This window comes from Lethenteron reissneri, chromosome 38 (assembly GCF_015708825.2).
Source record: "Lethenteron reissneri isolate LAM-NWPU_2019-01 chromosome 38, ASM1570882v1, whole genome shotgun sequence".
NCBI classification, from domain to species: Eukaryota; Metazoa; Chordata; class Hyperoartia; order Petromyzontiformes; family Petromyzontidae; genus Lethenteron; species Lethenteron reissneri.
Genome location: NC_083816.1, coordinates 7,943,810 through 8,015,898, shown reverse-complemented (window position 1 = coordinate 8,015,898; position 72,089 = coordinate 7,943,810). Strand labels below are relative to the sequence as shown.

General features: G+C 49.7%; 1 protein-coding gene across 1 annotated transcript; it reads left to right on the top strand.

Moving 5' to 3' along the window:
• Positions 1–15,732: 15,732 nt before the first annotated feature.
• Positions 15,733–30,764, top strand: LOC133351803 (homeobox protein BarH-like 2). The gene is made up of 3 exons (XM_061567336.1): positions 15,733–16,046; positions 22,862–22,946; positions 29,155–30,764. The coding sequence occupies exons 1-3, from the start codon at positions 15,733–15,735 to the stop codon at positions 29,416–29,418; spliced, it is 663 nt and encodes a 220-aa protein (XP_061423320.1). The 3' UTR covers positions 29,419–30,764.
• Positions 30,765–72,089: the final 41,325 nt, after the last annotated feature.

Here is a 72,089-nt window from a genome sequence, read left to right as displayed (position 1 = left end):
ATGTGCTTAGCGCATTTTCGCGAGCGCCCAATTTGGCCAACCATTTTCTGACCAGCGTGGTGAAGTATGGATGTCTCCAGTGACCGAAGGACGGTGGGAAGGTCTTCAGCCAGCTCTACTAAGGACTGTACGTATGTGTGTAGAGTGTGTTGAACTTCTTTTGCACCGTACGTAACCAACCGGGGGAAGCATACATAGACACCGCGAGTATAAAAGTGAATGAATTGGCCCTATGCAGGTAAGCGGATGTTGCAGAACATTCATTAGAGAAATTAAGCTCCCTTTGCCGATGTCAATTAACATCGGGCAGTTAACGAGCATTGAGCAAGCGTCAACTGCTGATGAGACACTTAGTGGCGAACTCAGGTTCAGTGTTGCTTGCATTGAAGCAACGCTGCTGCTGAGATGTACTCCTGCGATGCCGTGTAGTCTATGAGTTCTGTAAAGCACAAACATGATTTAGTTTTACATGTGCCGAGACCTTTGTTGGAAGCATGCGTTACTTATTTAGTGATATATGTGTACGGTGTATGATATGATACGTAAATATACCGGAATGTGTGAGAGTGTTTTTTTTTTATCCTTTATATTAAGTTCGCTTGCTTGCTTAGGACCGTGCAAATCTTTCGGTCGTTTTTTAACCCACTTCCCGTGATCCAATCGAGCTGACATTTTGCACACAGACTCGTTGTGCGTGACAATTAATTTTAGTGAAAAAAATTTTCCTAAATTTTACACTGTTTAGGTTATTTTTAAAAAAATATTTAATTACCAATTGCTTAATGCTGGCAGACAATCATCTGACCCATAGGTGGCAGCCATCTCAAGCCAGAGGACGAGAGGACTCTAGCCGCCCCGATGCCACGCATATAAAGGATTTATAGTGAAAAACGTTGTTTTTACGGGTTAATTTTTTTGGAATTATATAATTGACGTCGGAAATACCTTTCACTAGAACCGACACTTTCAATGCTCGCAGTATCAAGTAACATGCACGTACATGTTGACCATGCACCGTGGTAACATGTTAACATGTATGTGTCAACCTGATATCTATTCCCTACCACGGCTCACATCAGTGGCTAATGACATCTGAAACGGGGTCCTGGGTCAACCCCCCCCCCCCCCACCATCCTCTCCCCAATATTCACCGAGCCCGCACTGACCATTGTGGTGAAGTATGGTCAATCGACACCTGTGATTCTCACGACGTGGGGAGGCCTTCCTCCAGCAGTGGATTGACTGAGCTAGGTTTTGTAATACTAATATCCCATTACTTCTACGCACAGTTAGTTCAGAGTTCCCACTATAGGGTTAAAGTAATTCTACCCCAAGAGTCATACTATACAGTATATATATATTTGTTCTTAGCCACGTAATCGTGTGTACTTTTAATGACACATTTAATGATTGCGTGATGTTGCCGAATCGGCGGACATTGATTTAATTTGCAACTTAATGTCATTACAAAAGCGTCACTACAGTGAAATACACGCACGTGAATACAAAGATCCCCCGTGTAGCCTTAACAGACTATTGGGGCAAGTGCTGTTAGCGAGGAGCACCTATGATGGCCAGCACGGTACACGATCACGGTGGCTAGGAGATGTTAACTACCTCCCATGGTACACAAGAGGTCGTGGGTTCGATCCCGACCCTGACGCCTGCTGTATATTTGGAGTTTGCGTCTCTCTCTCTCATCATGATCACGGTGGCTCGGAGATGTTAACTACCTCTCCTGGTATACATGAGGTCGTGGGTTCGATCCCGACCCTGACGCCTGCTCTATATTTGGAGTTTGCGTCTTTCTCTCTCATCATGATCACGGTGGCTCGGAGATGTTAACTACCTCGCCTGGTATACAGGAGGTCGTGGGTTCGATCCCGACCCTGACGCCTGATGTATATTTAGAGTTTGCGTGCCTCTCTCTCATCATTATCACGGTGGCTAGGAAATGTTAACGACCTCGCCTGGTATACAGGAGGTCATCATGATCACGGTGGCAATGAGATGTTAACTACCTCGCCTGGTATACAGGAGGTCGTGGGTTCGATCCCGCCCATGACACTTGCTACTGTGTATTTGGAGTTTGCGTGTCTCTCTCACCGTGGTCTCGTGGATTTTGTCTCCAGGTTCCGCTCCGAGGTTTCATTCCACATTTAGAATCAGCGTGCGTTTAGAGCATTTGGCTGCGATACATTTCCACGTGATAAGCCACTTTGTTGGGCTATCATTTGTGGCCTTGTCGCTTCTATAAAAGAGCGACGTAGCACAGATGGCCTTAGCTGTTATAACTAAACATAGTTTTAGATTAATTTCAACTCGTGCTGTGCGTAACGTTCACGATATGGATAAGGTGGTGCCCAGTATGAAACACGCAGTACGGACTACTCAACATTACCAGCACATGACAGTCGTGCATGTACCGGTCCAATATAATAACACGATTACCATATGATTTAAATAGTCTTTAACGTGCTATCGTATACAAAATAATGCGTATGCTACCAACGTAGTATAATATAAATTATCACTGAATTCCAAGTTTGGTCAAACATGGCCTTTAATAACAATATTGGCAGTTTTATAAAATAACACGCATTGTACCAATATACTGTATTTCCATGGTATGTATACTACGAGTATAATCCAGCAATACGTATAATACCTAGATTACTAACGTGTGTGTGTGTATGGGAGGGGGTGGTACTGGGCCTCCCCTAGGTCGTCTCAGCCTCAAATGAGTACCCGGTGTAAATGTGTAAACATAGCCCACTGGGGAGACAAAGGCGGCCGGCCGTGGTACTGGCCACCCACCCCTTCGTGTGCCGTGCCGGCTTTCATAGGTGCTCGCTAACAGCACTTGCCCCTCCAGCCTGTTGAAGGCTATATGGGGGATCTTCGTCTCTGTTTTGGAGGTGGTGAAGCGGTGTCACAGTGGTGAGCGCACTGCGCTCTGAACCCGAGTTCGATTGCACGCCACGGCTAACATCAGTGGCGAGCGATATCTGACCCGCCGGCAAATTGGCTCCGACACATCTCACCAACGTGCAAATGACTCATAGCGGTGGTGAAGTACGGTCATATAAAGACAAAGGCCCACTTCCCCCCACCGTGGCGCGTTCAGCAGACCGTTGGGGCAAGTGCTGTTCGCGAGCACCTAATGCAGAAGGCAGGCACGGCCACAATCCCCCTCCTTCGCCCTGCTGCATCAACGACAGGGCATGGGGGGTGGGGGGGGACCTTCATCCAGCAGTGGATCGATAAATACTGCTGTGCCTCATTAGAATGACACGCGCTGGGGTGTCGCGTCTCGTATCACGCACGCGATGAAACGCGCGCGGGGCGCGACTTTTGCGGCCAATTAAATTAGCGGATGGCGTTTTTGCCGTTCACAATGTGCGTCTCTATTCACGAAGTCATTAAGGGGGGGGGGGGTGGGCACACAATAGGCAGCAACGCGATGACAGCCAGAGATGCTGGCACCATCCGCGTCAGGGGCCCGTGGAATATATTTAAAAATAAACCCGCCGCATAGAATTTCGCATTGGGATTTACGGGTGAAATCCGCCTTACCAAATGTAAATTATTATTATTATTCTTCTTAGATTTGCCGCATGTTTTTTTTTGTTTGTTTGTTTGGCTGCGCTGAAGATGGGATAGAATGTTTTTGACCAAGGCAGCAATCGCTTGTTTAGGCCGGGGATCGCCCGACGGTGCTGATGAGACTCGCAACAAAAAGTCGATGCTTCAGACACGTCATGCAGAGTTTTTTTGCCCGAATTAAAAAACACGAAGCTTGCTTGTAAAAATACTGCCTGCAAAGTGCACAGGCTGATTGGCATTATTATGTACGTGATGTGTACAGGTTTCTCTCGCTCTATGCGGGTTCGCTTTGTGCGATTTCCAAATTCGCTATATGCGGTTTGAAATTAACTTATATTCGCTTTTGTGCGCCCCTGTTTTTTTGGAACGCATCTACCGCGTAAAGCGAAGGGAATAAAGTAAATGCATTTTTGCATTTTTCATGCATTATATACGTGATGCGTATTTATTAGTGATGTATGGATATATATGCATATTTCATGTGTAATATGTGTACTTAATATTCTATATGTTTGCTCATGTAACAACTATTAACTCTCGACGTCTCTGGGCGACTGTTCTTCTCCAAAAATATCGCAACAGTTTAAAAAATAAAATACATAACGCACGGCTGTCTTTCCAATCAATCCACTGCTGGATGTATGACGGCCTCCTCCATGCCGTGTCGATCATGGCGGTGGGGTGGGAGTGGTTGTTTATTTGACCATACTTCACCACGCCGGTCAGTGCGGCTGGTTGGTGACAGAAGTGGGGGGGGGGGGGGAGGCCGAGCGTGTGAATCACCACCGATGTAACCCGTGGCTGGGAATCCGAACTTAGGTCCCTCCTGCTCACAGGCCACGGTTGCGTGCGGCTAACAGCTGCGACGCCGCTCCAACCGATTCCACCCCCCTCCCGCATCGCCGTCCCACGCGTGTCAAGTTGGAAACACATCGGAGAGGGCGTTCGCCAAACTTAGCGTTGACTTTTAGAGCGCCATGGTTTCGGAAAATAATTCAGACGGCACGTGCTTTCAGGCATCGTGTGAGCGATTGTGACGTCATCAACTCGGTCAGCTGAGCCGGCGGAGTAATTCCAGACGATGTGTTTTTTTTACATGGATAAAATCTTCTTATTATTGTCGATAATGGAAGGTAGCCGTGCAATCGACGCGGCAAAGAGTCGAATTTTCGTCAATTATTAATGTCAGAAGCTGGGAGTTGTGGCGCCAATGGTTAGCGCGCCGCGTCATGTATGCACGTTGAACTTCTTTCGCACCGTACGTAGCCTGTCGTGCTAATCGGAGGTGCGGGGGAAGGACAACAATCTAAAACACAAAACATCAGTTTCGATTTAAGGCTTTCGTGACTGCAGGGATTCATCTTCTTGGTTCTTTCGGTAAAGTCACATAAAATAATAAAAATTAAACATCAGAAATAATTCTCACGACGTTTCGGCCACAACGCAAGCAGCCGTCTTCAGGTGGAGAACAGGTCTGTCTACGTGACTTTACCGAAAGAACCAAGAAGAAAGAAAACATCAGTTGTCAAGAAATAAATGTTTCAATCGAGACGCTTTGAAAGTGCATCGCTCCCGATGGCTTCCGAATGAAGCTGCCGATCTCTGAGTCCCATTCCCATTCGCGGCTCGCGTCGGGTGGCGAGCGATATCTGAAAAGGTCCAAGCAGCCGTCCCTCTTCAGCAACGAACCCGCACTGGCGAAGCGTGGCAGAGTACGGGCAGACAGACTCTGCGTGACCCGACTGTTCAGCTAAATGGACAAGTGTGCTTTGGACAGAAAGACATCGTGCGTGGCGAAGAAGGGATGATCGGAATGAGAATCCGAACATGTGTGTAGACTATAGGAATCCGATGGGAAACGAAGCTCTCTTTCTTTTTTTCAACCTGGTCACCTGGTCGGTGGTGGAGAGGCTGACGACCAAACGGCAGTCAAAGGAGTGCGCGCGCTGGAGCGCTAAGATCGGCTTTGCGTGCAAAGAAGTTCACTCCGTGGAACGTTGCACGGCAAGGCTGTGTTGAGATTCTAGATTTGAAGCTTTCGTGACTGCAAGGATTCATATTCTTAGGTTTTTTCGGTAAAGTCACGTAGGTAAAACATTAAAAAAGTAAAATAAAATAAAAATCACGACGTTTCGGAGGCAACACAAGCTTCCGTCTTCAGGTGGTACCGTCACAGCCACGACAGCTGTATCAAGTAAAAATGTGTTGAGATGTCGACAGTGAGGGGAGGCCTTCATCCAGCAGTGGATTGTTCATGGATGCTGCTGCTGATGATGCTGATGACTGTGTATGCTGTGCACAATCTATGTTCAAGCTCGCTCAGCGACCACAACTGCCGTGCACATTAAACGGGAAGGGCAACGCCGCAGAGGCGACACCGGCGAGACGCACGGAGAGACGACACGACGACGATCGAGCCGTGCGCTCGATTTCGTTCCGCGACACCCAGAATTTAGTGGCAATTCGTCGTCGAATGAAATACCCCGATAAATGTAATTGCATTCTCGCGTCGGTGTGCACGTGGTGTGCAGTCGCGTTGCACCTTCGTCCCCCTAAATATGTCCGAGTTGTAAACTTTTTACCGATAGTTTAGGGTGCGAGCCGCATGGTTGTGGCCGAAACGTTGGGTCCAATTACGCACGGGAGATCATCCATCGCAATGTAAATCAGTTTTATATTTAATCAGAACATACATGACGTCTGCAGTGCCGGATTAAGCTAGTGCGGGGCCTGTAGCGTATGTTATAAAGGGGCCCTAAATAAAGAAAAAACACGTAAATATTTAAACACATTTTAACTTACATAGTAAAGTAATTGTATTTTTTCATTTGCTATACGGCTTGATAACACGACAAATCGCTAACCTTAAACACCCAGTCGTTCATAAAAGTTGAAGGCGGTATAGTACTATAGTAATAGAGCAAGTGCAGAATCACTGAACCGGAATTGATAGCTTGAAAACAATTAGCGCGGGGCACTTGAAAGTGCGGGGCCCGTAGCATATGATACTTTTGCTACTAGGATAATCCGTCATTGGACGCCTAAATATATATGACAGTGTGTGTGTATTTATTGCTACTCATTTTTGCGTCATGCAATAATGTCATTGTAGTTGGTCGCTGGAGTTAAAACGTCTTGCAGTTAAAAAAAATACATTGTTGGCTGTCCATGAAACTTTTATGGTCTAAAACGAACGTCGATTTAACACGTTGTCAGCTTTCGCGGCCAATGTTATGATTCATAATTGATTTTACTTTTTGGGGGTTTGATCGCCGCGTCAGTAAAAAAAAGTCAATGTGTGTCGTATACCCCGCTTCCACCCAACACGGCCAAATAAATACAGTTGTCACCTAACGAACAGACGTCCAAGAATTTGCATTTCATTCACGTGATCTCGCCCCTAAAATCAACCGTGAATCATATCAAATGAACATAGTTGACGACTATTTAGATTAAAAGTTTTCGTGACTGCAGGGATTAATCTTCTTGGTTCTTTCGGTAAAGTCACGTAGTAGGGAAATAATAAAATAATAAAAATAAAACATAATTCTCACGACGTTTCGGCCACAACGCAAGCAGGCGTCCACAGATGACAGCTGCTTGCGTTGTGGCCGAAACGTCGTGAGAATTGTATTTTATTATGTTTTATTTTTATTATTGTATTATTTCCTCTGAGGACGACTGCTTGCGTTGTGGCCGAAACGTCGTGAGAATTATTTTATTATGTTTTATTTGTATTATTTTATTATTTCCCTTCTACGTGACTTTACCGAAAGAACCAAGAAGATGAATCCCTGCAGTCACGAAAGCTTTAAATCGAAATTTAACCAAGAAGATAGTTGACGACTGTTTTAAAACTTCGTGTAAACTTTGTCTACATAGAGAGGACACGTGTGTGTGTGTCTTGGAGGCGTGGCACTGCCGTTGGTGCATTAAGCTTCGCTCCCTGGCCAAGGCCAAACATCGGTGGCGATTGACGGTAGACTAACCGGTCCTGGGCAACCCGTTCGGAATCAGAATATATTTATTTGTCCTGGCGGAATCCGATGAGCTACACAGTTTTCAAGTTTCATTTATTAGGTATAGCCCTGTGAGCCATTCGGCTCTTGAATCGGGTGCAACCGCAACAAACAAAAAAACTAAAACATGAACATGAAAACATCTTAAAGTGACTATGTGCAAACAGAAAATCCAAGAAAAGACAGCAAAATATTGCAGAAAAAGCACCGTACACCAACACCACAGCTCTTTTCCACAACAGATGCCCACCAACCAGATGTCACAGACTCACCAAACCTAACTCACGGGCGCGGTGAGGCATGACCACGTAACCACCACGTGCAGCTGTTGGGTTTGTAAATTACGTATTTATATTTTTTTACTGATATAAATAATCATGTGTTATTGTCGGAAAGGGTAAACAAAAAAGTTTCTTATTTTTTCATCATCGTGATACAGGCAAAAAAAAAAATGGTTCCATAGATGATATGTATTGTGACTGATATATTATTGCGCTTGCAATGTTATCCAAGTATGTGCAAACATTTGTATGCGAGCCTTTTGCCCGTCCGAGGATGGGTGTATTTCAGTAAATCTGAAACTTGCAAGAGAAATGCAGACCGCGACGTTATATTCACTGCATGACTGCGTGTGCAATTTGTAAGGGCGCGGTGACACAGACTTATTTCATTTAAAGGTTATAATCCCTTGTTCATCACGACGTCCTTTTTACTCCGATGTCTCAACAGCGTCACGGAGATCACGTGGTGACGTGAGGGTTCTGCCTTTGTCGTGAGGGTTGTGAGTTGACGCCGAGGAGGGGGGAGGAGGCGCCTCGCCCCCCCCATGTGAAGTGACGTCACCCGATAATTAATATTAATAGGGGGGGAGGGGGTGTCCATTTGGAAGACGTCACCTCTTCATGATTATTCATGTGGGGGGCTGTTCGATGTGGAGTGACGTCACCTGCTAATGATTATTAATTAGGGGGGGTGCTACATGTGGAGTGACGTCACCTGCTCATGAATATTAATGAGGGGGGGGGGGTCCATGTGGAGGACGTTACCTGCTCATGAATATTAATGATGGGGGCTGGTCGACGTGGAGTGACGTCACGCGCGGGACACACAGACATTCTTGGCTCATGATAGTAGTAAATTGTAGGAGTAAGAAAATTGTTACGAATAATGCTTGTTGCCGATTCTGATTAAGAATCGATAATCGTCGAATTGACTCGATGACGATTCTCACGCAGCTTGGGAAGGCCTTCATCCAGCAGTGGATTGAACACGTGCTAATGACGACGATGTTGATGTTATAATAGTTTTTTTACCCTTCTATCTGGCAACAAAACTGACACCTTTTTTACAAGGAGTCATGTTTGCATAAACCACAATACCTGCAGTCATAATGCAAACAAAAAAACATAACTCTGATAATGTATGCACTGTCCTTGAAGTTGATTACTTGATTTTTTTGTTTGCATTATGACTGCAGGTATTGTGGTCTATGCAAACATGACTCCTTGTAAAAAAATGTGTCAGTTTTGTTGCCAGATAAAAGGGTAAAAAAACAATTATCATATTTTTTTTACTGGCAAATGAGGTTCCAATGGTGATGTTGATGTTCTTAGTATTACTATGATGATGATGATGAAGACGACGAATTCACTGATGATGATTATTAAATGCTGCTTATTCCCGATGATGATGGATAGTCCATTGTGACTCTCCCCTATTTGCACGAGAACAAACGGTGATCATTTTCCTGTACGAATCGGGCGAAGGTGACGAACGGTGATGGATGAGCGACCGATCGATCACCGGGTGCGACCGGACCCCGATGCATGCGCGCGCGTGAGCCCCGGTGGCACGGTGGGGGGGGGGGGATAGGTGAAGGGGGGGGAGCCCCCCCCACCTTTCCCCCCTCCCTCCCTCCCACCCCCCCCAACCCCCTCCCCAACTCCCCTTAACGAGCACCTGGAGGAAGCGACGCGTTCGTTGGTTAATTGGATTTCAAGATTCACTCAAAAGGGGAACTCGCCCGGGGAATTGCCCGCGCGTTGCGACGCATTCCCCTGCCCCCCCCGCCCGCTCGCGTAGCGAAACAAAATACAAAGGTCCCCCGGATAGCCTCGACAGACCGATTGGGGCAGGTGCTGTGAGCGAGCAGCACCTTGTAAAGGTCGTCGAGGCGTCACGCGAGGCGATGATGCGGACAACCATCACGCACGGCCGCCTCTGTCTGTGGGCATTGTTTACGCATCGCAACAGGTACTCACTTGCGGCTGAGTCGACCTAGGGGAGTCACACATACGCACACGCCCATCGAATTGACACTGGCGTATTACAGGTAATGCAGGTGTATGTATGTACTACCAAACCTGTCAAGCCCTTATCAGCGCCCTAACTTATTACAGACCAATTCAGACCTTATTGGTCACCCCGTGCCCCTTATAAACCTCAACTTTCAACCTACAAAGTCCCATCACAGGGGAGAAACACAAACAAAGAGACAAACAAAATGTTTTGCCCGTATTGAAACGGCTGTTGGCCGTATGGACCTGAAAACTCAATTTCCCTGTACAAGAATACGGGGTAAACCGTATGGGAGTTGACAGGTATGCCTTACATACTGTGGTACTGTTGTGTGTGTATATATATACCTACTCCTGTGTGTTGTTTTGTAATCACAATAGAGATTTGTGTTATTACAGACGCATGTACTGTGTGCGACTTAGGTAACGCACACATACCTACACCTACACGTACGTCAGAGCGGGATTATCCTAGTAAATGTCGCATGCCACGGACCCCGCACTTTCAAGGGCCCCGCGCTAAATGCTTTCAAGCGATCAATTCCGGTTCAGTGATTCTGCACTTGCTCTATTACTATAGTACTATACTGCCTTAAACTTTTATGAACGACTTGGTGTTTAAGGTTAGCGATTTGTCGTACTATCTGGCTGTATAGCAAATGAAAAAATATAATTACTTTACTATGCAAGTTAAAAAATGTGTGTTTTTATATTTACGTGTTTTTTTAAAATGATATTTTATAACATCATGCTACAGGACCCGCAAAAGCTTAATGCCGGCACTGCCGTACGTACAACTGTGGTAGCACTCAACTCATGCTAGTGTGATTGCTAGTTGTATGTATGCATATATTACATATGCATGCAATGCATAGATATACAACGACGATGATACGAAATATGGCTAGGCTTATTACATACAATAAAATGCGTGTTATGTATTATATCTATGTATGTATGTGTTACATATTATCAAATGTATAGAATATCGTATAGATATGTCTACACGCATACAACTGCAATAGCGCGCGTAATCCGCTCCTGTCATTGCACAGGGATGTGTTACATGTTTAACATGTGTATCTATTTATAAGGACCAGTGTGATTTATGTTAAAGTGAGGTTTGTAGGAGGGACCCGGCACACTAAGGTTGCAGAGTTTCTATTCCTGGGTTCGGTTTGTGCGATTTCGCTCGATATATGAGGCTCACCTATTTCGACACAAAATTCGCTGTATGCGGTTTAAATTCACTCATATGCGGGACATGCGTGGGACAACATTGTCTGTGTACTGTGTGTGTACTGTGTGTGTACTGTTTGCGCTACTCGGCTGGCAGCTGTCTCATCTTTCGGTTTCGCTTTGTGCGCCCTTTTTTTGCGAACGCATCTACTACTGCTACGACCACCGCATAAAGCGAGGCAAACCTGTATATCGTGTAATGAGCGCATGCAGTGCGCAAACCACTGCAGCCACAGGCTCAAGATAGTAAGTCGGCTAATCAGATGCAGAATTCTTTATTCATGCACGTGTATGTGCCAATGGGAATTGTGGTGCACACGTGTGAGTGTGTTTGTGTGTGTGTGTTTGTGTGTGTGTTTGTGTTTGCTGCTTTTGGCTGGGAAACAAGCGAATCGCACCATATTAGTGTAATTGTGTACGCAGTTGTGTGTGTGTGTGGATGTGTGTATGTATGTTGGACTTGTTTCGCGCCGTACGCAACCGAGCGTGCCAATGGGAGGGGGGGGAGGAAGAAATGTGATTTCTGTTCACGGCCAACTGAACCGGTGGCCACGATCTGAACCGGTCCTGGGCGTCTTCTAGGTCGACTCAGCCTTAAATAAGTACCTGGTACGGTGTGTAAACATCGCCATTTATTCCCCTGTAATTGTGTGTATACACCTGTGTGATTGTGTGTGTGTATACACCTGTGTGATTGTGTGTGTGTACACCTGTGTGATTGTGTGTGTATGTATACCTGTGTGAGTGTGTGTGTATGTACGCCTGTGTGATTGTGTGTGTGTATACACCTGTGTGATTGTGTGTGTGTACACCTGTGTGATTGTGTGTGTGTATACACCTGTGTGATTGTGTGTGTGTGTACACCTGTGTGATTGTGTGTGTATGTATACCTGTGTGAGTGTGTGTGTATGTACGCCTGTGTGATTGTGTGTATATGTACACCTGTGTGATTGTGTGTGTATGTACACCTGTGTGATTGTGTGTGTATGTACACCTGTGTGATTGCTATTTATAGAACCGTGTGCTCTGAGTAAAGGAAAACTGAACTCATTCTATAATATAAAAAATGAATTTAATAATATCAGTAACAAACTTATATAGGTGACGTTTCGTGCAACGGTACTGCCTCATATCAGAGAGATGCTATGAAAAAGGGCCATTGCCCGAAACGTCGGTTAGTCTATATTTAGTCCTCATTGTGGCAGTCGTGTTGGCGAATGCGTCATGCTATTGTTACTGTCAACGCAGTATCATAGCAATGTGTGAATACATCTGTTTAGTGCTTGTGTGTTCGTAGATACGTCTTGAGTGTGGGTATGTTTATTTGGTTATGTATTATTGTATATGTTTCTATGCGCAAGTGTATGTGTCTTAATACGTGAAGGTTGATATGTATATGTGGATATACGTTTGTATGTATATGTGTGTGTGGGGAGCCGTGGGGCAGCGTTTAGCACGGTGCGATACAAATCCCGCATATATTCCTGATCATGGTCAACACCGGTGACGATTATCTGGATCGACTTACCCTCAAATGAGTACCTGGAGCATTGTGTGAACATCGCCACTGGGGAGACAAAGGCGGCCGGGCGAGGTGTTGGTCACCCACCCCCTCGTGTGCTGTGCCGGCCTTCATAGGTGCTCTATAACAGCACTTGCCCCAACAGTCTGTTACAGGCTATACGAGGGATCTTTGTCTTTGTATATGTGTAGTGCTATTCACATATATACGTAATCATATGTATGTACGTATATAGGCATGCACCGTTGGTTGGCACATGCGACGGATGGAAAAATTCTAATTCCTGAAGTTTGTCAATTGTGCAAAACACATTGCCATACCGACGTTCACCTCGCATCGGCGTCAGTGATGTCAACCTGTTGGGTCATACTTCACAACTCAATGGGTTCACAAATATCACTCGCCACTGACGTTGGCCATGCCCAGGGATCGGAACTGAGGCCGGTGGATTCATAGCAGTAGGCGCCACGCTGGTGAGATGCTAACTACCTCGCCTGGTATACAGGAGGTCGTGGGTTCCATCCTGACGCCTGCTGCTGTATATTTGGAGTTTTCAGGTTTCTATCCTCGTGGTCGCGTGGATTTTTCTCCGAGTCCTCTGGTTTTTCCCTCCACATTTAGAATCAACATCCGTTTCGAGTATTTGGCCGCTATAAATTACCACGTGATAAGCCACTTCGTTGAGCTATAATTAGTGACCAGGTCGCTTCTCACAAAGAGCTACATTGCTCAGTGGGGGGCCTTACCTGGTCAAATAAACCACTGCGCTTGATTCACAGTTGATCGATACACATATTCTTTGGTTCTTTCGGTAAAGTCACGTATAAAAATAAAATAATAAATTAAATAATAGCATACGACGTTTCGATTGCAACACAAGCAATCATCATCAGGTATAAATGAAATAGCAACAAAAAATCTAACCAGAAAACTATAGACAGACATATAAGCAGACAGATATCACCAAGATACATAGAGAGAGTAACAAAGGTACAGAGAGGGAGATCGTCTCTGTGGGGTGGCCTTAAATAGACAGAGGGGGGCGGAGGCAGAGAGAGGGAGGGGTTAGAGACAACATGTACATGTCAATGAGTACGAAGAGACGCGTAGTAAAGTACGCAGGCTTGAACATTTGGAGAGATTTTTTGTTGCTATTTCATTTATACCTGATGATGATTGATTGTGTTGCAATGGAAACGTCGTATGCTATTATTTAATTTATTATTTTATCTTTATACGTGACTTTACCGAAAGAACCAAAGAATAATTCCTGCAGTCACGAAAGCTCCAAAATCAAGATCGATACACATGTTAATAAGCAGTCTATTTCAGCAAAGCACACGAGGCTACTTATTCGAGACTCATTACGAAAGGGAAGCGACTCAATTCACCGTGAGCAGGAGCGAGGCGGATTGTTGCATCGTTACAACGCGAGAGATGGCGACCGTCCAACCACGCAGTAGACAGCTGATGATTGTGACGACGACGACGATGACGACGATGATGATGACGTAGGTTTACACGTACGTCACGACGCACGTGTTCCATCACACGTGGCTTATCTCAATCGAGCGTACGCTCGGTGAGCGGTAATAGGGACTCGGTTTGGTTTTCGTTCAAATCGTCCATTTTAAAAATCAATTCGTTGTTCGTATAAAATATTGATTCAATCGAATCTTGAAATAAAAATTAACCCATAAAAACAAAGTTTTTCACTATAAATCCTTTATATGCGTGGCATCGGGGCGGCTAGAGTCCTCTCGTCCTCTGGCTTGAGATGGCTGCCACCTATGGGTCAGATGATTGTCTGGCAGCATTAAACAATTGGTAATTAAATATATATTTTTTTCCCTAAACAGTGTAAAATTTAGGATTTTTTTCCACGAAAAAGCATTGTCACGCACAACGAGTCTGTGTGCAAAATGTCAGCTCGATTGGATCACGGGAAGTGGGTTAAAAAACGACCGAAAGATTTTCACGGTCCTAAGTAAGCAAGTGAACTTAATATAAATGATTTTAAAAAGAGCTGTGTGGGTGTGCGTGTTGCCAACTGACTGATTGTTGCTGATGAGAGACACTTTTGTCGAAATCGTTCCAGACTGTTTGCCTGTCTTGAATCAATTGCTTGCCGAAAATGATGCACTTCCACAAGGCCGCGCGAGCGATGTTGATGTGTACGAAATACTTTTGATTGTGAAGGAATATTTTAAAATGCATAACGTTATATTTTTATGCGTCGCCAATATGCATGACTTGAAAACCAGCGTCATCGTCAGCCATGATCAATCTGCTGCTGGATGAAGGCCCTTCCCCAAAGCGACACCATCTCTCACGGTCCTGCGATGCGAACTAACGATCCACTTAGCACCGACACTCGAGCTCATTTGCATACGATTTGCGTAAAATTTGCATACATCACACGCAATCATTTCTCTCAACGGGCACGCATCCGACGCGACCCACGCGGTTTGAGCGCAATCATCAATTATTTTAATCGATTAATCGAATCGCCGTTTTGCAATACTCATTAAACTAGTGACTCTCAACCTTCCTGGTATGCCCCCCCCCTCCATTTCACCCCCAATCAGCGTCCTCAACCATGCCACAATTCATCGACAGACCGATCACGTGTCCACGCTTCTCTTCAACGCGGTGTTACCACGACATTCGCTCGCTTCATGTTGTGTGCTCGCGCGTTCTGCCACAGCAACGTTACGCTGACGTCCACTTGAGCACATCCACAATTTTTACCTGCACGGTTTCCATGCCGCAGCCTGCCCCGGCTTTGCCCCCCCTCCCCACCCGCCACCCGCCGCACATCCAAAATTTTACCTGCACGGTTTCCATACCACTGCGGGTAGCCATCCTCCTAAACTCCCTCCATCATCCTCCTCATCCTCCTGCTCTTTCTCTCCATACCGGCTCAGACCACGCGGCTCTGCTGAAGTTCACGGGCGGAGGAGCCGCCCTCCACCACCACCACCACGCCGTGCAAGCGGGGGCCACGTTCTTGGGAGGAGGAGGAGGCGGCGGCGGTGGCGGTGGCCCGATGGGTGGCGGCAACGGTGGCGGCGGCGGCGGTGCCTCGGGGGGAATGATGTGCGGAGGGGACCACACAGGGAGCGGGGGGCCCGGCCGTCCTGGCGTGGGGAGCTCGGTGCACTCGCTGTCCATCGCCCTGCACCTCCGCGGGAAGCTCGGGGCTGCGGCGGCGGCTGCTGCGGCGGCGGCCGCGGCGGAGGCGGAGTCGTGCGGCAGGAAAGGGAAGAAGTGCCGGCGGAGTCGCACCGTCTTCACCGAGCTGCAGCTGCTCGGCCTCGAGAAGAAGTTCGAGAAGCAGAAGTACCTGTCCACGCCCGACAGGTGGGTGATGGGTGGTGGGGTGGGTGGTGGGTGGTGGTAGGTGGGTGGTGAGTGGATGGGTGGTGGTGAGTGGTGGGTGGTGAGTGGTGGGTGGTGAGTGGTGAGTGGTGGGTGGTGAGTGGTGAGTGGTGGGTGGTGAGTGATGGGTGGTGGGTGATGGGTGGTGGGGTGGGTGGTGGGTGGTGAGTGGTGGGTGGTGAGTGGTGGGTGGTGGGTGGTGAGTGGTGGGTGGTGAGTGGTGGGTGGTGAGTGGTGAGTGGTGGGTGGTGAGTGATGGGTGGTGGGTGATGGGTGGTGGGTGGTGAGTGGTGAGTAGTGGGTGGTGAGTGGTGGGTGGTGGTGGTGGGTGTGGTGTGGTGGTGGGGTGGTGGGTGGTGGGTGGTGGGAGGTGAGTGGTGAGTGGTGGGTGGTGGGAGGTGAGTGGTGAGTGGTGGGTGGTGGGTGGTGAGTGGTGGGTGATGGGTGGTGGGTGGTGAGTGGTGAGTGGTGAGTGGTGAGTAGTGGGTGGTGAGTGGTGGGTGGTGGGTGGTGAGTGGTGGGTGGTGAGTGGTGGGTGGTGAGTGGTGAGTGGTGGGTGGTGGGTGATGGGTGGTGGGTGGTGGGTGGTGGGTGGTGAGTGGTGAGTGGTGGGTGGTGAGTGGTGGGTGGTGAGTGGTGGGTGGTGAGTGGTGGGTGTGGTGGGTGGTGAGTGGTGGGTGGTGAGTGGTGAGTGGGGGTGGTGAGTGGTGAGTGGTGGGGTGAGTGGTGGGTGGTGAGTGGTGGGTGGTGAGTGGTGGTGGTGGTGGGTGGTGGGTGGTGGGAGGTGAGTGGTGAGTGGTGGGTGGGTGGTGAGTGGTGGGTGGTGAGTGGTGAGTGGTGGTAGGTGGGTGGTGAGTGGTGGGTGGTGGGTGGTGAGTAGTGGGTGGTGGGTAGTGGGTGGTGGGTGGTGGGTGGTGGGTGGTGAGTGGTGGGTGGTGGGTGGTGGGTGGTGAGTGGTGGGTGGTGAGTGGTGGGTGGTGGGTGGTGGGTGGTGGGTGGTGGGTGGTGAGTGGTGGGATGATGGGTGGTGGGTGGTGGGTGGTGGGTGGTGAGTGGTGAGTGGTGGTAGGTGGGTGGTGAGTGGTGGGTGGTGGGTGGTGAGTAGTGGGTGGTGGTAGTGGGTGGTGGTGGTGGTTGGTGGGTGGTGGGTGGTGAGTGGTGGGATGATGGTGGTGGGTGGTGAGTGGTGGGTGGTGGGTGGTGAGTGGTGGGTGGTGAGTGGTGGGTGGTGAGTGGTGGGTGGTGGGTGGTGAGTGGTGAGTGGTGGGTGGTGAGTGGTGGGTGGTGAGTGGTGGGTGGTGGGTGATGAGTGGTGGGTAATCAGTGGTGAGTGGTGGGTGATGAGTGGTGGATGGTGAGTAGTGGGTGGTCGGTGGTGGGTGGTGGGTGGTGAGTGGTGGGTGGTGAGTGGTGAGTGGTGGGTGGTGAGTGGTGAGTTGTGGGTGGTGAGTGAGTGTGGGTGGTGGGTGATGGGTGGTGGGGCGGGTGGTGGGTGGTGAGTGGTGGGTGGTGAGTGGTGGGTGGTGGGTGGTGAGTGGTGGGTGGTGGGGTGGTGGGTGGTGAGTGGTGAGTGGTGGGTGGTGAGTGGTGGGTGTGGTTGGGTCACAGGATCTCAACCTCCACTGCTCGCTGTTCTTCACAGGCCAGCTGCTGGTGTGGAGCGAGCGAGTTCGTGAGCGGCTCGCGATTCCAATGTCGCCATTCCAATGTCGCGATGAATCAGATTCTGGTTTTGGTGCTTGACCCCGTCGCCTTCCTCATGTCCGGGGGGTCGATGCAATGAACATAATTTTGTGGGGGATGTCAACAGTAGTTGCCCCTATGGAATGTGCTCGCCCCCGTCATAGGAACGTGGAATTTCTGCCACTGGCCCATGGATGCAAAGATACGAACGCCTCCACAAGAAATCACTTTGATTTTGAATAGACAAGAGGACTGGTATCCGTGCGCCCCCCCCCCCCACATGAGTCCATCTTTGTCTCATGGTGTGTGTTAGGGTGCTGATTGATCAGCAGGCTGTACAAAATAAATCATTCAGTATGGAAAGCCTCAATGAGTCTCAGGACTCTTATTTTTCAGTAGGGTCCTGTAATGGGATGCTTAGCCATTAAAACAAAATATGTAATGATCCTCATGGCGGTACCCTGGGTTACAAAATAATACAAATGGGCCGAGGCAATTAAATATTTTATTTCTGGGACACTATTTTTGTCCAAGGGTGTACTCAACGCCGCGACTGGGGCACCAATCAATCCGAAATCGGTGCCACACTCCGCGATGTCGAAACGCAGCGAGAACGATTGCGCCGAGACCCTGAACGCTGGCGGTACGCACCACGTGGTGCATCGTGTACAGCTCGTCGAGATGAGTCGATTGCCGCATCGCCGATCATCGACAGACTAAAAATGACTGCATCACGGACATTGTGCGAGAGCCGGGGTACTATGGTACCCTAGGGTACCGCCATAAGGTTAATTATAATATAATAAAAAATATGTTATATATAATAGACATTTCAAACATCATCGTCAACATCCTCCTCCTAATCATCGGCAATATCATCATCATCATCATTGCCAACATCGTCATCATTGCCAACATCATCCTAATGATAACATATATTTTATATATGAAACGAAAAATAGTACTAATATATAAGGAGACGTGAGTCCGTCGTGTAGGAGACAATCTGGAGAAATCATCGCCATGAATAGCAAGATAGGACTCCAGTATACACATCTCCAGCACAGATAGTTTCAATAATCCATTGTCCCGATGCCCACATCAGAGCCTGTAAGTAAACAACCGCTCGTGTTGCAGGTGGCCACCGATAGGAATGTCTGTCCCCAGCCGTCGGACAATATTACAAAACCCTCGTTAGTTATGAAATGAAGACTTTTAACAGTTAAGTTGAATGCAGCATTCTATGATAACTGGACAGGTGAGAGCCCAGAACAGGTGCTTGGGTCCCATCATCATCATCATCGTCAAATAGACATTGTAAAAATCATCATCATCATCGTCACAATCACCACACGTTGCCTGCGTGTTTCAACTGAACTACATTTTTTATTTTACCAGGTAAGGCCCACTGAGCTGTATAGCTTTTTTTTAAAGAAGCGACACGGCCACAGATGATAGCTCAAAGAAGTGGTCTATCACGTGGAAATTTATAGCAGCCAAATGCTCTAAAGGCGCGTGTTTAAATGTGGTGAGAGAAAAACCGGAGGACCCGGAGAAAAATCCACGCGACCGCGGAGAGAACACGAAAACTCCAAATAAACAGCAGGCGTCCAGGATCGGGATCGAACCCACACTTTGCTGTATATCAGGCGAGGCAGTTAACATCCTGCCACCGTGGTGTCACCGGCACGAGATGTTAACTATTTAGTGAATCCACCTGCACACAAACGCTGAGTCTGGAAAACCGTGAGTGGCGTTTGTTATTTAAAGTGTGGTGATTGAAAAAAAACTATACAGTAGTCCATTGGGCCTGATGCAGGGCAGATGGTCCGTCTGCCTTCTGTCTCTGCCCGTACTGCAGATGGGGAAATGTCAATGGCTTCAATGCTTTTACAAGGTAAATGAGCGCGAAATCACCATCATCATCATCATCACTATCGTGAACCATCACCACTACCACCATCATCTTCACGAACATCACCACTACCATCATCAATGTCATGAGCATCACCACTGCCACCATAATCATCATAGGCATCACCACTACCACCATCATCTTCACGAACATCACCACTACCATCATCATCATGAGCATCACCACTACCACCATAATCATCATGAACACCACCACTCCCACCACCATCATCAAGAACATCACCACCACCATCACCATCATGAACATCACCACCAACATCACCATCGCCACCACCATCATCATCTAAATGCGTGTCTTATCATGCAATTCGATTAGTTATAATCGTTATCATCATCTAGTTAGCATAGCTACCACCTCCATCCGAGTGAGTGTCGCACAATCTAATTCAGTTCATCATCATCACCACCACCACAGTGGGAGGGGGGGTGGCACGTCCCCCCCCCCCAATGATCCGATCGAAATCCCTAATTTCGATCGGATCATTGTTTTTTTTTTGTAATAAATCGGCATTTTGCGACCCCCACTGCCACTGTGTAGCATATTATTACGTGCCAGGGACTCGATGAGATGATAGGACAAAGTATGTGTCCATAATTGGCAATAAGTAGCGGCAAAGCGGTTATAAGTGGCTCACATAATTGTGTGCAGTTGCGTACACAGCACACGACTTCCCTGAAGGCATTCACCTTCAGCGAGCGCGATGCCGATCACACGACGCGGTTCGAATTCTATCCTCGATCGATGGCTGCGCCATCGCCACACACGCGTCGAATAAAAAGCAAGGGACAAGTCCTTACTTACTAACAACTCCTCTATCATTTTTCATTGCTGGAGCAGTTGCCCCCCCTACCTGAAAATCCCGACTCCGCCATTGATCACCACCACCACCACCGTGATTCTGACCTCTGTAAGATTGTGAGAGCCTGTTAAGACAAACTTCTATTTTTGCAGTGATGAACAAAACAAGAGAATAGGTTTTACCCTTTCTGGCAATAACACAGGAGGCGTTAAGGTGTTCAGACACCCAAACAGCAACCTTTTGCAAGGCATCCAGTCTGCAGTCACCGACACATACCTGTGGCACGCTCTGACAATATGCAATGCCTTTGAAACCGCATGGCCTACACACGAGTCGGCCTTCTCCGTGGCCTAGTCTCCGCGCCAGTGTTAGATCAGAGAATGCAAAAATGCGAACGGCACAAAGGCCATGTAAGCATCAAAGCACGAAGAGCTCGGATTGAGCATTTATATATCCGTGACCTTTTTTTGTGGGGAGTAAGACACATTGTGTGGTTAATGCAGACTTTTGATGCCTCGCAAAAGGTGTTGTCTATTTGGGGTTTGAACATCTTAAACACTTCCTCTTTTTACTCTTTGGTTCTTTCGGTAAAGTCACGTAGAAATAAAAATAATAATTAAATAAACGCATACGACGTTTCGATTGCAACACAATACATCATCATCAGGTACAAATGAAAGAGAAAACAAACCTAGTAAACTTAGAAATGTAATGCAATACAACACAGAGAGTCGGCGAACATAACAGTCAACACCCTACCTGGTTGAATTACGTTCTTCCAAAGATTGCTAAATTTGAGAGAGAGACAAAACACAGACACGGAGACACACAGACAGACACACAAGCAGAGAGAGACAACACAGAGACAAACAGAGAGACACACATATAGACACACAGACAGACACATAAGCAGAGAGAGATAACACAAAGACACAGAGAGAGAGACACACACATAGACACACAGAGAGAGACTCATACAGAGACAAACAGAGAGACACACACATAGACACACAGACAGACACATAAGCAGAGAGAGATAATACAAAGACACAGAGAGAAAGAGAGACACACACACACACAGATAGGCACACAGAGAAACAACGCCTTTACCGAAAGAACCAAAGAGTAATTCCTGCAGTCACGAAAGCTCCGAATCAAGTTTGAACCTGCTCTTTCATTGCCAGAAAGGCTAAAGTCTATATTTATTTCTCATCATTTTGATACTGGCAAAAAAGTCCCATAGAGACCAGAGCAGTGCTTTGATGTCCATCTTCCTCCTCCTCAGTAGCCCGCTGACCGCCTCGCCCACGAGTCCACAAAGTGGAGAGTCAGCGTCGGGAAAGGAGAGACAAAGGCGGTTGATCGTGCGCGGTTCATGGCCAGACCACCCCCTTGACAATATCGCGGCTCGCTAGCGGCACGCGCACCGAATGGTCTCGCGCGGAAACCGATGAATCTCGTGTAACGCGTGAAACATCCTAATCCTGACTTGTTTAACTTACAGACGCGGTGACGAGATGCTGTTAACTCCCTCGCCTGGGATGAAGGAGGTCGTGGATTCGACCCCGACGCCTTTGTATTTGCATGTCTCTCTCCCCCGTGGTCGCGTGGATATTCCTCCGGGTTTTCCCCTCCACATTTAGAAGCAACAGCACGCGCTTAGAGTATTTGGCTGCTATAAATGTCCACGTGATAAGCCACGTGGTTGAGCTATCATTCGCGGCGAGAGGCCGCTTCTGAGAAAGAGGCATACACCTCAGTGTGCCTTACCTGGAAATATACAAAAAAAATAACATGTAACGTGACTACCATCGTGACATTTTCTGGACGAATTTTTCATACAAAATATATGTGCATAATTGTTTTTTTACCCTTTTATCTGGCAACAAAACTGACACCTTTTTTTAATTAAAGGTGTCAGTTTTGTTGCCAGATAAAAGGGTAAAAAAACCAATTATCATATTTTTTTTACTGGCAAATGAGGTACCAATGGAATAAATATGCAGTTTAACTATCAACGCCATCAGCATCGTGGTCGTCGTCATTTATTGTTCATACCGCGTCCTCCGCGCAGTAGGAGTCGAGGCGCCGCTGCGCCCGACGGGGGCATTGTTACATTGCGGCGGATTGGCAATCCCCTATCGTCCAGCAGTGGATCGACCATGGCTTGCGACGACGACGACGACGACGATGCGAGCGCGTGACGATCAATCGGAAAATGGCCGCGAGTTCACGTGGCGGTCGCGAGGTCCGACTCGGGCCCAGCCAACCTTTGCGCGCGAATTTTAACGGACCGCTCACAAAGGGGGTCGATTCGTAATCCAGACGATGTCTCGTTTCTGCTGGGGGTTGTGACGCCTGCACCCGTCTCGTTCGTAGGATCGATCTGGCCGAGTCCTTGGGGTTGAGTCAGCTCCAGGTGAAGACTTGGTACCAGAATCGACGCATGAAATGGAAGAAGATGGTAAGTTCCTCTCCGAGCTTGGTTCTTCTCAATTGTTTTGTTCGATCCACTGCTGGATGAAGGCCTCTCCACACTGGTCAGTACGGGTGTAGGGGGGGGGAGGAGGGAGGGAGGGAGGAAGGGAAGGAAGGAGATGGAGTATGGAGGCGCATGTGGTAGATCGAGGGAGGTGAGGGGGCGCTGACGCTCAGCACTTCCCATCGCCTGGCCACACCACAACAGCAATCGCCGTTCGCCACTAAGTGGCGGTTGACGTCACCGCGACGCTTGTGCCAGGCTAGGTGCACTCTGAGGCCACGTGAAAGTGTCGAAGGCTCGCCGCCAGCGGGAGATGGTGTAGGTTGATTGACTGAGATGACTGGCAGATGCACCACCTATGCTCCCTAGTGTGCGAACTTTTTTCATGTTATCCACCCGGTGATCCGCTCGTTGTTGTGAGCTTTGTTGTCTTCCGTTGTTGCTTGGAGAGCGACTGCCTCCAACTGCCCAGCAGCATCCTTCACGAGCCTCCTCCAAAGAGGACGATCTTGACACCGCTGGTAGCAGTCATCGGCACGTCCACTCAGATCCACATCCTCCTGTACCACATCAACCCATTTCTTCTCTAGCCACACTCACCCTCAGCAAACTCCTGACAAGCCCCGATTTCTCCCATCCAATAGCCAACCAGGCCCAATTCTGCTTAGCTTCCGAGATGCGATTTAAATTGAGCGCACGTATTCGTAATTTGGTGGTAGGTAAACATATGTTATGTATTAATGCAAGCTTCTGCGATGAATGAAACTAAACACGAATGGCAATGCAGGGCATTGTGTGACTGCGATTGGTAGCAGTTGAAGTGTAGTTTCATGGTTTTCAAATGGTAGTTTATTTTTAGTAATTGCATCAAATTAGAATGTTCTATGCTCATTGAGCAGAAAAAGTACAAATTGCCTTTGTGTTTGCATTTTGGAAGTAGGATAATTTTCTACAATTATTATTATATATGTGCGGTTTAATCTGTTCGACTCTATCCTACATACATTTATTAGAACAAAAAATGCCGTATTAAATTACGAATGTGGAAATATTTGGTCCAATTCTTGAGCGGAATAATTTGTGTATTTTCTCAATTACCAAACAGCATGCGCGATTTGGTGCTTAAATTGGCATTGAAACATTTGTGTTCATTTCCTGCTCACAGCGGGTGCATAGCTAGTGGTGGAAATTCCACATTCCTATGGCGGTGAGGGGGGGGGGGTTGGCGGGTCTATCCATACGACAACCACTATTGATTTCCTCCACAAAGTGGTACTCATTCTATCGACCCCGGAGGGGATGATGCACTGAGTAGATCCCCGGCAAACCTGGATTTTAACCTCACAAGATGCCCTCTGTGATCCGCTCGCTCTACGCAACTCGCTCCAGCACAGCCAGGCGAGAGGAAACGTGGTGCATATGCCGTGAGACGAAGCGTTAAATGAAATATATCACGTTTCAGAGAGAACAAAAACAATTTTCTCAGAATATGTTGACCACGTATAATGAAACACAGAAACCCTACTCATAGCCACCTGCACGTCAACTTACTTAAAATGTTAATGCGTACGGTACTATAAACACCATATATTCACGTTATTTACGTCATATTATTTGTTCACTCTGCTATTGATCGTGTAACCATTCACACTGATTCTGTGATTAATATTCACCGCCGCGAACTTGCTGATCGCGTCTGTGCTATGCGCGATATAGTCGCTAAGAGCACTTGCCCCAACAGTCTGTTGAGGCTATACGGGGAGGGGGGGTGTCTTTGTCTTTGTCATAATCCGAGGACTAATTTGGAACCTACCTGGGGCGTTGCCTCTGAACGTTGGGCACTTCGCCGGGGCATTGCTTCAAGCGAGGCTGACTCCGCTGATGAGACACAATGAAAGTCGACACCGGTCCTGAGTTTTGCTCGTGCTGAACCAATGCCGCTGATACGATTCACTCCTCCCAGAAGGCTGTTCGGCAGATGAGTTGCGTAACAAAAATAGAAATAACACATTCCTGCGGAGGGAGCTGGTAGGAACGTTGGGTTGCTCGGTCAATGGCCAGGGTCAACGGCGGCGTGGTGTATTCCGGAAATATGCCCGACTGTGAGGGCGGGCACAAGCCGGCGTGAGTAGGTGAAACGTTGGGTTTTATAAGGGCACCACGGGATGACCAGCCCCTCCCCACCCAGCCCCACCCCTTCCACCCCCCACCCAGCCCCACCCTCCCCACCCAGTCCCTTCCCACCTTCCCCACTCAGCCCCTCCCCACCCTCCCCACCCGGCCCCTCCCCACCCTCCCCTCCCCACCCAGCCCCACCCTCCCCACCAAGCCCCTCCCCACCATCTCCTCTCCACCCAGCCCCTCCCTCCCCACCCAGCCCCTCCCTGCACGACGGACACAATAATCCCGTGTGGGCTCGTGTAACCAGGAGGTTCCTACCAGTATCACTGTTATTCAGTTACGTGGACAGATACATATCGAGTCCATGCGTGACGTATTTGGTTATACGCACGTGTGTATGTTGAATTTCTTTCGCGCCGTACGGGGCCAACCGTGTTTCATCGGATGTGCTGAGGAAGGACAACGAACGAGACGCAAAGAAAGCAGTTACAAAAGAACGAGTTTTCAATCTCGATTTAAAGCTTTCGTGACTGCAGGGATTCATCTTCTTGGTTCTTTCGGTAAAGTCACGTAGAAGGGAAATAATAAAATAATAAAAATAAAATATAAAATTCTCACGACGTTTCGGCCACAACGCAAGCAGGACGGCTGCTTGCGTTGTGGCCGAAACGTCGTGAGAATTATTTCATTATGTTTTATTTTTATTATTTTATTATTTCCCTTCTACGTGGCTTTACCGAAAGAACCAAGAAGAGGAATTTTCAATCCACAAGCAGCGCAAGTTGCGGCGCTGCTCCATCGCATCCTCTTCGCAGGAGCGTCATTTCAGTCTCGGAGGCATCTCACGCAACAACGCAACACGAAAGGAGCTCTCTAAACACAACACAGTGAGCGCCTTTGTGTGCCGGGGAAGAGAGAGAGAGATAATTACTTGGGCCAAGCCGACTGAAGCATTGCCAACCCACCCCCCGCTCGCTCGCTCGCTCGCTCGCTCGCCCCCCCTACCTTACCATGATTCATCCCTCACCTTTGTTTATTTAAGGATGAATGAAGAAGGCGCGTGGGAGAGAGGGGGGGGCAGTGCATTAAATATCTCGACAAGCTACGTTCATGCCTCCCCTTCGCTGAAGTCACGCGCGCCCAGCGAGAGTCTTCATTGCAAGTGGCCCCCGTACCCCCCCCCCCCCCCCGCTGAAAGTTAGCGAGGAAGCCTGGGTTACACAGAGAGTCAACGTGAGAGTGTGGAATTTTTCGACGCCACCTGATGTCGGCGGGTTGAAAATTCCACGTTCCTATGGCGGGTCCGCAGAGTGCCTTCGTAAACATAGGACGGTGGTTCATTTGTGTTTTCGATTATTTACCTTCTAAAAATAAATCTGGTCATCTCTCGCACCCCAGCTTAAGAACCATTGACATAGCACAACCAACTGTTGACTTGCTCACAAAGTGGTACTCATTTTTATCGGCCGTGAAGTAGGATGATGGGCTGACTCACCTCCCCCCCCCACCAAAAAAAAACCAGGAACTGAAATCGAAGCCTTACCTGATTGTGAACGTGCTCTGATTAGTATCTGGACACGGAGCGGGCCTCCCCTAGATTGACTCGGCACAAAACAAGTTTGCTTGTCGGTGGGTTTGCTCCAGTGTGGTCGTGTGGAGTGCTCGCGTGCGTGTGTGTGTGTACGGCGACCCGAGTTCGATTCCCGCTCACGACCAACATCGGTGACGATTATCTGAACCGCTCCTGGCCCTCCCTCTAGCTCGACTCAGCCTTAAATGAGTACCTGGTGCGGTGTGTACACATCGTCACTCGGGAGACAAAGGCGGCCGGGTGTGGTGCTGGCCATCCACCTCCACGTGTGCCGTTCCGGCCTTCATAGATTGCTACTCGCTAACAGCACTTGCCCCAACAGTCTGTTAAGGCTACACGGGCCATCTTTGTCTTTGTTTTGGTGGCGATGATGATAGTCGCAACGATCGTGGTGGTGGTGGTGCCGAGTCAACTCAGACCCGTTACTCGAGTCCACGACCTTGGGAAAGTGTGGGCTACACGAGGCAGATAGATGCCCTCGGTGAATGTTAGCCACATGTCGACGGTTTTGCACGTGCTGGCCTTAATAGGCGCTCGCTGACAGCGCTCATTCGCATCGCGTTGCGGTTAAACTTCTGGTTGTGGTCGAAAATAAAATAAAAGTTCAAGGCGCAGCCCTGCAATTGCTTTCCTCGCACAACTGCTGGCGGAAGGGCCTACACTACAGACAGTCCGAGAGAGGGTGTTTGGCCTACTCTTCCACGCCGGCCAGACGGCTTAGAAGAAGGTGACTTTTTACGCTATGAATACGTATTTTAAAGAAAAATAATCTTCAAAGACACCCGTCGGTTCTGTCTGTGTTCCCCGCGTGTTCCATTTCATGTGTCGTATCTATTAAATAATTTTGGGCTATTTTGGAAAATGTAAGTATCGTATATTAAATACTATATAAGTTATAGACACACGAACAGAGACACACACACACATATATTAATAAGCCCACCCACATACTGTGTAATAGACATACATATATTAGAAAAAACACACGTCAACTTACATTACAATATTTAAACATTGTGTATTTGCTCGACACGGGCAGACTTTAAAGATGTAAGAGAGAGAGAGAGAGATGAAATTTTAAACGTGTGCATTAATGTTGGAAACTCTAAGATTGTTTTTTTTTTTAAACGAACACGGATGAACCCAAAGTGTTTAGTTCATTAAGAGAGCGATGAGCGGTAGCGCAGCGGGTTTGCAAGCTGCGCCACGAACTCCTGGGCCTCCCCTAGGTTGACTCGGCCTCAAGTGAGTAGCTGATGCGGAGTGGGTGTGTTGGTGAGTAGTGTGGAGCGGTAGTGCAGCGGTTAGCGCGCTGCGCTATGAATCCGGCGACCCGAGTTCCATTCCTACTCACGGCCAAACCAGTGACGATTATCTGAACCGGTCCTGGGCCTCCCCTAGGTTGACTCAGCCTCAAGTGAGTACCTGATGCGGTGTGCAAACATCGCCACGAGGGAGACAAAGGCGGCTGTGAGTGTTGCTAGACACCCACCCCCTCGCGTGCCGTTCCGGCCTCCATAGGCACACTTGCCCCAGTAGCCTGCTGAGGCTACATGGAGCATCCTTTACCTTTCTTAAAACCCCGGCTTCCCCCAGTTTTCATTCCCGACCACGGCCTTACATCTCAACCTCTCTGCTGACCACAACAACACGACTCGGCGATCACAACGCTCACTCGGGGGGAGACAAAGGCAGCCGGGAGAGTCACACCCCACTATCTCGCGCGCCGTCCCCCCCCCCACACATTAATAGGTGCTCGCTAACAGCATCCGTTATGCCCCCCCCTCCCCACACCTTAATAGGTGCTCGCTAACAGCATCCGTTATGCCCCCCCCTCCCCACACCTTAATAGGTGCTCGCTAACAGCATCCGTTATGTCCCCCCCCTCCCCACACCTTAATAGGTGCTCGCTAACAGCATCCGTTTTGCCCCCCCCCCACACCTTAATAGGTGCTCGCTAAAAGCATCCGTTATGCCCCCTCCCACACCTTAATAGGTGCTCGCTAACAGCATCCGTTTTGCCCCACCCCCCCCCCCACACCTTAATAGGTGCTCGCTAACAACATCCGTTTTGCCACCCCCCCCCCCCACACCTTAATAGGTGCTCGCTAACAGCATCCGTTTTGCCACCCCTCCCCCACACTTTAATAGGTGCTCGCTAACAGCATCCGTTTTGCCCCCCACCCCCCACACCTTAATAGGTGCTCGCTAACAGCATCCGTTTTGCCCCCCCCACACCTTAATAGGTGCTCGCTAACAGCATCCGTTTTGCCACCCCCCCACACCTTAATAGGTGCTCGCTAACAGCATCCGTTTTGCCTCCCCCACACCTTAATAGGTGCTCGCTAACAGCATCCGTTTTGCCACCCCCCCCCCACACACACTTTAATAGGTGCTCGCTAACAGCATCCGTTTTGCCACCCCCCCCCACACCTTAATAGGTGCTCGCTAACAACATCCGTGTGCCCGTGTTCGCAGGTGTTGCAGGGCGGAGGGTTGGAGTCGCCCACCAAGCCCAAGGGTCGTCCTCGCAAGAATTCGATTCCGACCAGCGAGCAACTGGAGGCGGAGGAACGGCAGCAGCAGCAACAGCAGCAGCCGCAGCAGCAACAGCCGCAACAGCCGCAACAGCAGCAACAGCAGCAGCAGCAACAACAGCAGCCGCCACCTGCCAGACGACCCGAACCCAGAGTCGAACCTGAGCCTCCGACAGTTTGCGGCTCCGTTGCGGCGGCTCCGTGAATGCGAAGTCCACGCAGATGAACTCAGCCGTGGTCTAAAGTCTGCGCTGATGCTTCAAGCAATATGATTGTGTATACTGTGTATATACCTGTGTGTGTGTGGGCTTGTGGTGGCACCAACGCGCTCTGAACCCATACCACGAGGTGCACCTAGCCTGGCACAAGCACCGTCACTTCGCGGTCGAATGGCTGGGTGCTGTTGCCGTTGTGATCGTTGCTACGACCGACCTGAGTGACTGGTGGACAATTCAGCCCATCATCTCTATATCAGGCGCGGGGGTCGATAAATCGAGTACCACTTTGTGAGAGGCAAACGGCGCTTGTGTTTCTAGACAAGCAGAGACTTTGCCACAGCTAGAGAAAGAGCTGGAACCTTCCTACAACAACGCAACCCCCCCCCCCCCCCACACACACACACGCGACATCCCCCTCCAACGGAAATACAGTATACAGGTAGGTATATGTAACGGGACAACACACACGGGCACACAATGCGCGTGTGCTTGTATAAATACCGACTGTAGAAGATACAAAGGCGGTGGAGGCGGGCGGCGGGGGGGGGGAACTGGTGAGGGTTGGAGGTTAGCGGACTGTGATGACAGCGGTCTCTGCTGTGCCTGCCATTTGTTCGGTGACCTGGTAAAGGTTGTGAGGACTCCCCGGGGCCTTTGTCGCGGGATCATTATTTTTTCGCGAAGCAAGAGAGAAAGAGAGAGAAGAAAAGAGAAATATATTGAACGCCGCGGATAGAGACGCGAGCTAGAATAACACACATGTCGTCGTTTTGTGCGTGTGTGTGTGAGATAACCACCTCGTTGGCAGCGGTGTACAAACAACGAAAAACGCTCAACGCATTCGTCGAAAACACTGCTGCCAGAAAGAAAGACCAAAAGAAGACACGTCATCGGCGACGTTTCGGGCAATGGGCCCCTCTTCTGTTAACAGCAGAGCGATCGAATCGACACAGTGAGGATTCAGTGTGACTAAGGGGTCACGGGTGATGGACCTTGAACTCTGACGTTCGACTCGCAAGAGGCGACCCGGAGTTTCGTTATATTATCTCGGTCGTCTCTCCACTTGTTACGAATCTTTTTTGGTGCGATCGTTTTACTTCTGGCAGCGGAGATTCGCGGTTATCCCTACCACGCGACCTCCGAAGAACATTTCGTCCGTCCACTCCCCCCCTGGTCTCTGTGCACCACTCGAATGAAGACGAGGTCTCGGAGGTGGCTCTGTGATATCCCATTCCGCGGGACGTTCTCTCACAACACGGGAGGTCGGGGATGGAGCCTTCGTCTCGTCACTTCACTCCGAGAGCAACAATCGTCATAAAATTGAGGGGCAGGGGGGGGGAGAGGTGGGGATTCGGAAAATGTCTTTCTAGCAATTCTCCGATTTATTTCTTCCTCTTTTTACGTCGTTTCGCAAATACGTCGTCACTTTATGATTCACGCCACTAACCCGATTTGCGTCGCCCCAACCCCCACACTCACGTCGCCTCTCCGCCTTCGCCTCCACCGACACCCACCGTTGTCAATCCGCATCGATTGGCGTCGCTACGTTTCGGGAACGCATGCCCGCCGTAAAGCGGGGTATTGCTGGAATGTTTAAAATGTTTTTTTTTATCCATGCCTCGAGTTTCCTGGTTGGCTGTTGGCTGGGCTCCCCTCCACCCCAATAGTAACTTTGTTTTGTTCGTCGGCTGCTGGCCATGGCAAGCGAAAGTATAGCTGGGTAACTGGCTACACGGGGATTCTCCGTGCAACGAATAAACCTTCGAGTTGAGTTGGAACGGTGGAAGGAGACGTTCGGACGACGTTTGTTAGATAGCGACATCGTAAGAGGTGGGAGTCACGAATGCAGAAGACTGACCACTGTTCATTTAAAATTACTCTAACTTTTAAATTCGCGCTCCGATTTAACAATGGAATTATTTCGCCAGAATGGCATTTAAATCCTCGAGAATATAAAACAAACACCTCCCAATCACGTTATATACATATTATTTGCATTTTATTATTACGTAAAAAAACTATTCAGGTGTCCTTCGGTGAACCCGAGTACAGGAGGAGCATGAGAAGAGTATAACATTGACAGCCGCCCTCCATCGAAGAGGAGTAACGGGTTCTGTGCTCGTATTTTTTTAGATATAAATATAATAAAAAATAATCTCCAGCTGTGTGCAGAGCAACTGTCGTAGCGCCGTGGTGCAGCTGTGAGCACTGCGTGCAGACGGTCCCCGGTAATGTGCTCAACAGCTCTCCACTGTGGTATTCGGCGTGTTGTCCGACGTTTCGCTCCGCGTGCTGGCACCTTCTTCTTCTTTAGGAACTCGACCGCGGGCCATCAGAAACGTTACAACAACAGCCACAAAACCCCGTTCCAGAACGTGTAGCGAAACGTCGGGCGTCGAGTCACAATGCATCACGCGGTACAACGCGGAAACGCATGGCAGAGAAGTCCGCGCGTGCGCGAAATTAATTTTCGGGGCTTCCCCCCGCCCCTCCCCCTCGCCCCTCGCCCCCCCCGCCCCCCCCAGTACTCAAGACCTCGCGACCCACCACGCTTCCCTCCGCCTGTCCACCCTTTACCAAAGCCTCATCCGTTCAAATGGCGTTACACGCCGCCTTTGCCCGATGATTGGCAAACACATCCCGACGTGCAGACCAGTAACGATTGCAACGCAGGGTAGAGAGCGCGCGCGTGCGTGCGCGCGCCCGTGTCGGCCGCGCGCTGAGGAGCGGTGGCGCGGCGGTTAGCGCACCGCGTTACGAACCCGGCGACGCCGAGTTCGATTCTCTGCTCACGACCTACATCAGTGACGATTATCTGAACCGTCCTGGGTCTCTGCCCTAGGTCGGCTCGGCCTCAAATGGGCACCTGGCGTGGCGTGTAAAACATCGCAACTTAGGAATACAAAGGCGGGCGGTGGTGGTGGCCAACCACCCCCCGTTATCTTCTTGGTTCTTTCGGTAAAGTCACGTAGAAGGGAAGTAATATACAGCACTGTCTCCCCGACAGACCTGGTCTTCAAATGAGGACGGCTGCTTGCGTTGTGGCCGAAACGTCGTGAGAATTATTTTATTATGTTTTATTTTTATTATTTTATTACTTCCCTTCTACGTGAATTTACCGAAAGAACCAAGAAGACGAATCCCTGCAGTCACGAAAGCTTTAAATCGAAAAATACACCCCCCCGTTAGCATGCCGTGCCGGTCTTCACAGGAGCTCGCTAACAGCACTTGCCCCAAAAGTTTGTTAATGCTACACAGGAGGAGGTGGGGGGGGGGTCTTTGTCTTTGTGAGCGTGTTTAACGATCATCGGGTGCGCGCGGCGCGTAACGGCTTAACATTTAATTTTCGATTTAAAGCTTTCGTGACTGCAAGGGATTCATCTTGTTGGTTTTTTCGGTAAAGTCACGTAGAAGGAAAATAAAAAAATAATAAAAATGAAACATAATAAAATAATTCTCACGACGTTTCGGCCACAACGCAAGCAGCCGTCTTCAGGTGGAGAACAGGTCTGTCGAGAAGGCAGAGTTTGAATGGTACGCCCCAGGCTTGGAGCGACTATTTATGCTGGTAAGGAGGGGCGAAGAGCGTCTTGACAAAATAATTTGCATATCAAGAGGTTAGTGTAAATGCGATTGGTATTACCTTAGAGTCGCGGCATCTCTTCAGAAAGGTGAGAGACTCGATTAGCTGAGCCTTCTCAACCCGGAGCTTGTTGAAGCATCCTTTGTCAAGACACTCTTCGCCCCTCCATCCCAGCATAAATAGTCGCTCCAAGCCTGGGGAAAGAACCAAGAAGGCTTAACATTTGTGAAATCCTGGCGTGGGGCGGGTCGGGGGTGGGGGGTCTTGCGAGCTCCATGTCGGCGTGATGATCTTGGCTGCCGCGTGCAGTATCCGCGCGACTTGGCCCTTGGCAGTGATGCTACGCGCACGTAAGTGAACACCAACAAACATAACCAAACCTCAGCCGCCGTCGTTATCATCATTATTAACATTGCCCTGTAACGGAAACAAATATATCTGTTGGGCTATTGCGATGGCTCGTTGCCCGAAACGTTAGCCAACTCTGCTTGTATGTATATTTTTACGTTAATATATAATGTTGTGACGCATGGTTGTCCATAAAACATTTAATGCATAATTCAAGGAATCAGTATTGTTGTTGGGCAGCTGCTTGGGCGAGGACGATACACTTAGAGAAACAATTTGTGTTGGTGACATTACCGCATGGCTTTGTTAAGGAAGTTACACTTCGACAAAGATCCCCCGTGTAGCCTTAACAGACTGTTGGGAGGGGTGGCCAACACCACGCCCGGCCGCCTTTGTCTCCCTCGTGACCACATTTACACACCGCACACATTTTGAGGCCGAGTCGACCTCGGGGTGGCCCAGAGAACCGGTTCAGATAATCGTCGCTGGTGTTAGTGGCCGTGTCGCGGGAATCGAACCCGGGTGGCCGGGTTCGTAGCGTGGCGGGGCGAACCACCGCTGCACCGCCTCTCCCCCCACACACGTGGCGGGAGTGTGAAGAACATTGCATTGTACCGGTCTCATCGCTCACACTCCTCCACGTGTCAGTCACGTGGTCGGCGGTCGTTCGTATCGAGATGTGGCGGTTGCGAGGCCGAGGAGCAGCGCGTCTGCCGCTCGCTTTCGCAGAGATGTTCACGGTTTGGAATCTCGCAGCGGCCGCCCTGGTCATAACCGCGGTATGCGATCATCATGACGGTACCACGAGCCGTCTGTTGGGTTTTGTTGTCCTCATTACCACGCGCCTCCGACGAACACGGTTGGCTACGTGCGGTGCGAAAGAAGTTCAACGATGCATATCTCAACGTCATTGGCAATAAGTTCGTAGTGTGCCAGCGTCAGGATGCACATTATATATAATTAAAATATAACAATCGTTAAAAATCGATTTAAAGCTTTCGTGACTGCACGGATTCATCTTGGTTATTTCGGTAAAGTCACGTAGAAGGCAAATAATAAAATAAGAAAAATAAAACATACTAAATTGTATTTTATTATGTTTTATTTTATTGTATTTTTAAAATAAAAAAAATAAAACATAATAAATTTAATTTTATTATGTTTGATTTTTATTATTTTATTTTTAAAATAAAAAAAACATAATAAATTGTATTTGATTATGTTTGACTTTTATTATTTGATTATTTCCCTTCTACGTGACTTTACCGAAATAACCAAGAAGATGAATCGTTAAACTATTCAAGGTGTGTTGGGGGGGGGGTGTGAGATTCTACACAGCGGCAGTCAATCATCACCCCCCACCTCCTTCTGTCATCGCTAATGTCACAGGGTACCTCCCGCAAGTTAGAGAGACACCCATGCTGGTTTCTTGATCGCTCACCTGCGCTGAACAAAGCGCACGCGGAGACTTGAGGCTTGAGGCTCGAGGAGTCGCACGCGGTTGCCAGCAACTTGGCCGTGATTGGCTGGAACGCGCCTGTTGTCCCGTGACGTTGAAGATCACTCAAACTTCTTGGTTCTTTCGGTAAAGTGACGTAGAAGGGAAATAATAAAATAATAAAAATAAAACATAATAAAATAATTCTCACGACGTTTCGGCCACAACGCAAGCAACCGTCCTCGGGTGGAGAACAGGTCTGTCGAGGAGACAGCGTCCATTCAGACTCTGTCTCCTCGACAGACCTGTTCTTCACCTGAGGACACCTGAGGACAGGTCTGTCGAGAAGACAGACCTGTTCTTCACCTGAGGATGGCTGCTTGCGTTGTGGCCGAAATGTCGTGAGAATTATTTTATTATGTTTTATTTTTATGATTTTATTATTTCCATTCTACGTGACTTTACCGAAAGAACCAAGAAGATGAATCCCTGCAGTCACGAAAGCTTTAAATCGAAATCACTCAAACTTTTTAGGGTTTTTTGTTGTTGTTGCGTGTGTGTGTGCGGCATCAACTTCCATCATCGTCGTCATGGGCCAGCTCCACTGAGATTGCGTAAAGATAGAAAGATAACGCGCATTAGGAGGGCAGTCGGACGAGGTGGGACACATTCACCCAACGTGATTGACGGCGACATCACAATACGTTTCTTAAACATTGGACTTGAGAAATAAAGGGCATGAATTCAAATCCCAAACTCTACGTTTCACACCCCCCCCCCTTCCCACCAAAAAAGTAATTAAACCACGCAGCTGTTTAAAATCTCACGATTACTGAGCACAGGCTCGAAAACGCCAAGCGGTCAGCCACAAACATCGCCTCGAACGTTGTAATCGATACGAGCTTAACGCGTTTCTTGAAATTGAGCGAGCCTATGAGAAACTGCGGGGGAAAGAGAGGCGATGGGAGGGAGATTCCAGAGTCGGGCGGTGTGCCAAGGACGAAGCAGGAAGGAAGGGAAATGTTGATGGGTGGGCGAGTGGTTGAGTGAGTGAGTGGGTGAGTTGGCGAGCGAGTGGGTGTGTTGGTGAGTAGTGGGGTGCGGTAGTGTAGCGGTTACCCGGCGATCCGAGTTCAATTCCTGCTCACGGCCAACACCAGTGACGATTATCTGAACCGGTCCTGGGCCTCCCCTAGGTCGACTCAGCCTCAAATGAGTACCCGGTGCGTGTGCCGTGCCGGCCTTCATAGATGCTCGCTAACAGAACTTGACCCAGGCAGTCTGTTACAGACTATACGGGGGGATCTTTGTCTGTGTGTTTTTTTGTGTTGGTGAGTGGATAAGTTGGTGAGTGAGTGGCTGTGTTGGCGAATGGGTGGGTGTGTTGGCGAATGCGTGGGTGTGTTGGTGAATGAGTTGGTGAGTGAGTGGGTCTGTTGACGAATGAGTGAATGATTTGGTGACTTAGTGATTTGGTGAGTGTGTTGTTGTGAGCTGCGGTGTGCTGGCAGTTGAACGCGCATTGTGTGGTGGATGAGACGACCCAGTCAGTGTCTGGTAGGCCGGGCCCTCAACACGAGTGGAGGAATGAATGATTGAAGTTCACGGGAATGGTAACCATGATTAGAAGAGGAATACGGGGGTTTAAACGGCGGCATAATTACAATTATTTAATAATGGGCGATACTCGATGAAGGTGGTGAGTGTTTAAAAAAGTTTTTTGTTAACAATGGATGGTGATGTTGAAAATAACAACGGTGATGACGATAACGATGAAGACGATTTTTACAAGTCACAAACAATATATTTTTTGGAAAGGAAATTTTTTAACTATTTGACATTTTTTTCTTACAACAAAGAGAAAGAGAGAGACAAAACCAAATACAGAAACAAATGATTAAAATTCCAAAAGTACTCACACATGCAGCTAAATCAAAACTTTATTTTTGTTGAGTTCGGCAACAACACGGCCACACAAATTTCGGGGGTCATTCACTCGCAGCAAGTTCAGACGAATGTTTTCGAAGGAAGGGAAAAACGAGATATGTTGTGTGCCTGCGTGTGGGAGCGGTAGTGTAGTGGTTAGCGCGCTGCGCTATGAACCCGGCGACCCGGGTTCGATTCCCGCTCACAGCCAACACCAGTGACGATTATCTGAACCGGTCCTGCGCCTCCCCTAGGTCGACTCAGCCTCAAATGAGTACCTGGTACGATGTGTAAACATTGCCACTTGGATGAAAAGGCGGCCGGGCGTGGTGTTGGCCACCCACCCCCTCGTGTGCCGTGCCAGCCTTCATAGGTGCTCGCTAACAGCACTTGCCCCACCAGTCTGTTAAGGCTAAACGGGGGATCTTTGTTTTTGTCTGTGTGACACCCAGCGGATTGCGCCATGTCACGAGTTGACTGTTGCGACGGCGTCGTTTGAAGTCGCTTGACTCCGCTCTACGTGAGCCGTCCCCATTAGCGCATTCGGACTCGTTAACAAAAATAAAAGGTGTCAAAGGCGCAGCCCTGCAATGTCTCGCTCCAGCCACTGTTGGCGGAAAGTCCTCCCCAGTCGAGGCAGATCTGGGGACCCTCCCCCATCCACAGGGTGTATATATATATGTATGTTGACCTACTTCTTTCACGCTGGCCCAAGATGTAGGTCGTGGAAAGCTACCTACACTTTACTCCACCCCCACGTGACCTGCCGACCTGTGCTGGTGGGGACCCATTTGTGTACGCTTGGTGGCTCGTGGTGGGGCGTGGGCCGTGGGTGAAATAAAGTCACGGGCCGTGCGTGAAATAAAGTCACGGGCCGTGCGTGAAATAAAGTCACGGGCCGTGGGTGAAATAAAGTCACGGGCTGTGCGTGACATTAAGTCACGAATGGCACGCGGGCCGTGGGTTCCACAACCGTGATGTCACACACGTTGTATTTTTAGTAATTACGTTGTGCGACCCCAGTTTCTCACGAAATATGTTCGTCTCGATGGGCTCCCGCCGCTTTATAATGTACATATCGTTGGCGATGATAGCGATGGTGATGTTGATGACGATATTGATGCTATAATCGTCCCGTGTTTTTGCTTAACTTATTCAGTAGCGCTCGTTGCCAATGGCCATCCGAGCACTTGCGTGTAGCTATATACACTTATTTTACATTTACAAAAAAATGCCACTTAATTTTAGGAAAGCATCGTTGTGTATATACATATAAAAAACATCGAAGTGTAAGTGTAGCAATTAGTCTTCTTCTTCTTTTCTCGTATGGGCCGATGTGGATGCAGAACAACAACCACAATTCCACGTTCAGGTGGTCAAGCCGAGATAATGTAGCGACGCTCAATTAGAAAGGTAAATATGAAAGTACAGCCTCTTTACTGGACGTCTGTGGGAAAAAGAGCTTTTGAGCTCATCGGATTCCTCCAGTATTAATCAAGATCCTGATCCTGATCCACTGATGGAATGAAATCCTCTCCACGCCTTGTCGGTGTCGAGTGCGGGGCTGTTTATGCTGTGCCGTGAACTCACCACTGGTAGGTGTGGGTTTGGCAAACGTGGGCAGGGTGGGAAAGGGGGACAAGCCGGAGGGGGCTCATCCCATCTCACCCCTCCCAGCCAGTGCCGGATTAAGCTAGTGCGGGGCCTGTAGCATATGTAAATAAAGGGGCCCTAAATTAAATAAAAACTTTAATATTAAAACACAATTTTTTTACTTGCATAGTAAAGTAATTGTATTTTTTCATTTGTTATACCGACAGATAATGACAATTCGCTAACCTTAAACACACAGTCGTTCATGAAAGTTGAAGGCGGTATAGTACTGTAGTAATAGAGCAAGTGCAGAATCACTTAACCGGAATGATAGCTTGAAAGCATTTAGCGCGGGGCCCTCGAAAGTGCGGGGCCCGTAGCTACATATGTAGCGACTTGTGCTACTAGGATACTCCGGCATTGCTCCCAGCCCTGCCCATGAGCGGGGTTCAGATCTCCCCTCGCCACTGATGAGAGCCGTGGCCTGGAATGTTTCTCTGTTGGTCGAAGTCACGGCGGCAATGGCAGTGCGCCGACCACTGCGTCACCATTCCAACCTCATCGCTGTTGTTGTTCCAACTAAAAATAATAACAATGCAACATCTAAAATGTCGCAATACAATTGTAAAAAAACATCATGGGATAGACAAAGTTGCCAGCAACCTCTCGTTCGTCACTTTGTCGCGAGTTTTAATCGCAAACGAGTTCTCAACTCGTCCAGAAACTTAAACCATCGCTGGGTTTTCCCGTGAACAGCTCCCACGAATCGCTCGACTCGTTGCGTGTTTTAAACGCTCGCCGATTGCCTGCAGACGTCTCCGTATGTTAGAGCAGCGGTCCCCAATCTTTTTGGCACCAGGGACCGGTTTTCGTGGAAGACAATTTTTTCACGGACCGGGGGGGGGGGGGGGGGTTGGTTCATTATTGGGTCGTTCCCCCTTTTCAAAGAAGCTCTCCAGCGACGTTTGTTTTTTTCTCATTGTGGCTACTAGGGGTTAGCAGCTTGTGGGCTTACCAACACTGTGACTGAGACAAGCGCGCAGTGCGGGGAAGAGGCGCGGACGGAAGTGGTCAATAAAATAATTGGCGGGCCACGCGCGGACTCAACGCTCTCACCACCTCCTGCTGCTGTGCGGCCCGGGTCCTAACAGGCCACGGGACCGGTGCCGGTCCGTGGCCCGGGGGGTTGGGGACCGCTGAGTTAGAGAACCTGCAGAGCGGTTGTCGGGGCCCCGTTCACCACCAGGCACAGCCTTCCACAGCTGGCGCCCGTGGTTCCTCGGCAACGAATGTGAGAGAGGCAATTTGTACGAACGACGCTACTTACAATTAATCGTGAGATTCTTTTTGGTTGGGGTAGAAATATTCACAAACCCACCCCCCCCCCCCTCCACAATACTCCTTCTATGTTATAACTCTGAGTTTGAGTGTCTGCCCGTTTTCCAAACCAGTTTCTCTATCTTCTTGGTTCTTTCGGTAAAGTCACGTAGAAGGGAAGTACTAAAATAATAAAAATAAAACACAATAAAATAATTCTCACGACGTTTCGACCACAACGCAAGCAGCCGTCCTCAGGTGAAAACCAGGTCCGTCGAGTTTCTCTATTTCAGCACACAGGCTCGTACGGTACTGAACATCTGCGTTGAAAGCGCTTCACAGTTCGTCGAATTACTCCAGTGCAAGTGCAAATTCTGCTAAAGAAGCCGATTCTCTATGGCCACCAATCTCGTTCTCTGTCGATGGCCGTGCGTTGTTTGCCCAGCAGCGTCCTCGAATGGAACACTCTTTTCTCTCCCTCTCGCTCTCTCTGTGTGTGGCTGGGAAGGATTCATCGCGTGGATATAAGTAGCACATTCACCGCTTTCCAACAAAAACGTTAAAAGCAACACATCTCAATTACAAGTGCTATTTGCGAGTACAGCCAGGGATACATTGTTGTTATTCTTTATTCATTTAGTCGCTTTCATCGGAAGTTCGGATTCATTTTAATCCGAGCATGTGTTTGTTAATGCGATTTGATTAACCGGCACTTGTAGACCCGAACGAACGGAGAATTGGAAAATTCGGCAATACATGAATCGATCTATGTAGTTGGTGTACATTTGCACGTAACGCCCCTTTCGTGAATACACTGCTGGATGAATGCCCTCCCCACGCCGTGCGAGCCCTGGGTGGCGGGGGGGGGGGGGGTTATTTAACCATACTTCACCACGCTGGTCTGCGCGGGTTGGTGAATGTGGAGAGCGTAGCGGAAGCTGAGCAATAGCTGAACAACGCAAGGCTCCAAAGCAGTCGCTAACACCTGATTCTTTTTTCAATTCACGGCGGTCGCCCATCCAGACACTATCCAGGCTTAACCCCTGCTTAGCTGATTGATGTAATTTGATAGAATCGTGTGGCACGCGCGGCTCAATTGTTCTGCCGCCACCTGCTCGCCACGCTCTCACAGCCGGTGCTGCCAATCAATCACCGCTCATTAACCTCACCTGGGCTCACCTGAGCTAATTAATGGGTGGATGGATGGAGGGGGGAGAGTGTGAGGGTAGGAGAGGTGAGCTGAGAGGGGGTTGGTGGTGGTGCTGCTGCTGTGAGCTGCGACACGCGTAATTAATTCCACACTGTCGAGTTCTAAACAACCATGGTAAAAAAAATGTAAGTAGATTTGTTTTAATTGTTGTTCGCTGCTGAATGACAGCGGACTAACAATCGCATAGTCCACAACTATAACGATAGCCTTCACCTTCATGAGTTCGTCCAACGCCGCAGTAATGTGGTTGTCCGAATTGTACCCGTATACTAAAAAAAAGTTTTGCTGGCTGACTGGTCGTCACGTCCGGATCGAGGGTCCGACGGACATCTTGATAGAAGAAACAAAACAAGTTTTTATCAAGAAAGAAGTTTCAGAAGCGAACGTCAGATGTTTAAAAGTTGTATTTCTCGAGTAAAAGCAAACTCCTATCCTCGCAACGCACTACCACCAACACGCTCGGTCCTTCCCCGTTCACCAACGTACTCCCATTCATATTGAAGTTGGCACACACGCGCCGCACGCACCCGATGATTGTCAAACACGGCCAACGTGCCGCGCTGAGCGATTGACGCTGTCTGCGCAGGACACGTGTACACGAACATAATTCAGAGCGAGATCACGTTGTGTGTCCATGCGTGTCTACACGTGTTCCAAGTCACGCAGACAGCCGTCACGTGGCGCGCGATTAGCAATCATCTGGCGCGTGCAGCGTGGAACGAATTCAAATTGGTTTTTTGAATGGGAGTAAATGTACATTGCATTAGTGAGCGCGGAATTTTTTGGTATTTATTTTATTAGGTAAGGCCCACTGAGCTACATAGCTCTTTTTTAGAAGTGACATGGCCACAATTGAGAGCCCAGCGAAGTGGCTTATCATGTGGACGTTTATATCAGCCAAATACTCTAAACGCACGTTGATTCTAAATGTGGAGGGGAAGACCCGGATAAAAATCTACGCGACCACGGCGAGAGAGACCATGCAAGCTCCAAATATACAAGCGACTTCACAGCATCTGGATCAAACCCACGACCTCCTGTATACCAAGCGAAGTTAGTTAACGTCTCGCCAACGCGGTGGAACATGCAGCGTGCCGGTGGTGGTGGTGGTACTGATGCTGTTGGTGGTTGCTGGTGGTGGTGATGGTTCTGGTGGTGCTGGGCAGAAACAATAGCGACAACAAATCTTGTCCGCACACCACAACGCACACGCTTTACAATCAAAGCGAATGCGATCGCTCGCTATCGAATGGTGTCAAATATAATAGCCATAGTCGGTGCATTTTTAAATCCGTTATATTAAGTTCGCTTGCTTGCTTAGGACCGTACAAATCTTTCGGTCGTTTTTTAACTCACTTCCCGTGATCCAGTCGAGCTGACATTTTGCACACAGACTCGTTGTGCGTGACAATGCATTTTCGTAAAAAAAAATTTCCACATTTTTTTTTTTTAAATTCCAAAAAATTTTTTAGGGAATTTTTAAAAAATATTTAATTACCAATTGTTTAATGCTGCCAGACAATCATCTGACCCATAGGTGACAGCCATCTCAAGCCGCCAGAGGACGAGAGGACTCTAGCCGCCCCGATTCCACGCATATAAAGGATTTATAGTGAAAAACTTTGTTTTTACGGGTTAATTTTTTTCCGGTCTAAAAAACTTACGTGTGTAAGAACCCTCCCTACACCGCGCGCCGTCTGCACTTGTGCAGCCTCTGTCGTCAATCCACTGCTGGGTTGAGGGCCTCTTTATTTTCCACCCCCGATGCTCCCGTGGGGCACTGCGGGATTGACTTTGGCGATGGTTCCCCATGCGGTTTTCTGGAACTCGCTTTTGCTATTTGTACAAAGAACCCCCCTCCACACCACCCACCACCGTGTAGCCGACTGCACAGGCAGTGTTAGTTAGCGAGCGCCTATTGAGGTTCAACCACGCACACCATCTACGAAACATGCCCGTCCAGTGCTGTAACCTGTGTTTTGCATATCGCGTACGGGATTCTTGGACTGCGTATTTGGTATTTTGATAGCGTGGTAACTACCAGCGGCGACTTGCTAGCAACACGTGTATATATTGCATATAAATGTTTATATAGATTTTTGGTTTACCGTCGTTTGAAATTAAAGTACACTTTGCCTATTCTGTAAGCGAGTACGTGTGCAGGTGTGTGTTTGTATACGACAGATACACAAGCCAAGCCATTTGTTATGTACACGAGCTATAAGATTATTGTGTATTCACATTACAAGGCAAAGATCCCCCGTATAGCCTTCACAAACTGGTGGGGCAAGTGCTGTTAGTGAGTAGCACCTATGAAGGCCGGCACGGCACACGAGGAGGTGGGTGGTCAATACCACGCCCGGCCGCCTTTGTCTCCCCAGTGGCGAAATTTACAAAATTGCATCAGGTTCGAGGGTCAGAATCGATTCGGATAATCGTCATAGGTGTTGGTGGCCGCGAGCGAGAATCGGACTCGGGTCGCCGGGTTCGTAGCGTAGCGCACTAACTACGACACTAACCGCTCTCCATACGCATATCCCATGGAGATATATATACACATGCAAGCATGTCACGGGGACAAATATCCCTTGTATAGTCCGCACACATACTATATATACTCTTTGGTTATTTCGATAAAGTAACGTAGGTATAAAAAATAAAATAAAACCAAAAATAATACATCATACGTTTTGATCGCAACAGGCGGAAGAAATAATCAAGCACTGGAACTGCTGAAGCCGCTTCAAATCAAGATCCGCACGTACAGGTTGCTGCTAGTAACGCACCATATACTCGGGGATAATGTGGTCAGCACAAGCGCCAGGGCCGCCTTTGTCTCCCCAGTCTTGACGTTCATCGGATATTCGGTGTGAGGCCGTGCGGATCTAGTGGGAGGCACCGGGACTGGTTCCGATAATCGTGGCCGTGAGCGGGATATCGAACCTCGGGCCGCCGGATTCGTGGTGCAGCGCTCGCCACACAGACACACGCGTGTACACAATGACACGTGTACACATCGTGCACACACGAACACATGTCATCCCGCATGCGTATACTCGGCCACACGCGCGCACATCCACACGTACAGGCGTATACACGAACGCACATGTATACGTACACCACGCACAGACACGGACATGTACCTACGTATGCACACTTTCCCAGACAAATGCCCACACACATGCGTAAAAATACGTACGCGCACGCGTTTACAAACGCGTGCATATTTGTATTCAGACGTACAGATACACGCGTAAAGATACGAAGACAAACATCCCCCGTTTCGGCTAAACAGACTGTTGGGGTGGGGCAAGTGTGGTTAGCGAGCACCTAATGAAGGGCCAGCACGGTACAAATGGGGGGTAGGGGGTGGTGGGTGGTTGTGTTCGGCCGCCTTTGTCTCCCTAGTGGCAAGTGTTTACACACACACACACAGGGTACTTGTTTGAGGCCGAGTCGACCTAGGGGAGGCCCGGAACCGCTTCAGATAATTATCGTCACCTGATGTTGGCCGCGAGCGGGAATCGAACTCGTCTCGCCGGGGTGGCGGGGGGGGGTTTGTAGCGCAGCGCGCTAACCGCTACACTACACCTGTGCACACACACACAAGCACACCTATAAACACACACACACAAACACACACCTATAAACACAAATACACACACATACCTATAAACACACACACACAAACACACATATACCTGTACACACATACTTATAAACACACACACAAACACACACACAAACACACACAAGCACACACATACCTATAAACACAAATATACACATAATCATACACATACCTATAAAACACACACACAAACACACACATACCTATAAACACAAGTACACACACACACAAGCACACACATAGCTATAAACACACACAAACACACACACAAACACACCTATAAACACAAGTACACACACGTACCTATAAACACACACAAACACACACATAGCTATAAACACACACACACACACACCTATAAACACACACACAAACACACACATACCTATAAACACAAGTACACACACACGTACCTATACACACAAACACACACATACCTATAAACACAAATACACACACACACAAACACACACACATACCTATAAACACAAACACACACCTATAAACACAAGTACACACACGTACACACGCGCGCACAGAACGCCACCTTTGTCGAGCGCGTTGGCGATGAGCCGTGGGCGCGCGCGTGCACTCTCACGCGCGCGCGCGCGGCTGAAACGCGACCCGTTAATTGCCCCTTAATTGCACGAAAATATTCGTGCCGCCTTCCCCGATGCGTGAGTCTTTATTGGTTTTTGCCATGTGGCCGAGGCCGACTCGTGCGTGTGTGCGTGCGCGTTACACGCAAGCAGTGTTAGTCGATCGGCAGGTGGGGGAAATGTGTGTGAGGGGGGGGGGGGCTCACTTTGGTCCGAGACGTCCGTCTCTGACCAACGTGGAAGAGTGGGTCGCCACGGTGGCTAGGAGATGTTAACTACCTCGCCTGATCTACAGGAGGTCTATGTCTCTCTCATTATCATCATAATCACGGTGGCTAGGAGATGTTAACTACCTCGCCTGGTCTACAGGAGGTCTGTGTCTCTCTCATTATCATCATCATCATCATCATCACGGTGGCTAGGAGATGTTAACTACCTCGCCTGGTCTACAGGAGGTCTGTGTAATCTCTCATTATTATCATCATGATCACGGTGGCTAGGAGATGTTAACTACCTCGCCTGGTATACAGGAGGTCTGTGTCTCTCTCATTATCATCATCATCATCACGGTGGATAGGAGATGTTAACTACTTCGCCTGGTCTACAGGAGGTCTGTGTCTCTCTCATTATCATCATCATCATCACGGTGGCTAGGAGATGGTAACTACCTCGCCTGGTATACAGGAGTTTCGTGGGTTCGATCCAGACCCTGACGCATGCTGCTGCTGTATATTTGGAGTTTGCGTGTCTCTCTCTCATCGTGATCACGGTGGCTAGGAGATGTTAACTACCTCGCCTGGTCTACAGGAGTTTCGTGGGTTCGATCCCAACCCTGACGCCTGTTGCTGCTGTATATTTGGAGTTTGCGTGTCTCTCTCTCATCATGATCACGGTGGCTAGGAGATGTTAACTACCTCGCCTGGTCTGCAGGAGTTTCGTGGGTTCGATCCAGACCCTGACGCATGCTGCTGCTTTATATTTGGAGTTTGCGTGTCTCTCTCTCATCATGATCACGGTGGCTAGGAGATGTTAACTACCTCGCCTGGTCTACAGGAGTTTCGTGGGTTCGATCCCAACCCTGACGCCTGCTGCTGCTGTATATTTTGAGTTTGCGTGTCTCTCTCGCTTCCCGTGGTCGCGTGGATTTTTTTCCGGGTCCTCTGCTTTTTCCCCCCTCCACATTTAGAATCAACATCACGCGTTTAGAGCGTTTTGCCGCTATAAATTTCCACGTGGTTAAGCCACTGCGTTGAGCTATCATTTGTGGCCAGGTAAATTCTGAAACGCGTTCCTTCGGAGTGGGCAGGTAGGCACTTGGTTGGACAGCGCATTCGTGCACGACAGACAAATAATCCCTGGTGGGCAGTGTGGAACCTGTTGTTCCTCCCTGTAAAAGAGCTACGGAGCTCAGTGGGCCTTACCTGGTAAAATAAAAAACAATAGGTGCTCGTTTTAAGTAATTTGAGTGGGGCCAACTTAGCCCCCCTCCCTCCAGGTGACAGCCCTTTCTGCTTGCAGTACCGTGAGTGAGATGTTTCAAGGCTGCACCTCTTGATGTAGATTCCATATTTCTAGCCCTTGCATAACAACATTAGAAGTTGCACCACTCGTCGCCGATTATATATACACACACACACACTATATATACAACAGCTATACATTCGTCAATAACACTGTGGCCTTAATAGGATATACTGTATAAAAATATATATATAAATATATAATGGATGACCTTTCTGGCAATGGACCTTCTTCATGGCAGAGAAGCACGCTGCTTCGTGTGGAAGGTTGCGAGTTCAAATCTTGGTCGGGGGGTTGACTCCAGCCCACTCTCCTTCCCGGTGGTCGATAAAATAGGTATCACCTGTTGGAGGAAATTAACAGTGGTTGTCCAGTGGATGGACTTGCCATCGCCATAGGAACGTGGAGTAGCCACCAGTTGACTCGGGGATGTGCACAGGCGGAGAGTGAGAACCGATTGAAGTGGTCGTGTGATCGAAATTTTTTTTTATTTGACTTTGGACGACTCGGTGGGAGAGTTGTAAAACAAAGAAGGGAGGCACTGTAGTTATTAATGAATGTGCTGGTGTATATCACGCAGCCTAACCTCCCAGCCACCCTCTCTCTAAACGACTGGGAGTGGGAATAAAAACAACTAAATATACCGCAGTTCGTCACGAGTGTGCGAGATTAAAATCAATTCTGGCTTAAATACCTTTCGGACGTGACCACGGTGCGCGCGCGCGCTCGCGATGTGGACCGAGGCGAGGGGCGTCATGAACACCACTTGGATAATGTTCTTGCGAAATTCTCGGGAAATGTCACTGTTTAAGTCCCCTCCCCCCCTCCCCACACCAGGAGGTTCCCGTTTGTACCACGGGCGGCATTATTTACGTGCGCAGAGACGAAGCGGTGGTGGTGGTGATGATGATTGCACACCCGCACCAGCTACTCGTTCTTTTATTTTTCTTCAAGCTGATGCCCGTCACTGGTGTCGGTGGTGATCGTGAGCGAGGATCGAACTCTGCTTTCGGGGTTCGTAACACAGCGCGCTAACCCCTGACACCACCGCTCCCCATCCGAACCAAAGACAAAGATCCCCCGTCTAGCCTTCACAGACTGTTGGGGCAAGTGCTGTTAGCGAGCACCTAATGAAGGCCGGCACGGCACACGAGGGGGTGGGTGGCCAGCACTACCCCCGCGACCGCATTTGTCTCCCCAGTGGCGATGTTTACACAACGTACCAGGTACTCATTTGAGGCCGAGTCGACCTAGGGGTGAGGGCCAGAATCGATTCGAATAATCGACACTGGGCGTTGGTTTGCCGCGAGCCGGAATCGAACTCGGTTCATAACGCAGCGTAGCGTTGACCGCTGCGCTACCACTCAAGCGCAGCCTCGCCACCGTCAACGCCACTCGAGTGAAAACGCACGCGAGCCAAGATCATCTCAGACGCGATCCGCTCCCGGCTCCAGGGAGCCCCGTGGCTCCGTGTGTCTGTGCCGGGCCTAATCAGCACACGTGGGCCACCCCTGGGGTTTGCCTCATTATTACGACGTTGCCGTATGCGGTGAGTTATCCACTGCTGGATGAAGTCTGCACCCCCCCGCCCCCGCCTCCTATCCAATCCAACCCTACCCGCTCCTCGCCAATGCGTCGCTGCTCGTCACGGTCTCGCGCTGATTACGAAGATAATGATGATGATGATGTCGGTTCGAGGAATAGCAACCATTTAATAGGACACAATAGATTTCGATTTAAAGCTTTCGTGACGGCAGGGATTCATTTCTTGGTTCTTTAGGTAAAGTCACGTAGAAGGGAAGTAATAAAATAATAAAAATAAAACGTAATAAAATAATTCTCACGACGTTTCGGCCACAACGCAAGCAGCCGTCCTCAGGTGAAGACCAGGTCTGTCGGGGAGACAGCGTCTGAATGAAACACCACCACGCTTTGGAGCGTATATTTAAGCTTGGACACAATAGAATGAGGCTCATGTTTGATGTCCAGTCCGAGAGATGCGGGGTGCATTTCCAGGCTGTAGGCCAGTGGTGCTTCACCTTTATTGCAGCCTGTACACATTTGGTTCTCAAAAAGGGCATCTCGCTTGCACCCCAGGTTAAGAGCCACTGCTGTAGACAATGCATGGAGACCCGCAGACTCACACGTGACGGTGGCTTATGGGATTAATCGCAACGTTAACAGTGCGCGAAAGAATAAGAATTGTCGAGGGGTATGAGCGACAGGCCGTCGACAATTCCCATGGTGGACGCTACCCATGGTGGACTATTCCCACGGTGGACACTGCCCATGGTAGACTATTCCCACGGTGGGCACTGCCTTGAGGATTTGCATCCTCCCAGGTGATGCCAATCCCAAACTGCGTCGAGTTCGTCCTCGAGTGTCCGGCTGTTGGGGTGTCCCACGCGACGCTCCGGGTGCTGTCCATGATGACGACGACGACGATGACGACAATCTTCAATCCACCGCCGCCAAAGAGGCTCAATCCGCCGAGTGGGGAACCCAGATCTCGCGAGAGGCTCTCGGTGTCTCGCGTCCTCTCGACCTCCTCCACAGGCCGGCGTGTGAGCTGCGTGTGAGTTGCGTGTGAGCTGCGTGTGAGCTGCACGAAGGCAGTCGTCGACCGTTCTTGATTTGTGCCGTTGAAGGAATTCCCCCACCGCTCCCCTTACCCCCCCCTCTCCCCCCCGGACACTGTTTCATTAATTAGCAGCGCGCAATTGCAGGATTAACCCCACGGGGGACGTGTAATCTTTAGGAATACATTTCGTAAGACAGGCGAGTATATTTAAACATAAAAAAAAATTGTATTTGGACGTGGCCGATAACATAAGTGGTGGGAATGAATAAGAATAATATCGCTTGGAAATGTAATAATAATATTGTACTAATCACTTGGGATGTAATAATTATCTGGGCCAATCTTTCGGCGAAATGCCCAAGGTCTCGTCGTGTTATTAAGGCCAGCGTGCTTGGATATGTAGACTGAATAGAACGATTTGACTGGGAATACTACAGAGGTACAACGAGAAGAAGGGGAATTTGCACCGTAAGCGATTTGAACAACTGCATGTTTGTTGACCTTCTTTGGCACCGTACGTATCTAACAACCGCCATCATCGGAGGTGCGGGGGAAGGACAACAAACTAAACACACAAATCAGTGCTAAATTAACGAGTTTTCAATCTAGATGATGATTTAAAAGTGCCTCGCTCCAGTGGCTTCCTAATATGGGAAGGAAGAGCGTTCCAGACAGCCCGCAGAAGCGCATCTGAAAGCGCTCGATGCGGTGGCCGCCGTCTTTGTTATAAAAGCCGCTGCTTGCCCGGAGGATGAGCGGAGTGTCGCGTGATGATGGTTTGTGCTCTTTGACGATATCAGCGCGACCAGACTGGGCTCCTGGTGGCATAGCACCCCCCCCCCCCCACCTCGATGCAACGGGGAGGAGAATCCGATGCAGGGTTTTGTTGGGTTAAACATCGCGGACAGAGCTGAAGAGGAAGCAAGGCAGGCAGGTAGGCAGGCCACGATCGCCGGTGTCTGTGAGAGAGGACATGGCACACACACACAGAGACTCATACTCTTAGGTTTTTTCGGTAGAGTCACGTAGGTAAAAAAAGGAATAATAATACAATAATGAAACATTAAAAATCACTAGACTGTGATTCAATTCAGTTATTTTTCATTTATGATTATTTTATTTTCTTCTTATTACTTTTTTACCTACGTGACTTTACCGAAAAAACCTAAGAGTATGAATCCTTGCAGTCACGAAAGCTTCAAATATAGAATGAACACACACACACAGAGACAAAGGCGGCTACGCGCACGTTTGGTGGTTATTTATTTTTTTAATTAGAGGAGTATGATGATAATGACGACGCGGGTGATGGTGACGAAAAGTTGTTTAAGATGTTGATCATGTTTAATAGTGATGCAGAAGGAAATCATAATCGTTGAATTGTAATATATAAGTTTATGATAATGACGTCACGTTCGCATGACCAGGAGCTTGCTGTTTTATAAATTCAACAGAAACATTTCTTTACAATTTAATCCCTGGGTCTAGTGGGCCATTGGGTCCCACGATCGTTTCCGTCACCGATGCATCTCCTTGCCAGCGTCTCTCTCAGAGGTCGCAACCGGGTACCCGATACCCGTACCCTATCCGTACCCGGCTACCCGGCCCTGGTGCGGCCGGGTACGGTACGGATAAGGAATCAAAACCCGTTTGTGACCTATGGCCTCTCTCCATCCCTCTCCGGCCATCGTTGGATCTCTCTTCACTCGAGGCGGATTCCATTCCGTGCGGTGTTTTGACATTTTGACGTCCACTCGCACCACTGTCCACGGTCTTCCTCTACAAACTGACACCCTTCACCGCCACCACCACCGCCACCGCTCCCTCCACCTCCACCGCTACCACCACCACTATCAAAGATCCCCCGTATAGCCTTAACAGACTGTTGGGGCAAGTGCTGTTAGCGAACACCTAATAAAGGCCGGAACGGTACATCGAAGGGGTGGGTGACCAGCACCACGCCCGACCGCCTTTGTCTCCCTAGTGGCGATGTTTACACACGCCACACCAGGTACTCGTGTGAGGCTGGGTCGAACCCAAGACACCGGTTCAGATAATCGTCACCGGGTATTGGCCGTGAGAGGGAATCGAACTCGGGTGTCCGGGTTCGGTACGGCACCATCACAACCATCCGCTTCAGCCGGTCTCAATTCATTCTGGCCATGTGGCCAGCATCTATCACCCCCCCCCCCCCGCACTTGACCTGCCCTCGGCAGCCCTGACTCTGAGTGTCTATTCCTCTCTTTCTCTCTCTCCTGGCCTTCCGTGGTCTCTGCATGCTCAACTTAATCGCGGATAAAGCGCCCTGGGATGAGAGAGAGAGAGGAAAAAAGACACCACCAGTTATTATTATTATTGCTATTAATATTTTTTTACCGAACTGTGTTGTTTCAAAGCTCGTGCACTCTAAGATCAATGAAGCAAAACAATAACTATTTGAAACGCTACATAGCGAACGGTACACGTAACATGTACACGCGCGTGTTGATATGAAGTGGGAACTCGGCCGTCTCATTCAAATACCCGAACGGGACCATTCCCTGCCGATGAACCATTTGATGTAATTGGCAGGGACTTAGCGCGTGATGCCAACCGGAAATGAAATGAATACGGAGTTTAATCCTCCCCCACCCCCATCATGTCCTCCTCAACCCCTCCCCCAACGAGAAACCTATTCCACACACCCACCACCCAGCCCGTCACACACTCACCACCCAGCCCGTCACACACCCACCACCCAGCCTGTCACTCGCTCACCACCCAGCCCATCATGCACTCACCACCCAGCCCGTCACACACCCACTACCCAGCCCATCATGCACTCACCACCCAGCCCGTCACACACCCACCACCCAGCCCGTCATACACTCACCACCCAGCCCATCATTCACCACCCAGCCCATCACGCACTCACCACCCAGCCCATCACGCACTCACCACCCAGCCCGTCACACACTCACCACCCAGCCCGTCACACACCCACCACCCAGCCCATTACTCACCACCCAGCCCGTCACACACTCACCACCCAGCCCGTCATACACTCACCACCCAGCCCGCCATACACTCACCACCCAGCCCGTCATACACTCACCACCCAGCCCGTCATACACTCACCACCCAGCCCGTCACACACTCACCACCCAGCCCGTCACACACCCACCATCCAGCCCATCACTCACCACCCAGCCCGTCACACACTCACCACCCAGCCCGTCACCCACCGCTCACCACCCAGCCCGTCACACACCCACCATCCAGCCCATCACACACTCACCACCCAGCCCATCACTCACCACCCAGCCCGTCACACACTCACCACCCAGCCCGTCACACACCCACCATCCAGCCCATCACTCACCACCCAGCCCGTCACACACTCACCACCCAGCCCGTCACCCACCGCTCACCACCCAGCCCGTCACACACCCACCATCCAGCCCATCACACACTCACCACCCAGCCCATCACTCACCACCCAGCCCGTCACACACTCACCACCCAGCCCGTCACCCACCGCTCACCCTTCACCCAATCGCCACACCCACCAGCGCACCAACCACACAGTCAACACACACATCAAGCATCATACCATAACCATAACACTCTCACGCCCTCAATCGCACATCACACACACCATGACACATACACACCATCACACATACACACCATCACACACCATCACACACACACCATCACAACAACAACCGCCATTCGCCACTAAGTGGCGGTGACGTCACCACGACGCTTGTGCCAGGTCATGTGCACACACACCATCACACACACACCATCACACACAAACCATCACACATACACACCATCACACACCATCACACACACACCATCACACACACACCGTCACACACACCATCACACATAAACACCATCACACACCATCACACACACACCCCATCACACACACACACACCATCACATACACCATCACACACACACCATCACACACACACACACCATCACACACACACCATCACACACACACACACCATCACACACACACACCATCACACACACACACCATCACACACACACACACTATCACACACCATCACACACACCATCACACACACACAGACTCCCCATACATCCCACGCACACCATCACACACCATCACACACACACACCATCACACACACACCATCACACACACACCATCACACACACCATCACACACCATCACACACACACCATCACACACACCATCACACACACACAGACTCCCCATACATCCCACGCACACCATCACACACCATCACACACACACCATCACACACACCATCACACACCATCACACACACCATCACACACAACATCACACACACACCATCACACACACACACCATCACACACACACCATCACACACACACCATCACACACACCATCACACACACACACCATCACACACCATCACACACACACACCATCACACACACCATCACACACACCATCACACACACACACACCATCACACACCATCACACACACACACACCATCACACACACCATCACACACCCCATCACACACACCATCACACACACACACTATCACACACACACACACTATCACACACCATCACACACACACACACCATCAAACACACACCATCACACACCATCACACACCATCACACACACACACCATCACACACACACACACCATCACACACACACACACCATCACACACACACACACCATCCCACGCACACCATCACACACACACAACATCACACACCATCACACACACCATCACACACACACCATCACACACACCATCACACACACCATCACACACACACACCATCACACACACCATCACACACACCATCACACACACACACACCATCACACACACACACCATCACACACACACACACCATCACACACACACACACCATCACACACACACACACCATCACACACACCGTCACACACCATCACACACCATCACACACATACACACCATCACACACCATCACACACACCATCACACAGACTCCCCATCCATCCCACGCACAACACGCGCAGCAATCCATCTTACGGGATCACACCGCCATGCCCAGCGCCAGCGCTCACCACCCTCTCCTTTCAACTCTCACCACCAAACACCCCGCTTCCCTCCCTCCCTCCATGCCTCCCTCCCTGCCCCCACGGGCAGCCCGTGCTGCCCCCTCCTCCACCTCGTCTCTCTTGCCCCTTCAAGGCCAAGTGCGACAGCTGCACAGGCATTTGCCTTCCAATGTAACCTCAACCGAGCTCGCACACAATAAAGAACGCATGCACAGTGCGCCGTTGTTGAAACCCATCGACGCGTCGTCTTCTTAACATGCGGGGGGTTGTTGTTGTTTGTTTTTTCGCGTGGCAATTAATAATTGTTGTTATTATTATTATTACGTCCCATGTTGTTACCGTGTTGTGTGTGGATTATGAGACGGGGAGAAACGAGGCGTTGAGGGCCGTGCGTCTGGGGAGCGGTGGTGTAGTGGTTAGCGCTATGAACATGGCGTTTCGGGTTCGATTCCCGCTCACGGCCAACACCCGGTGGCGATTATCTGAACCGGGTCCTAGGCGTCCCCTAGGTCGACTAAGCCTCAAATTGAGTACCTGGTGCGATGTTTAAACATCGCCACTGGGGAGACAAAGGCGGCCGGGCGTGGCGTTTGCCACCTACCCCCCCTCATGCGCCGTTTTAGCATTCATCGGTGCTACTCGCTAACAGCGCTTGCCCCTACAGTCTGTCACAGGCTATACGGGGTATATTTATATTTGTTTTTGTGTGCGAAACCAGATTTGTATCACTTCATTGCCACTGGGCACGCGTTTTGGGTGCGTCTTAGTTTTCGGACGCGAACTGATTTAGTCTTTGCTGCGGCGAGACCTTTGATGAGGTTAAACTTAAACGCAAGCAGCAATCCGGCCGGTGTCTGCGCGGATTATTTGAGAGTATTCTTGCTGCTGTAAATGTCCACACGCATTGATAAGAGCCACTTCTGATTTAAAGCTTTCGTGACTGCAGGGATTCCTATTCTTGGTTCTTTCGGTAAAGTCGTCACGGAGAAGGGAAGTAATAAAATAATACAAATATAAAATAAATAAAAATTCTCACGATGTTTCGACTGCAGCACAAGCAATCATCATCAGGTGTGACATCCACAGCAAGATATCTTAGCTACGCCTTTGTCTCTCACCCCCAAGGAGGTGCGGCGTGCAGCCCAGGTTAAGAACCACTGGTTTGCAATATTGTAACGCCGTATATATATCACATATATTTTACGAAAGTAATGTTCTCATAAGTTTTACTCTACACAGGCTAAGAGGTTGAGTACATAACGCGTGCGAATAACCGTTCCGTCGATGAGAGAGATTGGGCTCTTTCGATTTAAAGCTTTCGTGACTGCAGGGATTCATCTTCTTGGTTTTTTCGGTAAAGTCACGTAGAAGGGAAGTATTAAAATAATTAAAAAGAATAATAATAATAAAATAAAACATAATAAAATAATTCTCACGACGTTTCGGCTACAACGCAAGCAGCCGTCTTCAGGTGAAGAATCAGACACTGCCAAGCTAGGAGCTTATATATAAGCTGAGTTGGAGGTGGAAGAAGAAGAGAGCCCTAACAAAATAATGTGCATATCAAGAGGAATTTAGCATATTCATGGGAAATGCGTAGGAGGTGGGCGGGGGGGTTTCAAAGTCATATTATGCCCATGCATTATGCAGGATCAGCAGCACCAAAGGGAGGGGGCAGGGGGTAGCATTTATTTTTATATTTTTTATTTTATTACTTCCCTTCTTCGTGACTTTACCGAAAAAACCAAGAAGATTGGGCTCTGTGAAGCCGATCTCGAATACGTGGTGGCACGACTCGGGGTAGGAGCTTGGGGTGGCTCGGTCGGCCGTCTTTGGTTCATTAATAACGAAGTCCCACCTAGTCATCCTCTGTAAGAACCCTCTGCGTTGCTGCCCAGTCGTATGTCTGTACAGCATGTTGAACTTCTTTCGCACCGTACGTAGCCAAGGGGGGGGGGGCGGGGGGGTTAAGGACAAGCTCTCCGAGCTCTGTGTACGCATCGCGCATTCAAATTTGCCACCGTGAAAATTAAAATGTGAAACCACCTGTCCAGAAACGGCCAAGCATTCACTTGCGATTGCATCGCTCCTTGGGGGTGGCCCAACGCCCACCTGGTGGACCCGCACAGGAACGGCTGCCAACGTTGTTGGGTTTTCACTTGAGTTTGATTTGAAGTACCCCCCCCCCCCCCCGTGAGCTAAGGCACTCTTAAGGCGGGTTTCGTGGATACAAAACCGCACGCCGTTTTCGTGACGGGCATAACAGAGAGAAAAATACGTGAATGATACAAATGATTAATTAACAAAAAAAGGTAAGAAATTATATAATTTTAAAAGTAAAATTTGTATTTTTAAAAGTGAGTTAAGTAAAGAATCAAAAAAGGTGCAAGAATAAGTCATAAAATGTGCCAATGGTAAAACACGCCGTTTCCCAAGAAACACTTCATTCAAATCTCTAATAATTGTTTTAAATATCAATCCGCCATCACCAGCAACGACATTGCACCCAGCAAACCAGGCGACGTTTCGGGCAATGGCCCTTCTTCGTAGGATTGCCTGAGACGTCGCCTGTTTATACATCGCATATATATATGTTACTATCAAGGCCACGCACTCATTGACGAATGTTTCTGTTGTTTATCTGGGCTTATATTTGGCTGCTATAAATTGTCACATCATAAGCCACTTCGTTGAGCTGCCATTTGTGGCCAGGTCGCTTCTGAAAAAAGAGCTATATTTCGAGATTTGAAGCTTTCGTGACTGCAAGGATTCATATTCTTAGGTATTTTCGGTAAAGTCACGTAGGTAAAACATTAAAATTAATAAAAGTTAAATAAAATAAAAAATCACGACGTTTCGGAGGCTTGTGTTGCCTCCGAAACGTCGTGATTTTTCATTTTATTTTACTTATATTAATTTTAATGTTCTACCTACGTAAAAAAATCACGACGTTTCGGAGGCAACACAAGCCTCCGAAACGTCGTGATTTTTTATTTTATTTTACTTTTATTAATTTTAATGTTTTACCTACGTGACTTTACCGAAAAAACCTAAGAATATAGCAATACTTCGCTCAGTGGGCCTTACCTGGTAACATCAACAAATAAGAATCGTTTATTTGTTGTGCACCACCGTCAACACGGCAGCATCACCAAATAATCCGTCCTCATTAAAATTAAACTTAGGGCGCCAAATCTCTCGCACCATCATCATCATCATAATAATAATTGTTTCCGATCCACCGTGGCGGCCTGGCCGTGGGCTGAGAGATGATACCTCGCGGCCGGTCTCTTTCTCCGTGACGTGGGCTGGCCCAGGGAGGTGGTGGGGGCTCTGGAAATGTGTGGGGGGGAGGGGGGGCTGTGGAGGGTGACGCGGTGCGAAGTGGACTTGCCCGAGGATCGGTACCAGCGGTGTCAAAATCGGCCTCTATTGAGGAGCCTCGTGAAGGGCGCTCGCTCCTGGTCAGTTGGGAGGCAGTCGCCCTCCAACAACAAAGGAGGGCAGAGGCAGAGGAGAGCGACACTCACAGCAACGAGCAGAGCACCCGGCGGATAAAAAACCCAGCAAGTTGGCACAGTTAGAGGGGCACGGCTGGTGCATCGGCCAGTCGTCTCGGTCGTCAACCCATGGCACCAGCTTGGGCCTCTCCCGCGAAAGTTCGAAATTTCGGTCAGCGAGCCTTCGACACTTCACGCGGTAGCCTCAAAGTGCACCTGGCCTGGCACAGGCACCGTGGTGACGTCACCGTCACTTAGTGGCGATTGGCGGCTGTTGGCATTGGCAGGGTTTAGGGAGCATCGTGAATCACCCCCCCCCCCCCCCCCCCCCCCCCAGTGAGATCCTTTCCATGATGGCTCGGTATTGCCATCGTGCTGGGTATAAAATTAGCTTCTTGTTCGGCGAATTAAGTGCACGCCCGCCTTCCACCCACCCACCACCCCCACCCGCCGTTTCCCCATCGTCACCTTCATGAGTAATGCATAATAATTGTCATCATCATGATAATCGTAAGAATAGCGACAACGATAATGCTGCAATTTGTAACGGGGGCGCCGACATAAAAATAGAGTGACTCCGAGGCGCGAGGCCAACCTCTGTGGCCCTCCAAAGTCAGGAGAGAGAGAGAGAGAAGAGAGTGGGGGGATGGTGGGGGGATGGTGGGGGGGCCCTTTAAGTGTCTCTTAAAATAGGCGTGGATTAAACGTTGCTGCTGCGAATTGCGTAGCGGGACGACGACGACGATGATGAATTTGGCCGCGTTCCCGACGGCCGGGCTCTCACGGAGGAACGATGCCCGGCAGTAACGGTCTTGGCCATCATCATTCATTATATTCACTGATCATGCGTTGGTCATTGATTGATCATTTATTCACTGATCATTCACTTATTCACCACGTGTCACGCAATGAGCACCCATCGTCATGGAATAGTCATTGACACATCATGTCCCACACAATCATCAATCGCAGGTCAATCGACAATTATATTCACTTTCCTGGCTTCTATAAATTAGGGGTGCTGCTGGATTCGTTAACAGACTCGAGCTTGAAATGCAGAAGTCTACACCGGCTCGACCTCCCGGCGTGGCAGCTGAAACAATGGGGACAGGCTTCTTAAAATCCCCACCACCCCATCACCTCTGCCCACCCAGAAAGTGTTTGTACCTACACCGCAGAGACTCGATCCTGCGCCAGGCCACGCATCGCGTGACAACGCGGTGACCACTCGAACCTCCTCCGAGACATCCGAGCGCCCAGGTTCCTCTCGCTCTAGAGCTCCCGTTCAGCGGAGCGCACTTCCGCACTGAAGCGAGCAAGAAAATTCGTGAGGGCGACGCCTCTGCCTAGGAATCACCCTACGGGAGGCACTGCCTCCCCCCCCCCCCCCGCGCGCAAATTTGTTCGGGATACACGTCTGCACGGGGGGGTCTGGAGGGTGTGGGTCGGGGGATGAGAGACGTCGTCGGCCGGTACGAACGTGTGGGCGCGAGGGTGACGATGATGTTAACGACCTCGGCGTCAGCTCCTCGGGGAGTTTTCCCTCCACGTTTAGAATCGACGTCATCACGCCCTGTAGAGGAGTCGGCCGCGATACATTTGGCCACGTGTCACGTGATGAGCCGCTTCGTTGAGCTGTCATTTGTGGAATGCAGGTCGCTTCTGGAAAAAATAAAGAACCCGCATAGCTCATTGGGCCTTACCTGGTAAAAACACAACTAACTCATAGTTGAGCTTATAACACTGTGGGATGCGGGTGACGTAATCGCGCTGATTTGCGGCGTGACGTTACCACGGCCCGCCTGCCCGCCTGCCCGCCCGGGCAGCAGCCAGCAAAACTTGTTTTTAAATCCTTTATATTAAGTTCACTTGCTTGCTTGCGCGCTTACGACCGTGCAAATCTTTCGGTCGTTTTTTAACCCACTTCCCGTGATCCAATCGAGCTGACATTTTGCACAGACTCGTTGTGCGTGACAATTTCTTTTCGTGAAAAAATATTCAAAAATTTTACACTTTTTAGGTAATTTTTTAAAAATATTTAATTACCAATTGCTTAATGGTGGCAGGCAATCATTTGACCCATAGGTGGCAGCCATCTCAAGCCAGAGGACGAGAGGACTTTAGCCGCCCGTTTCAAAGACCAATGTGGGCTGGGTTGTGGCCCATTAAAAACGCATATAAAGGATTTATAGTGAAAAACTTAGTTTTTACAGGTTAATTTTTTCCTTTCCTGATATAGCGTTGTGCATGAAGCTACGCGCTCCGTGTTTCTTTTTGCCTGTGCGCACGCGTTATACAACACGTATCGCTGCCTGTGCGTCATTTCCACCGTCCCGTCTACAGTAGACACGTGCCGAGGCAGCTGTAGAGGCAAATTACGCCGTGAATGCCATTTCGACGTGGACATAATGTCGGAAATTACCTCGTAGCACGCCCCTGCCCTCTACGTCATTTCATTCGGTCACCGTTTTGCCAGCAATGCCGAGCGCCTTGGGTGAAGGCGCTCTATAAATATAAATTGGACTCGATCCACGTGTTCTTCTCGCCGTCTCTCGGAGTCATTCCCAGCGTGCATCTCTCCACGTCATCGTTTGTCCCATTTGCCTGTGCCACTGCGCATGATGCGTCTAATCCGCTTGTCTCAGCTGGGAGTCTTAATTCGTGAACGAACCCGGACCAGACATTGCACTTGTCGGTACCAACCGTGATGGCATTGCTTCATCAGCCGTTCCAATTTATTGCATGTATGTGGAACTTTTTTCGCACCGTACGTTGTCAACCCGTGCTAAACGGAGGTGCCGATAATAGCGAAATCTGCCACGATGGCGACATGTTAACGACCTCGTCTGGTATACAGGAGGTCGTGGGTTCGATCCCGACCCTGACGCATACTGTATCTTCGGAGTTTGCGTGTCTCTCTCCTCCGTGGTGGCGTGGATTTATCTCCGGGTCCTCCGGTGTGTTTTCCTCCACATTTAGAAGCAATGTGCGTTTAGACTATTTGACTGCGATACATTTCCACGTGATAAGCCACTTCGTTGAGCTATCATTTGTGGCCAGGACGCTTCTGAAAAAGAGCTACATAGCTCAGTGGGGGCCTTACCTTGATAAATAAAAAAAGTTCTTAATTAAAAATGAGGTGGGTTATTACAATAATAGCCGTATAAATAAATTAATGTGCTACGAATTCCTGCTCTGCCCGATGTATTACGTGATTCAAACTTTTGTTGTTGTTTCTGAAATCGTTGTTATTCGGGCACGCCGCGCCTGGCACAAGGATTCAAACGGGACAGGGTCCGGGTTGAGGGAGTTGGTGGGGGGGGGACCTCCTTCGTTCACCAATGTTGCCATCCCCTCTTTGGTAGTCCGGCACCTTCACTGGGACCAACCACCTTGTGCCACCCGGTGCAGTTACACCGCCTGCGCACCCCATCGCTGCGCCACTGGCTTGCACGCGCGCAAAATCCGTGGTGGTCTTGCATTTGCTGCCGTGCGTTCTTTATTTCATGTTGTTGCAAAATACGTGCATTTGTCTCCACCGTCTGCTAGCCATTTCCCCGTAATAATAATAATAGTGTAATGATCATAATGAGGCATTTGCCTACAATGTCACTGACAACTAATACGCACAAATCTGACGCACAGAACAATTGGCCCCGGCGAAGTTCGTGTTTACGTGCGTTGGACGCACGACGTCGTGACATTTGCAGCTGCAGCGGTGAACGACTGCGTGCAGATGTGCAATGAGACTCAACTCCTGCTGCTGCTGCTTCTGCTGCACGATATTACTCGTGCGCATTGCCAGCAGCGAGGAGCGTGTCGGCTCCGAAGAGATGTTCGCTTTGGTTTGACTAAAGTGGGGGGGGGGGGGGGGCAAGAACTGTTCGTTAGCGAGCGCCTATTAAGCGAATATCATGCACGTTGAACTTCTTTCGCACCGTACGCGTCCGAGCGCGCTAATCGGAGGTGCGGATTTTGGCCGGCCGTCGAGCGAAGGCGGTTACTACCGCACCGTGCGGCGCTTTCAGATGCGCTTCTGCGGCCGTCTGGAACGCTCTTCCTTCCGATCGTAGGAAGCCACCGGAGCTATGTACTTCTAAATCATCTTGATTGAAAACGAATTTATGTTTGTGTTTAGTTTGTTGTCCAACTCCGATTAGCACGGTTGGCTACGTACGGTGCGAAAGAAGTTCAACATACATACATTCTAGGATCTTTGTACTGTATTTGTATGTGGCTGCGCTCCACTAACCAAGGAGCTCGCTAACAGCACTTGCCCCTACAATTTGTACGGCTAAATATGTGGGATCTTTGTAAGTGACTGCGCCGGACCACGTAGGTGTTTAGCTACCAGCACGTGTCCCCTACAGCCTGTACGCCTAATAATCGTGAACAGAGCCTTTTGCCCCTCGCCGCACGCACATTAATATTGTGGACAAATGTGCCGTTGGCGCACGCACTCCCTGCAGGGGGAAGCCGTCATAATTACGGGAGAAGGATGACTCGTAAGACAGCCGCAGACCCCTCATTGCCCAAGCTGGAGACACGGCACACGCGAGCCCAAAGACAAAGCTCCCCCGTGTAGCCTGAACAGACTGTTGGTGCAAGTGCTGTTAGCGAGTAGCACCTAATGAAGGCCGACAGGGCGCACGAGGGGTGGGGGGGGGGGGCAGCACCACGCCCGGCCGCCTTTTTTCTCCCAAGTGGCGATGTTTACACATCGAAACGGATGCTAATTTGAGGCTGAGTCGACCTAGGCGAGGCCCACGACCGGTTCAGATACAATCGTCAACGGTGTCGGCCTTGAGCGGCAATCGAACTCGGCGAGGCCGCTACACGACCCACACGCGCGCGCGCACACAAAGACAAAGATTCCCGTGTAGCCATATTGGACCGGAGGGGCAAGTGCCGTTAGCAAGTTCACTATGAAATCCGTCAAAGGGGCACTACGGGGTGGGGTGCGGTGGTCGGGACCACCCGCTGCCGCCTTTGTCTCCCCAGTTGGTGATGTTTGCACACCGTGCCATGCAGGCACTAATAATTATTCATGTTGAGGCTGCATAGCACTCGCCACTGGTATAATGACCGTAGCCGGAATCGTACTCAAGCCTCCGAGATTCCTCGAGCGGTGCGCGAACACAACAACAACCCCAATTCGCCACTGCGTGGCAGTGACGTCCCCAGGGCGCTTGTGCCAGGCTAGGTGCACCTTCATACCACGAGAAGTGTCGAATACTCGCTGCTGGCAGGAGATCACAGGTACAGACCCAGGTGCCATGCGTTAACTGACTGAGATGATTGGCTGATACACCACCTGTGCTTTCCACTGTGCCAAAGTTATCCCTTTTTAACCGCCGGCGCTCCGCTCGCTGTTGTGAGCCTCGCATACCAAAGGCGATAGCCGCAACTAAGTGACGGTGGCGTCACCACGGCGCCTGCGCCAGGCCAGGTGCACTTTGAGGCTACCACGTGAAGTGTCGAAGGCTCGCTGACAGGAGGTCTCGGGACAGACCCAGCAGGTGCCATGGGTTAGCTGATTGAGATGACCGGTAGATGCACCAACTGTGCCCTCTATTCTGCCAACTTGCGTCATTTCAGCCGCCCGGCGCTCCGCTCGTTGTTTTGAGCGTCGCTCCTCCGCCCTCCATTGTTGCTGGAGGGCGACTGCCTCCAACTGCCCAGTAGCAGCGTCCTTCACGAGCCTCCTCCACAGAGGCTGATCTTGACACCGCTGGTATCGGTCGTCGGCAAGTCCACTCAGCTCCACATCCTCCCGTACCCCATCAGTCCATTTCTTCTCCAGATGGATTGTAGGCATGCCAGTCTGAATGTTTCTAACCGGCGCTGATGTTCCATTATAAGGAGGGTATGACTGGGCCAATGCCGCCCGACTGATTCGGAGTGAGACCTCTGCTGTCAAACCGGAGCTGCTCATAAGCACACTGCCCAGGTATGGGAAACTCTCCTCTCTCTCCACAACTGCGCCATCAACATTGGGAAGCTGAGGGGGTGGAGTGTGTTTTGGTGGCACAAAATACCCAGGCAGTGCCTAGTTTTGGTGGGTCTCGTGGCAAGACCCTATCTCTTAGTGGCACACTCCAGGCTCGGCAGTAGCGCCTCCAACTCCTCTGAGTGAACAGCAACCACCAGGCATCACTGTGGAAACACCAACATGAGCTCGTGCCTGCGTCGCATATACATATACACACATACACGCAATTGTCCTTACATACACACAAAGACATATGCAGTTACACAGGCACACACACACACACACCGCGCACACGTGCACTCGTAGCAGCAAGCCCGTTATGAAAGAGAGAGAGAAAAAGATTAAAACCGCCTCCAAAACAAAACAGCTCTCACACGAAACATTAGCAGATTTGAGAAAGTGCGGGGTGAGTGCGGGGGGGGCAGGGGGGGGGCATTGGGGGGTGGATAGGGGGGGGGCAGGGGGGGGGGGCATTGGGGGGTGGATAGGGGGGAGGGGTGCTCTAGAATGGTCCGAACTTCCCTGCAGAGCCCATTCATCACACGGCCTCTAATGTGCGCTAATCGCGCTGCGAGGAACGGCTGGAATTCACAAACAAGACGGCCCCCCGACTCTTACCCCCCCCCCCCTCTCTCCCCCGGGGTAGGCTGGACACACAGGGCAAGCACGCGCATCATCAGAGCTGACGACTACTCACGCGCACAAAAGCCCCGTACCCGACTAAACAACAACAACGACAACAACAACAACGGTGGTATAATAATAATAATAATCGAATCGTTTGTTTGCCATACGCGCGTTGAAAGGATTCAAGGCGCCCAGGGGTCGAGCCGGCCAGCAACGCATCGCTCGTCCGGATGGCTATAACTTGCAGGGCCCGTAACGATTAATCGATTACAAATTCGATTCCTGATAAATTCGTCGAGCGGGGTCTGTCCAGGAACGTCGAGTATGCGCTCACACACGACACGCGCATCAGACGCCCGGATGACTAGAACGTACAGGGCCCGTAACTTAAACTAATTTACAAAATTATATCTTTTATCTTGACTTAAAGCTTTCGTGACTGCAGGAATTCATATTCTTGGGTCTTTCGGTAAAGTCGCGTAGATAGGTTCAACGAAAATAAGAAAAAATATTTTATTTGAACCTATCTCCGTGACTTTACCGAAAGCTTCAAGAATATATATTTTATGTTACCTATGTAGCTCTTTTTTTCAGAAGCGGCCTGGCCACAGTTGATAGCTCAACGAAGTTACCCACCATTATAGCAGCCAAAATAATCTGAACGCGTGATGTTGATTCTAAATGTGTGTGGGGGGGGGGGGGGGGGGACTGGAGGACCTGGAGAAAATCCACGATACTACGGAGAGAGAGAGAGACACGAAAACTCCAAAAATACATCAGGCGTCAGGGTCGGTATCGAACCCACGCACTCCTGTGTACCAGACGAGAGAGCTGACATCTCTTCAAACACGATTCGTACTCAAATATAATCTTGTTCGTGATGGCTGTGGATCTAGCCAGATGCACAACAAGCGCACCCATCCCACATCAGACGACTAAAGCGAACGGCGCGTCTCACAATTAATTAGTTTAACAGTAGATTAATCAGCTCATGAAACGGGCATGAATTGCAACAATAATAAAAACATCTTCTTGGTTCTTTCGGTAAAGTCACGTAGAATGGAAATAATAAAAATAAAACATAATAAAATAATTCTCACGACGTTTCGGCCACAATGCAAGCAGCCGTCCTCAGGTGGAGAGCAGGTCTGTCGAGTAGACGTCGTGAGAATTATTTTATTATGTTTTATTTTTATTATTTTATTATTTCCCTTCTACGTGACTTTACCGAAAGAACCAAGAAGATGAATCCCTGAAGTCACGAAAGCTTTAAATCGTAGTTTAACAGTAGATAAATAAGCTCATGAAACGAGCATGAATTGCAACAATAATAAAAACCTCGCACATTCGTCATCAATAGTTGGACGGACTCTCTGACCCATTCCATTCCTCGGCTGCCCGTCCGTTGTTACCCTTGACCATCGGCTAACATCGTTCCTTCTCGCTATGACGCATTCTGTCCAGCGTGCATGGCGTTTATCGTCTTGGTCTCCATAATCCACGTGCCCCTCTTTCTGCCTTTCAACGCGATTCTTAGCGCGCGCGTATTTCCATGCATTCTCCGTGTTATTGTTTTCATAGTATGTCCCGTTCATGGCCACGTTATCACTTCCACAATCGAGATAAACTTGTGTGGGGGGGGGGGGGGGTAGGGATGACAAATTGGTGTAACAAAAATATGTAAAAATAAATTCTAAGTATTCGCGCTGCACACCGACTCTGCTCCACGTCTTTCAACTCTCTTCACATCTTTCGCTCTCTCTCTCTCCCCTCCCTCCCCTCGCTCACTGGTTCCTTCCCTCCCTCCGCCTTCCTCCCTACCTCCCTCCCTACCTCCCTCCCTACCTCCCTCCCCTCTGTGCGTCTCGTTTTTATTTTAAGTGCGTTCGACACGAACAATTACACCTCTCAAGCGATCACAAGATTTCTGAGCGCGCTTTTCCCAGCAGGTGCACGCGGGGCGCGCGTGCACGCGAGGTCGTTTGAAGCGCCACCGCCAAATTTCACGCATATTTAAAACGCGCGCACGCACGCGCGCACACGCACACGCACGTACGCGCGCGCACGCACGCTCGCGCGCTTCCTTAAGAAAAAAGAAGTCACCTTTTGGTGAGAAATTATTTAAATATATATTTTTACAGAAGCAAGTATTTTTTTTGTTAACTTATTAGTGTGAATAAAAACAAATGTGGCTTTTTGGAAAGGGGTGGGGTGGGTGCGTGATGATGATGATCGACAATTGTCTCGAGCAGGGGTCGACAAACCTGCTGCTTCAGAGCCGCGTGCGACTCTTTAAGGACCGCTTCGTGACCTCGTTTATGATTGACCACCACCGTCTCGTGTTCACCACACAGTGGCATTGCGCCTCTTGAATTATTGAGGGTTTTTTGACCGAATTAAAAAAAAACAAAGTATCGTTGTTATTTTGATTGATGACCTCTGGTCTACAAAAATAACGGAGTGGGCAGCCAAGGAGTGGAACGCGTCTGACAGCGACTGGGTGCCACCGTCGAGGAGATGGAGCCATGTGTCCGTGCGCCCGGTGCTAAGGTGGATCCGTAGCATCGCAGGTATCCTGCTACAGTAGGTGGCTGCGGATTGGAGGTCTTCCTCCAGCAGTAGATTGGTCATCATGACAATGATGTTTTTTTTTTAATTACCAAATCATGTAAACATCAGCCTCTGACCAAATCAGCCCGAAAAATATATTTTAAAAGCAAGCGTCCGATCTCGCCAGATGCCGGAATCTAAGCAGGTGTTGAGCTTGGTCAGTGCTTGGATGGGCGACTAACGTGCATAAACCAGATGCTGTAGGTTGCTGCTGCTGCTGCGTTGTTATCAGAGGGCAGTGCAGCCAAGCCCACGCTGACCAGCAAGGTGAAGTATGCCTCAAATATACCACAAGTACGGGGAGCCCTCGTCTCGCACGTGAATTATTAAAATAATACAAATGAATAATTCCCAACCCTTTGTCCATCCACTGCTGGATGAGGTCATCTCTCTGTCGCGTGGATACGTGGAGATTGTTCGACCATACTTGAGCAATCTGGTGAGTGCGGGTTTTGCGAAGAGGGGAACGCCAGCACATTTTCGGCGATCACTCGCCAATGAAAATCGCCGTGGCCCGGAATCGAACTCTGGTGGTTGAGTTCGTGGCGCAGTGCGCTCCCGCCGTGCACGTGACGGGGCTGGCCGCGTGGCGCTGAGGTTGAGAGTTAAACTCCAGACCGCGTTTTTTTCATTCAACCATGGTGGATCAAACGGCGGTGGTGGGCCAATATATAAATAAAACCTCGGTCCCACCATATTAATATTACATTTCCACAGCTACAAAGAGAATCAACGTTTGTTGATTAAACTACCATGGGCGGGAATCGAACCTCGGGTCACCTGCTTCGTGGCGCAGTGGACGAACTGCTGCGCCACCGCTCCCCCCACCGCACACCACACACGCACACAAAGATCGACCCCCCCCCCCACACCGCCGTACGTATAGCCTTCAAAGACTTTTGAGGCAAGTGCCACAGTCTCACTCACTCACCCACCCACCCACTAACCACCGCGCACAAATAAACACAAAGACAAATGGCTCCTGTGGAGCCCACTTAGAGACTCTGTTGGGGAAAGTGTTGTCGGCGAGTGCCTATTAAGGCCGGCACGACGCGCAAGGAAGGGAGGGTGTGTGGGTGAGCTCGGTGCCACGCTCGCAAATTCTCACACAGACAGACAGACACAGACAAAGATCCCCCGTGTAAGCTTAACAGACTTTTGTGGCAAGTCCAGTTCGCGAGCAGCACCCAATGAAGGCCGGCACGGCACACGAGGGGGTGGGTGGCCATAACCACGCGCGGCCGCCTTTGTCTCCCTTAGCCGTGATGTTTACGCACCGCATTTGGTATTCAGTCTACCTAGGGGGGGAGGCCCAGGTCCGGCTCAAGATTAATCGTCACTGGTGTTGGCCGTTAAGCGGGAATCGAACTCAGGTCGCCGGGTTCGTAGCAGAGCGCGTTAGCCGCTACACTACCGCTCCACAATACCCCCCCCCCCCTACGCCACATACGCACACGCACACACACGCACACGCACGCACGCACACACACACACACACGCGCACACGCACGCGCACGCACGCACGCACACACATCTCCTCATTCGGCCACACGTGTTTGAAGCTGCAAGATGGATGCTAAAAACATCTCGCTCAGGAAGCGCTGGTGTTTTTCAAAATCCGGACCTCATTCATTAATTGGTCACCGTTACTTCCCCCCTCCCCCCCCTCTGAGTAACCCCCCCCCAACACCACCCCTCTCACCCCACTACCCCCCCCCCTCTCTCTCAACCTCCAGCCCCTACACCTCCTCCCTCACCCGCTCCCCCGCCACCTCCTCTCGACCGCTCTCTCTCTCGTACCTCAACCGGGAGCTCCCTATTAGCCGAAGAGCGTCGCCTTTCCACCTGCTCGCACACAGCCACCACCACCACCGTGACCGTCATGATCACCGTCACGCTCTGTACGACGGCTATCTATTAAATTTCGATTTAAAGCTTTCGTGACTGCAGGGATTCATCTTCTTGGTTCATTCGGTAAAGTCACGTAGAAGGGAAATAATAAAATAAAAAAAATTAAAAAATACAATTCTCACGACGTTTCGGCCACAACGCAAGCAGCCGAAACGTCGTGAGAATTATTTTATTATGTTTTATTTTTATTATTTTATTATTTCCCTTCTACGTGACTTTACCGAAAGAACCAATGAGACGGCTATCTCTTTATGCCGTGCATTTTGTTTATTTGTCGTAATTATCGTCGACATCTTCAGCTATTTAGTCGCAGACAGCCACGACAAACGAAGCGAACGTCTCGATCTAATTCAGTCTGCCATGGACATTACCAACTGCACGCACTGTGCTGCACACACAGCGAGCGAGGAATGAAGGTTTGAAAGCGCATCGTGGTTTTTTTTAGCCTAGGGGACCCCCCCCCCTGATGGCAGCTGTCCTTGTCAACATTGCCACCAAACCACGTGTAGCCAAGATAGTGGTGTGGACTCGAGTCATGTGACTTGGACTCGAGTCAGACTCGAGTCATGAATTTGATGACTTCAGACTCGACTTGGACTTGCATAACAATGACTTTGTCCCACCTCTGCAAGATACATTGTCGGTGAACGTGTTGTTAAGTGAGCACCATGTGAAGAACGAAACGGCACACAGCAGAAGGTGGTGTAGTCAACAGAGCGCCAGGCTGGCTTTGTATCTCCACTTTAAAGGCCGAGTCGACCTAGAAGAGGCACAGGACTCTCGTTCAGATATCACTTCAGCCGTAGCCAGAAATCGAATTCAGGTCTTGCAGAGTTCGTAGTGCACAGTGCACAAACTATTACAGCGCCACAGATTCCGAACCATCGGTACCAAAGACAAAGATCCCCCGTATAGCCTCAACAGACGGTTGGGGCAAGTGCTGCTCGCGAAAACCCCATGAAGGCCGGCACGACACACGACGGGAGTGGGTGGCCAACCATCGGTGACCATCATAATCTCATCGTATAGTAGTTAGTAGTAGTAACCAGAGGTGGGACAAAGTCATTGTTATGCAAGTCCAAGTCGAGTCTGAAGTCATCAAATTCATGACTCGAGTCTGACTCGAGTCCAAGTCACATGACTCGAGTCCACACCTCTGGTAGTAACACCATACGGCCAAATTCTTAACACCATATGGACCATGTAGCAAATCACTGTCGTCTGTGCTACTTCAACTGAGGAGTAGGAGGAGGAAACGCAAAACCACAACAACTTTCTGCCTCTTTTTTCTTCTTGGTTCTTTCGGTAAAGTCACGTAGAATGGAAATAATAAAATAATATTTCCATTCTACGTGACTTTACCGAAAGAACCCAGAAGATGAATCCCTGCAGTCACGAAAGCTTTAAATCGAAACTTTCTGTCTCTCTCCCTCTCTCTGCTGAAGCCCTCTCGTCGTGGCGTGCAGCGGGTAATGACGTGGATATCTCGCTCCTGAACTTACCGCTGCCGCCATCCCGCACATGAACGGAACAGAAAAAGTATTCGAGCAAATGTTACTTTATGGGCCATATAGTAAAACTAAACGGAAAAAAAATACAACTTTTTTATTTTACCGGGTAAGGCCCACTGAGCTATATGGCTCTTTTTTTCAGAAGCGGCCTGGTCGCAAATGATAGCTTAACAAAAAATCGGCTTATCGTGTGTACATCTATAGCAGCCAAATACTCGAAACGCGTGATGTTTATCCTAAATGCGCAGGGAAAAACTGGATGGACTCGGAGAAAAATCTACGCGACCCACGGGGAGAACCCGCAAACTCCAAATATACAGCAGGCCGTCAGGGTCGAGACTGAACCCACGACCTCCTGCATACCAGGCGAGGTAGTTAACATCTCGCCGGCACGGCACGCCAGTAGTAAACCACGTTTGGTTGCGTGTTCTGCCACGAGCGTGTGTGGTTAACGCAGACTTAATGACGCCTTGCCCAAGCTGTCTACTTTGGTGTTTTGCCAGATAGGGTGAAAACCTATTCCTTTTAATTTTTCATGATTTTGATAATGGCAAAAAGGTCCCATAGATTCAACAACCCGCTGTGGTCTGTGCTACTTCAACGGAGGAGGTGGAATATCAGAAACGACACGAACTCACTCCTCGCTCGCTCTCTCTCTGCGGAAGCCTTCTCGTCGTGGCGAGCAGCAGACCTCGACATTGGCCTCGAGCTCCTAAAACTCAGATGCAGGAATATGTAATTCATACCATAGAGATCGGATGAGCTATGAGGATCTTTTTGCACACATACATCCAGTATAACTGCTGCTGCTGCTGCTTCCACAGCACAGGGTATACACCCTAACCCATTCGCGTAGCACCCCCCCCCCTCTCCCACCACCACTACGCGTTTAGCTTCATTGCTTTTCTTGCGCCTTCTAAAAACAAAACAAAAAATCCCTCCAACGCAGCGAGCGCATCGCGAAAAGCAACGCAGCCACTGAAAATTACTGCCATTTCCTCCTCGCCACGGAGCGGCCTGGGAACAGCTGTGAGGGTTTTCAACCCCCCCACCACCACCCCCCATAACCCCCCCCATCACCACCCCCCATAACCCCCCCACCACCACCTCACCACTAACCCCCTCCCACCACCACCACCACCCATTACCCCCCCACCACCACCCCCCATAACCCCACCCACCACCCCCCATAACCCCCCCCCACCACCACCCATAACCCCCCCCACCACCACCCCTCATAACCCCCCCACCACCACCCCCCATAACCCCCCCACCACCCCCCATAACCCCCCCCACCACCCCCCATAACCCCCCACCACCACCACCCCCCATAACCCCCCCACCCCCACCAGCCCCCGTCAGCTTTCTAACCCCCCCCCTCCCCTTTCATAACACCCCCCACCACCCCGGCCGCCCCCGTCGACCTCCCTGACACAATTCACTCTCCGCTTCGTAACCCCCCCCCACCTCCTCGCCCCCCCCCCCGCCCCATCACCCCCCACCCCATCACCCCCAGCCCCGCCCCCTGGCCAACTGTTTAAACACGGGAATTAGCGCTAAATGCCCCCACTGCGAATTCTCGCGAGCGGTTTCTCACACGCGCCCATTGGTGGTGGTGGTAGTGCTTGCCGGTGGTGGTGCCCGTGGGAGTTGTGGCTGCAGAGGTGATGGTG

Bases quoted from the DNA above. Each gene is read 5' to 3' on its own strand.
- LOC133351803 (XM_061567336.1), top strand. From the start codon at position 15,733: ATGGGTGGCGGCAACGGTGGCGGCGGCGGCGGTGCCTCGGGGGGAATG. The intron at 16,047-22,861 runs GTGGGTGATGGG...TCTCGTTCGTAG, and splicing joins TACCTGTCCACGCCCGACAG to GATCGATCTGGCCGAGTCCT. The intron at 22,947-29,154 runs GTAAGTTCCTCT...CCGTGTTCGCAG, and splicing joins GCATGAAATGGAAGAAGATG to GTGTTGCAGGGCGGAGGGTT.